The 71,377-nt window shown below is 44.0% G+C and overlaps 1 protein-coding gene across 2 annotated transcripts; it reads right to left on the minus strand.

Annotated features, from left to right (window-relative positions):
• Positions 1-6,146: 6,146 nt before the first annotated feature.
• On the minus strand, positions 6,147-42,375 carry LOC134359319 (N-acylneuraminate cytidylyltransferase-like). Of its 2 annotated transcripts, XM_063072368.1 has the most exons (12): positions 41,676-42,375; positions 38,173-38,315; positions 28,390-28,554; positions 24,167-24,297; positions 22,050-22,144; positions 19,940-20,081; positions 18,122-18,221; positions 17,025-17,386; positions 15,425-15,521; positions 14,056-14,417; positions 11,967-12,063; positions 6,147-7,604 (listed from the first exon to the last, which is right to left on the minus strand). In XM_063072368.1, exons 1-12 carry the CDS (start codon positions 41,927-41,929, stop codon positions 7,411-7,413), a joined length of 2,142 nt encoding a protein of 713 aa, XP_062928438.1. In that variant the 5' UTR covers positions 41,930-42,375; the 3' UTR covers positions 6,147-7,410. The 2 variants fall into 2 exon arrangements, with proteins under 2 accessions (XP_062928438.1, XP_062928439.1); XM_063072369.1 differs by lacking the exon at positions 38,173-38,315 and having other exon boundaries at positions 41,676-41,809.
• Between the last annotated feature and the right edge of the window lie 29,002 nt (positions 42,376-71,377).

The following is a 71,377-nucleotide window of genomic DNA, read 5'->3' on the forward strand; positions in this document are numbered from 1 at the left end:
GTTTCAATTCTTGTGGGGATAATTACTCCTATTGTGAGGAGGCTATTGGGAGCCTGCAAGAAGAGAGCTGGAGAGAACTTTCTGAAGACATTGTCCGTTAACCTGGTGTTTCGAGCTGCTTTTGGGGAAGTGCATGGCCGCACTGTGCCAGATAACAAGCTTAGACAGGGGAATGTGTGGTTCACCCAGTTAAAGCCAATCATGTTATGGCTGGGGGAAGTAGCTAGAGTGATGGAAAACCCCAAGTTTCCCGGAATGCCCAAGGCCGAGGCCCTCCTGGTGGATGCTCTGGAAGACCATGAAGAGGAGTTGGGGTTCCCTACTGGGGAAGTGGCCCAAAATGCAGAAGCCCTCGGTCATTCAGATGAACAGGATGGCAGTGATTGTCAGGAACACTGCAAAGAGGGAGGTCACCTTCAAGCAGGGGATGCTCCTGGTGCATCTCTTCCCGGTGACGGTAATGTCTAGTGAACCTGTGAGACAAGCCAAGGAGAAGCTATCTGCGAAAGGGGGAAAGTTGACTGCTGAGTCATTCAACTTTGGGGACTCCCCAGTACCTGCAGGTTGGAAGAGGAGGTTGATAGAGAAGATGTTGAAACTGGACAGTGTCTTTTCTACTGACGAGTTTGATGTGGGTTGTTCCAAGGGCAATCACCACACTATACCGGTGACCAAGGACACCCTGTTCAGAGAAGGGTTGTGGTGACTGGCTCCTGCAGAGCTGGGAGACATTCGGCAGCATTTATGTAAACTGAAGGAAGCTGGGATCATCACTGAGTCCAGAAACCACCAGTTTGCCATCACAGGGAAGGCAGACAGACAGAAAGCAGGGGCAGAATCAAGCAGTAGATCAAGTGGGAGCTTCTGATGACACCATTCTACCAGTTTACTGTAACCTGACTGCTCTGAAGATGAATCGGTTGCCGGAATTTAGTTCTGGGGAGGTGGTAGCTGCTCAGCGAGATGACTTAGGCATCGGTACCATTTAGTCAGTGGTTGAAAGGAGGGACATGGCCCAAGTGGAGAAGACTAAGCACACTGTGGTGCCTCCAGTACTAAGAGAATGGCCCAGATTGGAGTTGAGCAGCCAGATTCTATATCAGGTCACGTTGCCCCCAGACTGGCCTTGGCGTTCCCAGCTGATTCTGCCTGAGAAGTATCAGACCACTGTGTTAAAGTCACTTCATGATGATTCTGGACTTTTGGGGGTTGAAGAGACATATGGATTGCTCAGAGATGGTTCTACTGGCCCCGAAAGAAGCTGGAGGTTGAACAGTATTGCAAGTCGTGCATGCAATGCATACGGAGGAAGACACTGCCTACAAGGGTCACTCTGTTGTTCCACTTGCAGAGTGCAGGGCCCCTTAACCTGGTGTGTATGGATTTCCTGTCAATAGGGCCAGATGCCAGCAACATGGCGAATGTCTTTGTCATCATGGATAACTGCACCAGATATGCTCAAGCTTTCCCTACCAAGGACCAGAGGGCGTCCATGGTGGTTAAAGTGTTCTGGGAGAAGTATTTCATTTATTATGGCCTCCCCAGGGGGATACCTAGTGTTCAGGGATGGGATTTCGAGAGTAGGCTCATACATGAGTTACTGAGCATGCTTGGAGTCGAGAAGTCAAAGACCACGTCTTATCACCTGCATGGTGATTCCCAGCCTGAGAGGTATAATCAGACCTTGCTAGACATGCTCGGAACCTTGGAAACCAGCAAGAACAAGAAGTGGAGTCAACATATTGGACATCTGGTCCACTGCTACAACTGTACATGAAATGAAGCTACTGGTACTCACCATATTATCTGGTGTTTGGGCACGAGGCAAGATTGCCCATCGACCTTTGTTTTGGGACTGGCAAAGAAGACCTACCACCGAAGACTTATCCAAGTATGTGTCTGATATGAGAAGGGAGCTGAAAAAGGCTTACGAATTAGCTGAGGTCACGGCTGCCAAGCACAGTCAAGGAAATAACAGGAGGTATGATCAAAAGGTTAGGTTCTCCCAACTCATGCTGGGAACTTGGAGCTACCTGGAAAGCATAATTTGGCTGACCGCTGGGTGGCTATGCCCTATGTAGTGTAGAGTCAGATGCCAAACCTACCAGTTTTCCAGGTGAAACCAGAGGATGGGAATGGGCCTGTCAAGATTCTCCATCGGAACCACCTTCTGCCTCTGGGACAAGAGGTGCGGGTTGACCCAGAGCCTGACCTGGAGCCTACACCTAGTAAGAGGACTCTGGTGATGAAGGGTGACTGAAGGACCAACAGCAGGTAAGATTAGATTGGCCCTTGCCCCTGGATGGGACAATCTCACTTGGTCCAGGAACACCACTGGGATTGTGAAACGGGCCCGGCAGAGATTGCACTTTCTGAGGAAGCTTAAACAAGCATCACTCCCCACTAACATCTTAACTACGTTCTGCAGAGGCGTGGTTGAGAGTGTGCTGACCTTTTGCATCACAACCTGGTACTCCAGCTGCAGTGCTGTCGACAAAACAGCCTTGCAGAGGGTGGTTAGGGGAGAAGGTTGCAGAGAAGGTTATTGGGGTCTCCCTACCTTCTGTCCAAGACCTCTTTCAGAGTCGATGCCTCCAGAAGACACGGTACATCATTAAAGACCCCTCACACCCTCTCCATGAACTGTTTGTTCTTCTGCCATCAGGCAAACGTTACAGGAGCATCAAAACTAAAACCACAAGGCTACTAAACAGCTTCCTCCCACAGGCAGTCAGACTACTAAATAGCTGCTCTACCTGACTCTGCTTTTGGATACTTTTAACTTGCACTGGACACTTATAACTTGATTTTAACTGACGCGGCTGCTGTGGTTTACTAGTTATTGTTATGTTTATTATTTAGTGTTGCGTTTGTTATGTTATGATTGCACTGCTCCTGGGAAACGCTGTCTCATTCTGCCCAGCAGAGCTGATGTACGGTTAGAATGACAATAAAGCTTTTTGAATCTTGAATTGGAGGACAAGAAAATAGGGGTGTGGTATATGCTACCTTTTGCCAACTCCCCACTGATTGAGGAAGGGATTCCCAACGTTTCTCATGCTGTCAGGTGAAATCGGGGGTTGGGGTGGCTATTTGTGGATAGACTGAATTTCAGGAGGACCGTGAAGGGAATAATGCAGGGCTTAGCCAAGTTGCAGGAGGGCACGAGTGATAGACTGGGGGAGGCCTCGCCATGTAGACCAGCAATATCCCAAGGAGTGCCTGAACCTGAAGCAGTAGATGATGGGGTAAGGTGGTCTCAGAGAATCAGGACACACCAAAATAGGCTGGCCTATGTAGCATGGGGGAAACAGAGTGTGGCACCTATTGCCTTGGTGAGATATGTCACTGCCATTTATACCTGCGTTGGACTTTGTGCTTTGTATGAAGCACAATGATCTCAATGTCATGAGGACATGACTAATTTTGGTGGTGGGGGGGGATGGGGAGAGTGTAACACCCTGGGAAAGGTTTCACTGCTAACATAATGTTCTTTCTGTAGCAGTGGTTGTGTTATGGTTAGAGATAACGGGTGTTTTGGAATGTGAGCCATCCAATGAAGGGAGTGTGGAGCTTCTGTTCGGTGGACGATGAAGGGAAGAGACACTGCAGAGAAGAGGTCGTAGGACTCCATCCAGAGCGGGGCCATGATTCGATGAAGCCTGGGGCGAAGGGGAAACTGTGAGCTCCTACTTATGCACATTAGACTGTTTCATTAAAATGGGTCCTTTTCTTTTTTCTGCTTTTTCCTTACTAACCCTTTAGTCGAATTAAGAATTATAAAGCTAAATCATTTAATTGTACGCAGTGTACCGTGTGTTATTTCATGGTACTGATTTGTAACAGGGTAACGAATCATGCAGAATCCACACAGACAGGGGGTTTCAGGGTGGGCTTGTACCTCAATCTCACACGTTTGGTGGGGCTGGAGATAGTCTTTCCTAGACTTATGCATCAAATATACATCAAAATAAAGCTTATTCACAATAAAGATATTTACAAGAATAAACCATGCAATGTTTTTGCATTCCTATATTTATAGTCAATGCTTTAAGTAGCGTCCTATTACATTCCTTAAAACCAATAAAACTACTGTCACGCATGAGGCCCCCCCAAGGTGATACACTTCTACCATAATTGAGGTGCTTCCTTGCCCAATCCACAACTCAAAAATCTCTGAGATCTTACAGGGAGTACCATGACAATCACTGTTGGAGACATGAACACGAGGGTATGGATAAAGCACCATGCCAAAGTTTCACATTAATTGGAAAATACATTATTGCTCCTTTACTGTTATTGTATTCAATAATAGAATGCTTTATCAAGCAGAGTATGGTTAATTTACCATTTGAATAATCCAGTCCCATCATGACTGTTGCAACATTTAATGAGAACATTCATTTGTAATGATGTTAGGGAAGTTATTGGAATATATTGTTAAACATTAAACAATTGGATGTATCTAACAGGTTCACCCATTTCCTCCAGGGAAGGAAAACAGATGTGTTTTCTTGGTGCAGTCAATATGCAACTCCATACTCACTGAGGTGGTAGTGCTAACTGCTTGTCTGCAAGGGCCACTCAGTTCAAGGGTAATCAGGAATGCAGAAGGAGAAACTAAATTAAGAATAATAACGCAAAGTACCTTCATCATGTAGATATCTGCTTCCAAGGCAATGATTCTTGTCACAGGCAATTAAGGAGCGACAATCAAGGGCAATAAAAATTAACTGCTGTACAAGATTATTAGTTTTGACCATAGTCCAGATGTTGTTAACAGATGGAAGGCTCTATAACTTTGCAAGATAAATGTTGGCAGGGATCTTAACTGGCTAGCAAATCACGTAAGTGTGATAGTTCTCTGTCCTTGCCTGAGCACAAGAGACATGATCCAAAAATCAGGCACCGGACTTTGGTATGTGGGAGGGAACTCTGATATCTGAGCACAGCTGCCACGTTCACACCAGCGTTGGCTTTCCAAGGCAGAGAAAATCCTGACAGTCTGAAGACAGTCCTGCTTCTGTTGGAATCAGATAATCTAGAGAAGGCTGGTAAACACCTTCTGTGTTGAAAAACAAATTCTGGAAAATTACTCACTCCCTTCTAGAGACTGAAGGCTTCTCATCACTGGAAACTTTATATTAAAAAAAAGATGAGAATTTCTAGGGAAACAGTGGAAACTACCCTGTGCTTCTTGCATTAGGATGACCATGAAGATACTTTGGTCCTCAGTCTTGTCCACTAACCAGATTCTAAGACCAGGCTGAGAAGTGGTAGAAATCTGCAAGTCTTCAACGCACCACCACACATCAAAACACTGTTATTTACATTAATAACTAACACATCCAAGAATCTTCTGGGGGTAGCCCACGACAGTCCACACATTCTGGCGCCAACACAGCATGCCTACATTCATTCACAAAATCAGCAGCAAATATGGAACAGACGCAAGTGGTATGGAACTGGGTGACAGAAGGAATCAGGAGACTGGAAGAAATATTGAAGAGACCAAATAGTAAAGAGCCTAGAGTCAGGGTAGATCAAAAGAGTTTGACTGTAAACACTCACATTTCAATTTTCAGACTGACACTTGCGTGCAAGTAAGTGATCCCAAACATTGAGCAGTACAAGGTACAGAGAGCAACACCTTAGCTCTGCATGGCTATGAAAGAATAAATAAATGCCAAAGACACATCCAGGTTTTGCAGAATCTCCAGTCCTCAGACATTTGATTACGGGAGTGGTAAGAGTACCAGGAGAGATGTTAGAAGCTTGTATATCAGAAGCAAAGTGAACAATGTTAGTGCATGGACACAACTCCTGAACCAAATCCCTGCTAACACAGAGCCAGGGGCAGTGAGAAAAAGAGATGCTTCAAATTTGGAATAGAATATTGCAGGAACATGCCTGAAATATTGAGCCACACACAAAAAAAAGCTGGAGGAACTCTGGTAGTGAGGTCCAGATGAAGAGCTGAAGGCCCAGATGCAAGGTCTCAACTAAAACTGTTGACTGTTTGTTTCCCTTCACGGATGCTGTGACTCAATGAATTTTTCCAGATTTTGATTTGCATTTGCAGCCCCTTGTGTCTCCATGCCCCAAATATTAACTGACAAAATCAATACACAATTGGGAGAGGAACAGACAGTAAATTAAGATTTATTTATTTATTTATTTCAAACATTTCAAAGCAAACTACATTCATCTGAAGATTCCAATATTTACATTGCTAATCAAAGATCGTTGATTTATATAGTAAACTATTTTTAATAAATAGACGACCGGGAGTGGAAGTACCAGGAAAAGGGAAGGAGGCAGTGTAGGGGATTCAAGTATTTCATTCTCAAATATTGAAAATATATTGCTACATCGTTGAGCAACTGTGCTGAACCAGTCTGTGCATATACTATGTATACCCCAATAGCTCCGCACACACAAACTTGCAGATTCCCAAGATCACACAAATGAAAAACCCAGAAGAGATGAGCTGTGATTGTTAAAGAGTCAGAGCACATAAAAAGGCCCTTTGATCCATAGCTGTAAAACCATCAAACAGAGACAAACTAATTCTTCCTACATTTCCATCAACTCCCCTAGATTCTACCACTTAGCATTATATCAGGCCAATTAACAAGGTCATATAAGCTCATACTGTAGAAATACTTATGAATATCTATTAAAATTTTAAACCAAACCGATTAAATCTTCTTGCTATTTTGTATACTTCACAAAAATGTTTATAAGCACTGGATAGCTTTGACAGTTCTGGTCATTTCAGAAGTGTCACAGGATGTCATTTAACCTGTTACAACACAGAACAGTCCATTCAACCCATTGTCTCTATGCCAACACTGAATAGCGTAATCCCATTCTCCCTCTTACTTTCTTGTATTTAAAATATCCTTCAATCTCTCCTTTCTAGGCACTCTTGCAATTTGCCAACACTAGTGACTGATTGACCCATCAGAAATGCAAGAGGAAACACTTGATGTGCAAGGAGACCAGAGCACCCAGGGCACCCTTCATGGACACAGAGCATGTCAAAACTCAGACAGCACCGGAAATCACAATCAAAACCAGGTCCCTGCATCTGGGAGACAGCAAAAACCACAACCTCACAGTGCTGCTACCAACCCCACCTCTATGCAGTGCTTGCGTGTGAAGCTACTGCACAGTGGGATTAGTAATTTACATTTGATGGCTGACATGGACAGCATTCACCAATGGATCTGTTTCACTGTTGTAGGACTGTTTATCAAACTACACCATTTACCTCCCACCCTTCACCTCCTCTCTTCCCCTCCTTCACTCCATACTTCTTTTCCTGCCCTTTTGAGGTTCATGACTCTAAACTGTTCATTTCAAAATACTTTAACATTGGGAATGATTGCGCTTTCAGTTGCTTTGCTACTGCTTGCATTCTTGGCTCTGTTGTTTCTCCATCAGCAGCGCCACGTGGTCAAGAAACTCCTCCACATCACTAATTTTACCACTGTTGTTGCAGATGTAGTCTGCCCCTTGCTGAACTTGGGACGGTGCATCACCAGAAGCACATCCAACGCAAGCTTTCTTCAGGAACTCAACATCAGAGTCATTGTTTCCTGTTGTGGGAGAACAAAAAGTTTGCTGGTGTTAGCTTCTACTCTACATGTTGTCCTATGAATGACTGCTGGCACATGAAATGAATGTTGTAAACATAGCAGTCTTTGTTCCAGAGAAAATTATCCTAGCCTGGATCATCTCTCTTCCTCAAAATAGTTGTCTGGCTGGAGATTTCTTCAAACAGACACCTCAACCTCTGGATCCATTTGGTCTTTGGGAGGTGGAGCAAGGAGTGTCTACGTTGGCAGAGGTTCCACAGGCACAAGCCTTACTTCAGTATCTGGCATATCTGTATACCTTCCACTAACAGAATTTATGTGACAAAGACACAGGCCATGGGCCCAGACAATCCAAGCTGGTATTTATGCTCCCCTTAAGCCACTCCTAACTATATTCATCAGCATGACTCTTGATTATTCCTCATTTATCCAACCAGCCCTTGAATATATCTGCACTCTTCACTTCAATCAAAGTGGCTTTAGAGCCCTTCAAATATGAAGGTTATTCATTCAGCACCCAATAGATATAATTGAGCACATTTCAAAAACACGACATTTCCTTCCATGGTTATGCTGACGACACACAGCTTTGTCTCCACTTGAAACCAAACGACCAGTCAAATCTAGTCAGCCTCATGAACTGCCTTGAGGACATCAAGTGTTGGATGGCACAAAACTTCCTGCAGTTGAATGAAGGCAAGTCTGAAGTTGTCATATTTGACTCCATCAAAGTGATTACCAACAGTCTTGGTAACCTGTCCACCCTTGTCAAACCCCACGTCAAAAACCTTTGGTGTGATATTTGATTCCGCCCTTAAGTTTGACAAGCAAGTTAATGCAGTAGTAAAAGCCAGTTTTTTCCAGCTTCGTACTATTGCCAAGATCAAGTCCTTTCTCTCAAAGATCTCGAGAAAATCATCCATGCCCTTATATCCTCCCGCTTGGACTACTCCAATTCCCTGTATTCTGGGATTAGTCAGTCGTCCCTGTCCCACCTGCAACTGGTCCAGAACGCTGCAGCCAGGCTCCTGACAGGTGCCCAGAAGAGGGACCATACTACTTCTATCCTGGCCTCTCTCCACTGGCTACCAGTACGGTTTAGAATTGATTTTAAGGTTCTCCTGTTTGTTTATAAAGCCCTAAATGGGCTGGCCCTCTCCTATATCGCAGACCTTCTAACCCCTTATTCTATAAACGTGTACTTCCAGGTCCCTCAGGTTGGCTGACTTGGGGCTCCTGGCTGTCCCACAATCTAAATTTAAACTCGGGGTGACCACACCATTGCTGTTGTAGCCCCTAGACTGTGGAACAGCATTCCCCTCCTTATCAGATCTGCCCCCTCCACTGACTCTTAAATCCAGGCTCAAAACTGACCTTTATTCAATAGCATTTGAATCTTCCTGATGTGGCTGATTTTTGGCTTGTGCCTAGGCTCATGTGTTGTTTCTTTTGTGCCTATAAGCTGTGTGCCTTGTTGTTTATATCTGTGGTTCTTGTATTTGTGATTTTAGCTACCTGTTATGGTTTGTACAGCACTTTGGTCAACATGGGTTGTTTTTAAATGTGCTTTACAAATAAATTTGACTTGACTTTGATTTCTGGTGAGGAAACATTTGGTCTACAGACCGACTTCCTGTGCGTATTATGACACAGAGGCTGAAGCCCTAGCAACAACCTAGCACACTACACAACTTACAGTTTTACTGCTTGCTTGTTTTGGACGCATTGAGCTCAGCCATAGAGAATAAAATCATAGTGCCCTGTAAATAAATTGTCCTAAATTACGTAGGCTTCAATAGCAGGAAAATGTTAACATAAATACTATGTGATTTTCGAGCAAACAATATCGATGGGATTCAACAAAGTCAGAAGAGACTTATGAAAGGGACAAAGTTCCTGACAAACCTATTGTTTTATTTAAATGATACAACTGGCAAAACAGACAAGGGAGAAGCAATTCAGGTATATTTGGAAGGATGAACAAAAGTAGCATATTCCTTACCGTTGAGAGACTGGGAAATGCTAATTTAAAAAGGGGCCAAGGCTGCCCTTATAGACACCATCCACTGAAAGCACACAGGCAGGTGTGCCAAGGAGTTAAGAGAGCAAATGGTATGTTGGCTTTAATTGCAAATGATTTTCAACAAAGATTCAAGAACATTTTGCTTCAATGTAGTACTGGGTCTAGTTTTCACCTCCTTACCCAAAGGGGATTTACCTGTCAGGGAAGGGGTTCAGTAAGCAATCACAAGACTGATATTAGGAATGGCAGAAATTTATCCTTAAGAGTGGTCTGGCCTCCATGAACTTTATTCATTGGAGTTCTGAAGAATTAAGAGAATCTTAAGCATAACATTCTGACAGGACAAGGTGAACTAGCTACAGCAAGGATGATTTTACTGGGTGAAGGGTACAGGTCAGTGGTTGGGAAGAAGGGACCATGGTCTCAATATACAAGGCATTTCTTCACTCAACCTGTGGAATTCACTGCTATAGAAGATGCTGAATATTTCTAGCGAAAGATTTCTAGACACAAGGCATCAAGGGATTACAGGGAGAGGAAATAAATCATGACTGAGACAGAATCAGCTATGATTCCACTGAACGGTCAGCGTTTCGGGCTGAGGCCCTTCATCAGGACTGAAGAAAAAAGTTGAGAAGTCAGAGTCCAATCTTTTTTTTTCTTCAGTCCTGGCCTTGGCCCGGGATGTCGGCTGTTTACTCTTTTTCTATGGATGCTGCCTGGCCTGCTGAGTTCCTCCAGTGTTATGTGTGTGTTGCTTGCATTTCTGGCATCTGCATATTTTCTTTTTTCTGGTGTTAAGTTTGAATGGTCCCATATATTCTAAGGAAATCCTGATGTGATAAAATGTAATATGTAAATTCAATTTTGTTTCTTGAAATAATTTCTATCCATTCTTTGATACAAAAATTACTTTTTGCTAAGTGAGAACACATAGAAAGTATAATATGTACTTTGTCTACTTTGAAAGTTTCAGAGCATCTTTCTTTTTATTACTTTTGCCCATTGGATAAGCTGTTTTCTACATTTAGATTACTAAGTTCAGTTCCACAAGTTCAAGCTAATTTTTACTATCTAGTTAACAAACAGGTTATTGACCTGAAACACTAACTGTTTTCCTTTCTCCACAGCTATTGCCTGAGCTATTGAATATTTCCCACGTCTTTACTGATTTCCAATTTTTACCAAATTTCCCCCTTTTCTTCAAGTGAGACATCCTACTTGACAGATGAAAAGAGACACTACTTGGTGAGTCAGTAGTGAGTGGAAACGATACAGCAACATCCCCCGCTCCTCTAGCATGCACTGCTCCAGTAATGCCTGCAGACCTTGGCATGGTTTTGTGATGGCCCTCTCGTGGCGATTGCACCAGTGTTAAACCAGCTTCTGGAGACTGAGTCAACCAGCAACTTTTATGTGTGTTGCTTGAAATTCCAGCATCTGCAGATTTTCTCGTGTTTGCGTCTGGAGACTGAGTGTTAGTGGGCAGGGATTTCCTAACTGTCTGCTTAGAATGTTAAATTTCATGACCTTACTTAAACTGTTTGTTTTATTGGAGCTTTGTACTCCTCTCTGTGTGGTTTTTGATTCTACTTTGCAGCACAGCCTGTGGCAGACAATCTTGAGACATGCATTGTGTCCCAGTCGGTGATTATTGGGTCCGTGCACTGCAGTTTGTGTAAGCCAGGGGTCCCCAACCTTTTTTGCACTGCGGACCGGTTTCATATTGACAATATTCTTGAGGACTGGCTGACTGGGGGGGGAAGAGAGACTACAATGACCATGAAGCCTTGCGCGGGCACCAGTGCGCATGTGTGTACGTGCCGACTTTTTTCTACAAATCGTTTTTGGAGATTCTGTTCGGGGGGGTGTTAATCACGAATGCAATATAGGTGATAAGTGGCTAATACACTTAATTTCGTTTCTAAAAGGGTTGTTCTAACGAATTTAATATTGAACTCAGAGCGCATAGTTTCCTTGCATGAACATAGCGATAAGTCAATTATCAGGGGAGCTTGAAGTAAGTGTTGAACGAACTTCTAGTAGAAGCGGTAGAGGCAGGTTCCATATTATCATTTAAAGTAAAATTGGACAGCTATATGGGCAGGAAAGGAATGGAGGGTTATGGGCTGAGTGCAGGTCAGTGGGACTAGGTGAGAGTAGCGTTCGGCACGGACTAGAAGGGCAGAGATCGCCTGTTTCCGTGCTGTAATTGTTATATGGTTATATGTTATATGGAATGTTCAAGTAGACTCAAAGTGCCAATTGTCATTCTCCCACTCAAGGCCATTTAACCCACTTGCACAGGCTGTATAATGTTTTATAATATAAACACTCACCGAAATAAGCCACATTCTCCCAACCGATGCCCATTTCTCTCATCCAAACTTCCATGGTCTTTTTCTTCCATTGTTCAAAGTCAGGAATAAATTCTACCTGTAGCCCACAAAACAACCAACCACAGATTTACTTCATTAAACAAGATAAATCGCCCAGTGCATGGTGGAATCTGAGAGTGAATGGAAATGTGGGGAGAATAAAATGGAATTGACATAGGTGGTTGTTTAATGGTTAAAGATCCTGTTCTCAAGCATCATTAACAGCTCGATGAGCAAAGCAATACATAGCCGTGTGTTTCTCGTTAAAATCCCTCAAGTTCCAGCAACATTCTGGTAAATATGGGGCAGCATGGTAGCGTAGTGCTTAGCACACCACTTACAGTACCAGTGACCTGGGTTCAATTCCTACCACTGTATTCCTGTAAGGAGTTTGTACGTTCTCCCAGTGACTGCACGAGTCTCCTCCCACAGTCCAAAGACATAACAATTGGTAAGTTGATTGATCATTGTAAATTGTCTCATGATTAAGCTAAGATTAAGGTGTGTTGCTGGGTGGCACAGTTTGAACAGCCAGTAGGGCCTATCCTGTGCTGCATCTCAGTAAATAGTAAATTAATTTTCTCTGTACTCTTTCAATCTTATTGATGCATTTCCTGTAGGCAGGTGACCAGAACTGCATTCAATACTTCAAATAAGGCCTCACCAACATCTTATACAACTTCTACATAACATCCTAACTTCAGTACTCAATACTTTGATTTACGTGGGACCCATAGTAATGAGGAGCATATTAGTGGACATTGGATACCCCCCTAATTTTCTTATATTTATGTTCATATTATTTTTATTGCTTTAGTTTGTTATTTTATTCATTCACAATTTGATTAACGGTCAGTTGCACCAGCAACGGTAATATTTTAGGAGGTTAATTGATGGTTACAAGGGGCAAAGCTTATGCAGGCACTTGGGGTAGCTGAGGGGTCCTGGGGGCGCGGTAGTGCGTACGTGATGGAGTAGACGGAGACGGCCTCACAGCATGCATGGTAAGCCGATGTGCTTGTGCTCCTGTATTTCCAGAAAGGAAAATGAAGACGTTATTTTAAACTTCTGCATGCCTGCAAGTCCCTTTAGTATCCAAGTGTGCAACATTTATGAAGGCCAATTTGCCCAAAGCCCCCTTTACAGCCCGATCTACATGTGATGCCACTTTCCCAAGGAATTATGAAGCTGTATTCCCAGATTCCATGTTGGGCCACAGCTCGCGTACTGTGTGCACCTGGTCAGCATACCACAAGGAGTGTATAATTACAATAAAGGAGGTTTTCAGCATTAAGCAGAACAGAAGAATTATGAAGAACAAGCGCCTTGGCTGGGCTCATTTCAGCCAAAACCAAAAGGATTTAATTGGGATTCATAATGTCTACAACAGGATGTATTGAAACAGTGAGTGAAATGCCTGCTTTCTCTACTGGTACCGGAATGATTCAGTTTCTGCCTTGCCACTTGACGAGGCCATGGTTGACAAAGATTTTGTCGAGTGCTTGTAAGAGACCTTGGAGATGATGCCCACTGCAGTGTGTGCTAGTAGTGGAAGGAATGAATGTTCCCAGGCAGTGGGGCTATCTCAAAGGATGAATGCAACAGCTGTATAGCAAATCCTGTCAAAGCCTGATTTTGCTGTTATCCCTTAGACAAAAATAAACATTAACTTCAAACACAAGAGATTCTGCACATTCTGGAAATCCAGAGCAGTGCACAAAAATTGCTGAATACAACAGATCAAGTGGTATCTCTGGAGATGAATAAACAACCAACTTTACGGGCCAAGATCCTGCAGGATTGGAAATGATGGGGAAGAAGCCAGAGTAAGGTGGTGGAAGTTGGAGGGGGAGAGGTGGAGAGGGGATGAGGAGTAGTAGGAACCAGTTGAGGGGAAAGGTGGGTGAGTGGAGGGATAAAGTGCGAATCTGAGAGGTGATAAGTTCTGCCTGACCTGCTGAGCTCGTCCAGCAGTTTGTGTGCAGTCTGTCAGAAGCCTCATTAATTCCAAAGCTATAGCTAAAAAAAAAGCAATAAAATTAAAACATACCCGGATGCTGCTATTCTTCATTTTTTTAACTTCAGACATAATTGACAAAATGTACTCTTCATTTTTGCTTTCCTGTTCAAACTGTGATCTCAGGGAACAAACCACAAGGTTTACTTCTTTCTTTTTGGTTGTCCGATGGTTTTTAGTGTTTGCGGTTTCAGGCGCAGTACTCTCTCCCATGTTCTCAGCTTTGCATTTTGCCATCAGCCCAATCACGTGGTTAACAAATTCCTTCACATCACCGGCTCTGTCTTTGCTGCTGCAGACGTAGTCTGCCACCTCCTGAACTTGGGGTGCGGCACCACCAGAGGCACCTCCAAAGCGAGCTTTCTGCAGGCACTCGAGATCGGAGAAACCGTTTCCTTTTGGGGAAGAACAAAGATTTGTCAAGTGTTAGTATCTACTCTGCATGTTGTCCAAAGTATGAGTGTTGATGCATGAACATGGTAATCATAGAGCAGCCTCCTTTGTTCCAAAGGAAATAATGCCAACCTGGATCATCTTTCTCTCCCTCACCATGGTTATCCAGCTGGAAAATTGCAGCCACAAGTACCACAACCCCTGGTTCCATTACTCCTCTGGGAGCTGGAGGGAGAAATGTCTGTTCTGGTCTGGCAGTTAAGAAAGCAATGGCATGTTGCCTTTCATTGCAAATATTTTCAGCTGAGGTTCAAGGATATTTGACTGCAATTATACAGGTTGCTGCAGAGACCACACCAGAAAAATTTGTGCAATTTTGAATTCCTTACCCAAGAGAGGATTTGGCGGTCATGGAGGTAGTGCAGTAAAGATACTCTGATTCTTGGAATGGCAGCACTGCTTTGAGAGATCATATCCACTCGACCCTATATCCACTGGAGTTTTATTTAATTCAGAGATAAAGCATAGAACAGCCCTTCCAACTCAATGAGCTATACCGCGCCTATTTAACCCTTGCCTAATCACAGGACTATTTCCAATGACCAATTAACCCACTAACTGGAACATGGCTGTGGGTCAGAGGAGAGCTGTCTAGTAGGAGTTACAGTCTCGAATTACAGAGAAGAACAATTAAAATCAAAATGGAGCAGAACTTCCTCATTTCCCCCCCCTCCCCAGGATATTGGGACTTTCAAATTTACTACCATAAAAGATAAAGACCAAGATGCTGGATATATTTACGAGGCAGAAACGTTTCTTGACACAAAAGATGTCAAGGAATTGCAGGAATATGGAGACTGAAGAATCAGCTGCAATGACATTGAATGATTGAGGAGGATCAAGGTGCCGTATTGCTTTTCCTGCTCCTAGTTTCTAATGTTTGTTCGTGACAAACCAACCCATTTTCCATTGCACTGGTTGTACAATGCCCTATGATAGAAACACTCACCAAAGTAAGCCACATTCTCCCAACCGATGCCCATTTCCTTCAGCCATACTTCCATAGTGTTTTTCTTCCATTGTTTAGAGTTAGGAATCAATTCTACCTGCAGACCACAGAACAAACTACAATCAAATTTATTTTATTAACATAGATAAATTACACCAACTGTGAGTGAGTGACGGCATCTGTGCGCATGTGAATGGAAGGCGGAGAGAATAAAATGGGATAGTGTGGATGACTGCTTGTGCCATGATATCAATAACAGTCCAATGAGCACAGATATGTAACAACGCATCCATTTCTTTGTTAGTATTACTGCGCATTTTAACAGACTCATTTTTCCTGCATTTTCTTAGCTATTCCCCAAGGGGCTTGTGCTTGGGACACTGTCCTGATTAACAGCAGTGGTCAAGTCCTGGGCAAGGTATGAATGACCCAACCACCTTTCTTGTGCCATCCCATCCACTAAACAGTTTTTAATTCCCACTGACCTGAGACTTAACACCTTTCTTCAAGTGGCTCTTTGACATCACTCTACTATCATCAATGTCTATGACTGCTCAGTATGAAAACGATAACCCAAATGTCTGATACCTGCGCTAATGCTGTAATCATTCTATTTGTGCCTTGTTCTTGAAGAGGCCCAAGATCAGGTTTCCAAGATGCCGTGGGGCAGGGGTCCCCAACCTTTTTTTTCCACCATGGACCGGCTGGGGGGGGGGGGGGGGGAGTGTTCAGGTAGGGTTAAACTCACCTCAACATATCTTTTACAGTTAGGGTTGCCAACTTTCTCACGCCCAAATAAGAGACAAAAGTAGCAGTCAAATCCCGGGACACTTTACCCCAGGAAAGACTACCATGACCACGAAGCCTAGCGCGGGCACCTGTGTGCGCATGCATGACATGCGCATGTGATGTGCGTATGCACGTACGTGCCAATTTTTTCCCCCCACATGTCGGTTTTGCCTTCATCTTCCCGACTATACTGTACATACATTATTTCTACTTTATAAAGGCTGTGTATTTATCATATCATTCCTGCTTTTACTATATGTTAGTGTTATTTTAGGTTTTATGTGTTACTTGGTATGATTTGTTAGGTTATTTGTTTGTGTCTAGGAACGCTCAAAAATTTTTCCCATATAAATTAATGGTAATTGCTTCTTCGCTTCACGCCATTTCGGCACGAAAGGTTTCATAGGAACGCTCCACCTTAGCGGGGGAAATACGGGACAAGGGCGGTCCCGTTATGGGACAAACCAATTTAGCCCCATACCTGTATACGGGATGTCCCGGCATACACGGGACAGTTGGCGACACTATGTTCAAGTTCAATAGTGCGTGACAGGGAATGAGGAAAGGTGCAGCTGACTCGTATCGTTTCCTCGCGGCCCGGTAGCACATGCTTTGCGGCCCGGTGGTTGGGGACCGCTGCTGGAGTGTTAGTAGTGGAGACAGTGGACCCCATCTCAAGGGAGAAATATAACAGCACTGTGGCAAATGCAGTCAAAAGCTTGGATTATTTTGCAATTGTCCCTCATACAAAAATAGTTCAATCTTAAAGCCATATTCAAATAAATGCAAGTTAAAAGTAAAACATACTTACCCGAATGCTATTTTTCTTCATTTTTTCAACTTCAGGCATCACTAACAACCTATAGCCATGATTTTGGCATTGACTTTCGAGGGTAGAGTCTGAGGAACAAACCACAAGATTTATTTTGTTCATTTTGGTTTTCAGATCCTTTTTTGCCTTTGTGCTTCCAGGTGTACTGCTCTCCCCAGAGTTCTCAGCTCTATGTTTTGCCATCAGCTGTACCATGTAGTTAATAAATTCCTCCACATCACAGATTCTATCTTTGCTGCTGCAGATGTAGTCTGCCACTTCTTGAACGTGGGGTGCAGCTCCACCACAGACACCTCCGAAGTGAGCTTTCTTCAGGCACTCGAGGTCAGAGTCATTGTTTCCTTTTGTGGGAGAACAAAGATTTGTTATTGTTGGCATCTACTCTGCATGCTGTTGTATCAGTGACTGTCGATTAATATGAACTCACATTTAATCATAGTGCAGCCAGCTTTACTTCAGAGAAACCAATTATAGCCTGGATGATCTCCATTTCAAGATACAATTCTCCAGCTGGACAATTCCTCCAAGAGGTACTTCAACCATGGGATACATTCCAAAGTGGCTTTGAACACTTCAGAAGTGAGTTATTTATTGAGTACCCCTATAATTCTTATTCAAGCACAATTCCAGTACAGTATTCAACACTTTCTCTGTGCACACACTTCCTACACGCACTAGGACACGTACAAGCTGAAGCCCAGGGACAATCCAACATGTTGTATGGCTTAGTCAGTTTTACCATGTTTGCTCAGTTTGGATACAAAAATATTAAGCTCGACCACATGGTAAAATATAGAACATTTAGAACTGAGATGTGCAGGTATTTCTTCACACATGTTCAGCCTGTGAAATTCACTGCCACAGGAGATTGTGAAGACCTACCCGCTGAATACATTTACAAAAGGAGGTAGAACAATTTCAGCATACAAAAGGAATCAAGTCAGTATAACAGTTGAGATGAGAATCAGGTACGATCACATGTAATGGTCCAGCAAGCTCAAGGCACCAAATGCCCCTATTTCCTAATGTTTAGTCATTGCACTGGCTGTACCATGTTTTAGGGTAGAGACACTCACCAAAGTAAGCCACATTCTCCCAACCAATGCCCATTTCCTTCAGCCATGTTTCCATGGTGCTCCTCTTCCTTTCTCTATCAGAGTCAGGGATGAATTCAGTCTGCAGTCCACAAAACAACAAATTTGTTTTATTAAACTAGGTAAATCGTCCCTAATGTGTAGAAGAATGGTAGAATCTGTGGGGGAGTGAATGGAAGTATGAGGAGGATAAAATGGAATTGATGCTGCTGGTCAGCAGGGATCAAAGAGCCTGTTTCCAAGCTCCATGACTTGTCGCCAACAGTTTACTGAACGCAACAACTTGAAGCATTTGCTCCTTTGTTAGTATTACATTTAATCATGGTCAGTTTTATTTCATTTTCTCACCATTTTCCTAATCCCAGGCACAACATTAAAAGGGATTAGGCCTCACAATCAATACCCTGAATCAGCAGTGTTACACGATGGGGAAGGTGGGCAACAATGACCTGTAGAACGACACATACAATTAATACACACAGGGGAGTGGTTATTGCAGCTTTGAGTTCAAATGGAGGGCAATCACATTTACCCACACCCTTTATCCTTTTCCTTCATTGTCCTAATTTAAGTAGATTGTGCGTCCAACACTGCCATTTCAGTGTCCCAGATACAAATAGAAAAACCAAACCTTCCTTCCATTCTAATACTCCTACATTAATTACTTATGGCCTCTCTTCATTAAATATTTAGTTACAATTGCTTTATCTACAAACCCTTCTTATGACAATATCACAATGAAACATCTGAAGCTAGTTCTAGTGGTCAAGTCCCAGGCCAGGCATGAATGACCACAACCCACTTTCCTATGTGTAATTCTAACCACTGAATTATTTTCCTTTGATTTCCACTGACTTGAGACTTAATATCATCTTCAATCATGTGGCTCCTTCACATAACACTCACATCATCTTTAGAATTCAGGTCTTTGGTCCTCGTTTGGAGAAAGTCAGTGGCCCAGGCAAAACAAGGCACTAATAAGCAGGTTACTGTGGAATAAATTCTGCTAGTGTATTGATAAAACCTCTCATTCATTTTTGATGATGACAGGGAGCCGCTTCATTAAAAGATAATTAACCAGGTTAGAATTGCCATCCTTCTTGTGCACTGGACATAGCACACCAGTACTCCTACATAGGATGGTGCTGTAATTGTATTAAAATAGCTTGACTAGTCTTGGAGCTCCAAGAAATGTAGAGGAACTGTGGAATGCACCTTCCATTACTGCAGTTATTGATTACACAAACATGAAGCAATAGAATATAACAGCAGGTGATACTTCCCAAAAATAAACAAGTAGAGTTCAGTGTACATCTGGTCCTCACACCACAAGGAGGATGTGATTACAATAAGGTGGGTTCACAGGATTTTAACCAGGGTGTAGAATTAGGAGGAGCGAATGCCTTGGCTGGGCTTGCTTCTTTTGATAAAAAGAGACAATTAATTGAGATTTAGAAGGTGCATTACTGGCTAGTGTGGGAACAATAAGCCAAAAGCCTGTTTTTGTGATTACAATGATTCTGTGTGTGCCTTGTTCTTTGAAGAGGACACAGTCATGTTTGTAAGATGTCGTATCCCTGCTAAGTTACTGTAGCGCATCATGTAGACGATACCTACTGCAGCATGTGTGTCAGCACCAGAAGGAATGAGTGCCGGTAAGCTTCAACTCATACTATGAATGCATGGCAAATTCAGCAAAAATTCCAATTAATTTGCAACTGTTCCACAGATAATATCAAACATTAATTTCAAAGCCAAGTTTAGAAAATTGTACTAAAATAATTCAAAAAGTATACTTACCCGAATGTTATGGTCCTTCATTTTTTTAATTCTTGGCATATCTGACAACTCATACCCTCGACTTTTGCATTCACATTGGAGTTGCGAGTCCAGGGAACAAACAACAAGGTTTACTTTGTTCATTTTGCCGAAATAACCACACCTAACCAAAGAAATTGTGGTCAACTTAACAATAAGCCCAAAGCAGCAATATTTAATGCACATCAACAGAATAGAGTTGTTTGATTGAATCACTACCACACATAAAAATTTACTTCTTCAGCATAACAAATCCAAGATAATCTCACTTCAGGCCTGTTATTTTCTCAGTGTTAAAATAATTTAACTCCTTTAGGAGAAGAGCTTCATGGTACTCGTTGGAATTTAGAAGATTGAGGGGGGATCTGATTGAAACGTATAAGATCCTAAAGGGATTGGACAGGCTAGATGCAGGAAGATTGTTCCCGATGTTGGGGAGGTCTAGAACGAGGGGTCACAGTTTGAGGATAGAGGGGAAGCCTTTTAGGACCGAGGTTAGGAAAAACTTCTTCACACAGAGAGTGGTGAATCTGTGGAATTCTCTGCCACAGCAAACTGTTGAGGCCAGTTCATTAGCTATGTTTAAAAGGAAGTTAGATATGGCCCTTGTGGCTACAGGGGTCAGGGGGTATGGAGGGAAGGCTGGGTTCTGAGTTGGATGATCAGCCATGATCATAATAAATGGCGGTGCAGGCTCGAAGGGCCGAATGGCCTACTCCTGCACCTATTTTCTATGTTTCTATGTTTCTATGTTTCCTCGTTTATTTAATGTACCATCTTTATGACATAAAAGTACAAAGTAACTTTATTACCAAAGTAAATGTTAGGATATATATGTTACGATTAGTTTTCAGGTGGGCATACTCAGTAAATCCATGATATGATCAATGAAAGATGGCACCCAACAAGGCAGACAAGCAACCAATGTGCAAAAGGAAACAAATGCAAGGAGGTGTTGTACAGCAATGAAGCTGAGAAAATATCTGCCCAATTTTAAGTAGGTACCAAAAAAAAATGCTAATACTAAAAATAAACCAGTGTTAGAGAGATTCAAAAGGTTAGAAGCCTCAGAGAGAAGTATTTAGTTTTCAGTCCTTGACCTTTGCTAGGAGTTACTTTACATATGCTTGACACACTGTATTCCCAGCATGATACTATTTTTATTAAGTTTCTATGTAGGCAACATCAAATCTGGAAATAAAAAGTTACTAGAGAGCACAGTGTTTCCTCATCTTTTACGGTGCATATTGAAACTATATCAGCACCAACTTCATGTCAATATTCTCTAGTGAAGAATGACAAGTACTGGAAGAAAGGTTACAAAGACGACTCATGTAGCTAAACAATTCTGTTGCTTTAAAAATTATAGTTGAAAGAGGAGTAAACAGCAAGATAGGAATTGGGCAAGACATTTTAGATAACAGACTGTTTTACTACTTTCTGCTAAAGTGGGAGGTTATAGAACAAGGGAAAGTGGGGCATTTATCAAGGTAAAGTGATGAGGAATAAAAGATCAAAAATGGAATTAAAGAATATTTCAGAGGAGTTACATGGCTAACTGTTAATAGAAATGTAAAACTAAATGAAATTAAAAGAAAATTTTGTTTTGAACCCAGAACAAGAGAGAAAAACAAAAAAAGTCAACAAGATCAAAGAGAACACCTGCTTCAGTGCAAACCAGACACAATGCACTATATTTATAGTTGTAGGAATTTATGTAAATTGCACAATTTTTTTGGGGAAGTATGTTTTGGCTGTATTGTACTTTACACAAGGTGCACTCTCAAACAAAATTTTTGATGACGTGGTTGGTTCCAGGATACATATTGGGTAGAAAAGTCAAGGTGTTCTTGTCGGCTTTAACCAATAATACCCCAGGAGTCATTATCAATCCAATTCCAATATTTTTAAACAGTCAGAAACCTTGAACCAGACAAATTTTAATCATTTCAAATATGCACCGGGTGGAAGAACAGAAGTACTCGTGTTGGAAAATTCATGCTCAACATTGCAAAAATCTAATATTACACCATTGCATAACAATTTACTCAAAATACATTCCATACTTACAACTGTGCTGTCTGAAATTTACCTTTTAACTCTTTGTTCAGCAATGGGCCAGTCAAGTTCTTCATCAATATCTACACTATACTCTGGCTGCATCTCATAATAAGCTATTTTACCACCCTGATTAGAAAGACAGAATAAATGGTTAAAACCTCAAAAAATCAATATGCCATTGCCACTTCCCAAAACATTTCAGCGGATGTTTTGCCCAAAAGACCTTCCTCACAACAAACATAAGCATATTACTTTAATTGGATTAAAGCTAAATCCAACCACTGATGCAGTTTTCCTCTGATTAGGTTGAAATGAATATGTTTCATTTTAATTAATTAGGAAAAGTAACATTTCAGTAACTATCTCCTTTCTCCAGCCCTCTATCTGAAATCTTGTCCTTCCTGCAGCCCTGTGCTTTCCTCTACCTCTCTATCCCAAGATTGGAACTGCCTTTGCCTCACTCTTCACGTCTCAATAAAGTTAATCTTAAAATTTCCAAATATCTCAAGATCACCTGCCTCACCATTAGAAATACCAATATTCACATCTGCAAATTTTCTCATTATACCACCTAGATGTTAAGTATTTCACACAGCCATTTTAATAAATATTTATGTTATAATGCATCTTATGAGGGACAGATATACAGCCACTGATGAATCTTTATTAAGAATAGGGCAATTAATTCGAATTACATATGGTCTTGCCAAGCACATACACATTTCAGAAAGTTCTGCGAAACAGCTACGTGTTCACCCAACACACTGATGAACACAACTGAAATATCCCCATGCCTCAACTCCCATATAATGTACACTTCATCTCAAGTTGTGTCCTGTAGCACTCTGGCATTTCCTGCCACTCTCAATCATCTTATCTGAAATATCGCTCGTAGTCATTACCGTGCAACTCATTGCTCAAGATTTGTCAGGAGGCTATCAAAAGAAAGCCAAGAGATAATCAATCCTCCTGAAGGTGGCAGCTCAAAAGGATCACTGCCACCTAGCAGGCACATCAAGGTTAAAAAAAAGCTTATCATATTAAGGGAATCTTATGGAAGACATTTTTACTTCATTTCAAAAGGCTTTCTATATAAATTATGGAAAATTTAGAAAATTAAAGTGTGTGAAATGTGAATACGCTGAGATACTAAATAATTTTGGAACTTATTTTGTAATCTAACTAATTTTACAACACATTTTTGCTACATGGCTAACTAGATATTAAATACAAAATGCCATGCTTCATTGGATATTGCACCGTTCAGGTTACTCGAAGACAACAAGACATGGTATTAAATAGCAATACCAATAAATTTCCAGCTTGCATACCAAAGAAAATTAGGCCTGTCTATTTAAATGTTAATAATTTATGACTGTACAACACTTTTTTTCCCAATGCTAAATAATTCCTCCAGCCTGGAACATTTACAAGAACAGAGATAAAAACTTTGATGTCCAAAAGCTATGAATGGAAATAATTAAAGATCATAAAAATTACACTGCTTCCTACCTGATCTATCAGCCACATTATGTACCTGGATGGTGCAACAATTCAATGCTGGTTTCTGGAATGTTAATTGTGGAATACTTGCCAATGGTCATGCTTCAAGGCTAATAGATGGTAGCCTCGCTTGTTGGAAAAGGGTTGATCTACCCTCAAGCAGCAACAATTACGTAGTATTTACTACTTGGAAAAGTATTTGTACTTGAACCTTTTTTAAAATAAGCTGTCACTCTGCAAACACATTTTCAGAAGGTGTCAAAGCTTTGACTCTCACAAACATAAAGCAATTTGGGTAAAGGTAAGTAGGACAGGGAAATTCCTAATCTCAGGCTGTTAAATCAGACCTGCCAGATCTGGGAAACCATTAAACCAATTTTGGGATTCTTGTTTACCCCAGGGATTGAGCACAGGTTGATTGCGTACATTTTTAATTTGAGACCACTTGTTTGAGTACTGTTTTATCAGAGGAAATAAAAATATATTGAAAAATGCAGTTCACACCCATTCTAGGGGCATGTGCTGCCACACCAAGAGGAAGCTCTCAGGCTCCCTGTCCTGTGCCTAGAAAATTTGCCATGTAATAGGAGTACAAGTTCCATCCTATTATGGATTACTTAACAAAAACATTGTACATGACATTACCTGGACATATCCATTCTCAAGCAATTCTGTAGTGGCAAAATAGAATGATCCATTTTCACAGAGCTCTCCTCGCCAATCTTGTCTCCTTGGTCTCTTAGCTGGATTTAAATTCAATGGCTCTGTCACTTTATCTGCAGACAGGTAAAAATTAATTAATTTCTTCCACCTTCAAAGTTCAAAAAAAAATCACAGCAGCACCCGTGATTTCTTCTCCATCTACTTGTTAATAGGATCCATGGACACCATTTATTTCAGCTGCAGTGTTTTCCTTTACTCTCCACTGAGGATTCCCTACCCCTGAAGCTGAATGGGCTTTTATAGTTATAGAGTCAAAAAGAAACAGGCCCTTTGGCTCATCTAGTCCATGCCAAAAACCATTTAATCTGCCTCCTCCCAACAACCTACACCAGGACCATAGCCGTCCATATCCTTACTATCCATGTACCTATCCAAACTTCTCCTAAACGTTGAAATTGAGCTCACATGAACCCCTTGTGCTGCTAGTTCGTTCCACACTCTCACGACCTTCTGAGTGAAGTAGTTTCTCCTCATGGTACCCTTAAACCTCTCACTATACCCCTCAATTTTGTATACTTCTCTCAAATATCCTCTCAATCTTCTGCATTTTACAGTCTTACCCTATTCAATCTTTCCTTATAATCAATTCTTCCAGCCCCGGCAACATCCTTGTAAATTTTCTCTGCTCTTTCAACTTTGTTTACATCTTTCTTGTAGGTGACCAAAACTGCACTCAATACCCCAAATCAGCCCATACCAAAGTCCTACACAATTTCAACATAACATCCCATCTCCTGTACTCAGTACTTTTGATTTATGAAGGCCAATGTGCCACATCCTTTCTTAATGATCCTATTTACCCGTGGTACCATTGTCAATGAATTATGGACCTGTACTCTCAGATCCCATTGTTCTACCACATGGTGTAAGATCTACCCTGGTTGGTTGAAGCATCCCATTTTACTCACATTTGCTCACTGATTTACTCCCCTTTTGTTCCAAAATTGCAAAAGAATTTTCCTAACCTCACATTCCACCCACCTGTCTTCACATTCAAGAATCTTCTACCATTTGCAATCTACAAAAAAGTGTACTCCCGCCTAATCTCCAAGTTCAAAATAAGTTACACGTCACCACATACAACCCCAAGATTCATTTTCTTGTGGAATATTCAATGAGTCCGTAATAGAATCAATTAAAGTCTGCACCTTGCAGCTCTATAGACTTCCCTATAGACTCCCTATAGTAACTTAATCCATTCTTAAATCGTCTCCAGCAAATCAACCCCTTCACATAATCAGGAGACAAAACATGTGATTTTTGGAGCCATTCTTTCTATTGTCTCCAATTCCCAACAGTTGTTCCAAGTGAAAGGGATTTATTTTTATTTCCTTTAATATACTGTAGGTTATAGTCTTCAGAATGCATCCTCCTCCATACAAACTAGTCACAAGTAGGAACACTTCACATTCTATACCATTTTTACTCAGTGGGAGAAAATGGGTGATTGGAGCAACAGAGTTAACTTTAGGATTATGGGTGTGGAATTAAGGACACAGACAAGCCAACAATAGTACATGGAGGAATCAGAACAAGGAAGTGTATCAGCAACAGAAAATGTTAAATGTGGAGGGCAGCATAGTTCCAGAAATGTAATGATGGAAAGATAATCACTGTTTGCCTTGGAATAGATAAACAACCTGAAGCTCAAAGTGGGCTCAGATACAAAGATCACATTTGCAGGCAGGTTTAATTTCTAAGTCTCAGGATCAGCCCAGTGCCTTCCTGCATCCTATTTGATTGCATTTGGCTGATATCCCTCTAACCCAGGGGTTCCCATCCTTTTTTTCATGCCATGGACCAATACCATTAAGCAAGGAGTCCATGGACGCCAGGTTGGGAACCCATGCTTTAACCATTCCTATCCAGGAACTTGTACAAGTATCCTTTAAGCACTAACCACTTCTCATTGCTGCTTGCTCCACATTATCCAGCCCCCTCTGTGTGAAAAATGTGCCTCTCAGACCTTCTTAAAGATTCAAAGTACATTTATTATCAAAGAACATTTAATTTAAACACCTTGAGATTTATTTGCTTAAAGGCAGCCACAAAACAAGAAACCTGAACCCTGAAGAACCTCATTTAAAAGACTGTAACCGCTGCACAGAGAAAGGGGGGGAAAAAAGCACACATTATGCAGACTATAGAAGCAAACTTCCACAATCCGAATCAGATGGAGTCCTTAGAATTGCTCCCTGGAGTAGCCAGAGTAGACTCAAGCCTCAACCTCAGTTCATCATATCAGCAGGGCAAAGTCACCATGACACTTGCAGAGATGACAACCATCAGTGCCACAGATAGTCTTTCCGTTCTCATCTTAAACATGTACTCTTCAGTTTTAGACTCACCTATTCTTGGGAAAAAAATGTGACCACCAATCTTTATCAATGCCCCCATGATTTTCCAGTTAGGTAGTTAAGGCCAACTCACAGTCTCCTTCACTCCAGGGACAAATGTCCCACATAACTGGTCTCTCCTTACAACTCAAACCCTCCAGTCCTGGCAACATCCTTCTGAATCTTTTCTGCACCTTCTCTAGCTTAATCACACCTATTTAAAATTACTTTCTCTGCAAAATGCATCTTGTAATACCACGCAAACAACAGGAATTCTGCAGATGCTGTAAATTCAAGCAACACACATAAAAGTTGCTGGTGAACGCAGCAGGCCAGGCAGCATTTCTAGGAAGAGGCCAAAATGATAGGAGAAGACGGGAGGGGGAGGGATGGAGCCAAGAGCTGGACAGGTGATAGGCAAAAGGGATACGAGAGGATCATGGGACAGGAGGTCCGGGAAGAAAGACGGGGGGGGGGGGACCCAGAGGATGGGCAAGGGGTATATTCAGAGGGACAGAGGGAGAAAAAGGAGAGTGAGAGAAAGAATGTGTGTATAAAAATAAGTACCAGATAGGGTACGAGGGGGAGGTGGGGCATTAGCGGAAGTTAGAGAAGTCGATGTTCATGCCATCAGGTTGGAGGCTACCCAGACGGAATATAAGGTGTTGCTCCTCCAACCTGAGTGTGGCTTCATCTTTACAGTAGAGGAGGCCGTGGATAGACATGTCAGAATGGGAATGGGATGTGGAATTAAATATCTCCCCCTCCAACTTTCAAATCCCTTACTCACTCTTCCTTCAGTTAGTCCTGACGAAGGGTCTCGGCCTGAAACGTCGACTGCACCTCTTCCTAGAGATGCTGCCTGGCCTGCTGTGTTCACCAGCAACTTTGATGTGTGTTTCTTGTAATACCATATTTTTCGAATTCCTTATGATATCAGCCATTAGGCCTATCAAATCCACGTCAGCTATTAAAGAATTTGCACTCTTCCACTCACTTTCCCTGTAACCCATTTCCTCCACACCCTCAATAGCTTTCCCTTCCTTCACACAGACAAAATCTAATCACTCACCCATTACACCACCTTGCATGTCACAGAACCTTGGTAAAAGCCATCAGGTCACAAGAGGCATGTGTAAACACCACACAGACAACATTCCAGGCCAAAGTCAAACCCAGAGTGCTGTGACTCTAAAACCGAGATGACTTCCATCTGCACCACTGTGCCTCACATTACAACTTTCTGAAACAGTGCAGTAAGAAACTACCTGGTAACATTGAAAAAATGGTACTACGGCCAAGAATTTGAAGGAGAGGTAGGAATATAATAAAGAATACAGAAAATAAGGCTCTGCCAGGACTTAGGATATTTGGGGTGGGTCAGCATTAAGGAAAGGAATTGGTGAATGTTTCCTTAACAAACCTGGGCCACAAAGGGAGTATGCAAAAGCTACTGAAGAAACAGGGACAGAGATATGGGCTAGTACTGGGAATGTCAAAAGTACTTTACTGATTAGGGCCCAACAATGGTAATAACAACTGGTAATAACAGAGGGTAGTCAAAACAGAGGTTTCACAAAATGTACACTTCAAGAGAACTTGGACAAAGACTTAGAACCTTAGAAATAAACTTCATACATTATCAAGAAACTTATCAGTTTTAACCAACAAGCTAATAATTTCAGCCTTTGCTTTTCAAAAAAAATCCCTTTAAGAATTTTTCAACCAGGAATCAAGTAGATTAAAAAAAACAAAACATTATAAGAGCAAGCATTTTAAAAATAATAATAAACTGCAGATATGGTATACCTGCTTGTACCTCCAACCACCGAAATTGATGACGTCTTACGACAGAAAACACTGAATCGTACTCCTTTTCCTTCATCATCTTTACCACTTCAGTCAAATGACACGGGAGGAGACAAGGTGAAGTGCACTGTATATTACCAATCACGTCAATGTGCATCTCGGGATCTAATACAAGAATAGTTCATTATTTATAAATGCAAGTAGGAATGGAGATTGCAAACTATCATTCAATTAAGCACACGCAATTTGCTAGCCATTTAATCTCTGGGTGAGCATTGTTACTGTAAGATTAACACATCTAAGCAGGACAAATGATGACCATAATTAACCAATAGGCATCTTCCCAAAATGAGGTTATGAAGCTCAGGTTCCAATTAACTTATTTATAAGAAGAACATGCATTGTTTGCATTGGAAACAGTTTGTCTTTTCAAAATGTTGTCCAGTAGCCAACAATTGCACCTATATTATAACACAGAAATATTTCAGCCGAACAAAATGAAAGTAACCTTGATATACATGTACGGGGTCTTTCTTTTTTGTATGTTAAATTTAAAATGGCTTCTTTGTTATGTTATACTGGGGAATGCTTCTTTGTTATGTTAAATGCTGAGGAAGTCTCTAGCTAGTCATTTGCTTGGGTTAATACAGACAGCAGGGTGCTATTAGCCAATGGGTGTTCATGTATCGTTTTGTTTTCGGATGATAATGCTGTCTCATATGACTGGGGACGGGGTTTTGGCGGAGAGTCGGAGGAGAGACCGGGAGGACGGTGGACGTGCGGGGGTTTTGGCGGGGAGTCGGAGGAGAGACGAGGAGGACGGTGGACGGGTTTTTGACGGGGAGTCGGAGAAGGGACGGGGAGTCGGAGAAGGGACGGGGAGTCGGAGGGGGGACGGGGAGGGCGGTGGGGGGGACGGGGAGTCGGGGGAGAGACGGGGAGGACGGTGGAGAGACGGGGAGGACAGCGGACGTGCGGAAAGGCTCCGGTCGATCACTCCGGGTGGTCCCAAGCCGTGAGTCGACAGGATCCAGGTGGTCGTCAGGAATCAATTGAGCTCCAACGGTTGCACGCGAAGAACTTGGACTTTGATAAGTCTTGGTGCCTTTTTTTTTCATTACTTCCTTTTCTGTATCGAATTTATATTAATGTCATAGAATTAGTAATATCTACAAAGTGTACTTGGTAAAACGTACTGGGTGTGCTGGCTGATGATTGAGGTTTGGGCTTGATTCGGGCGGCAACCGACCCTGTGGGGAGTGTTGAGGCAGGTGCTGGGTGGGATTTCCCCTAGACATATAGGAGCCAATATAACTGAGTGTTGCAAGTGGGGGCTACCGTCCGGATCTGGATTTTCGGTAAAGCTGTATAGTCGTCGTGTTAAGTAGTGCGAAGATGGATCGAGGTAAGATTGTAAGTTGGTGTGAATTTGAGGATGTACCGGTGCATCATGCATGCGTGCTAAGTGGGGTCGATTTCTGCATTTTGGCAGATGTACTAGTGCGAGGGTTGAGTTTGAGTAAAGGTATTGGGCAGGTAGAACTTGTAGCTCTAAGGTGTGGGAAAGAACTGGAGTCCAGCTGGATGTTGGTGCGGACGAGTGCTGACGTCATGACGTTGGAACTACCAGCGACAGTCCACGTCCAGGGGGAGGCGGGGCCGTGGGGTCTCCACACTCTCCCGGAGGACGAAAGTGAGGAACTACCGGAGGAGGAGCTAGATGAGGCCCCAGGGGAGGTGCCAGTAGCCAGGGGTGGAGGCGTGGAGTGGGAAGGCTTGGCCAGGCCCCGTCCCCCAGTTAGGGATGAGACCTCTGAGTTAGCGGCTGCCATTACCTCCCTGGTGAGAAGGGTCGAGGGGCCTCGCCCGAAGCTGAGAATTTTCTCAGGAGCCAGGCCCACCCCGGAAGGGGAGGACGACTATGAGGCATGGATTGAGAATACGTCCCGGTTGTTAGAGGCATGGTCAGTTTCGAATGAGGAAAAGAGACAGCGATTGGTGGAAAGCTTAAGGGGCAGAGCAGCCAGTGTAGTCCGCGAGTTGAGAGCGGAACGCCCTTCGGCTTCCCTGTCGGAGTGTTTGGACGCTTTGGAGGAAGTGTTTGGACTGTCAGGAGATCCCTGGCAACATTTAGCGGAGTTTCAACAAATGGGGCAGGGAAGAGGGGAAAAGCTCTCAGAATACATTCTCCGGCTGGGAGGGAAGCTTACGGGGCTGCAGCGCCGAGGGGTAGTGAAGGCGGACGAAGTGGCGAAGTTGAGAATGAGCCAGATATGTAGAGGTTCCTGGGAGGATGACAGGGTGGCTTGGAGTATCTGGCAGTCATTTAAGAGGAGCCCCCCTTCATCATTTGGGCAGCTGATTAGAGAGGTGCAGGCGGAGGAGAGTGTTTCGGGCCGAACAGGGGGCTCGGACCCCTGGGGACGGTCTTCAGCGGTTCAGGAGGGGGTAGCTGGGTTGAGATTAGAGAAATCCAAGGGGTCCTAGAGGGAGGGCCCCCGGGCCACTAAGAAGGGAGAGGTGTCAGGAAACTTAGGAGAGGCTCAGTGAGGGAACGGACTGGAGTCTCAGGAGGAACACGCTCCCAGAATGCAGCCATGGAACCCCCGAAAGTACAAGCCCTTATTCCAGATGGACTGGTGGGACCCCGTTCCAGCGTGTCCCTACGGATAGAAGGAATCTTTGCAAAAGCCATCCTTCGACACCAGATCGCAGGTTACCTTACTGTACCGGTCGTTCTACAACAAATATCTGAAGCATTTGCCAGTAACCCCTTTTAATGCACTGAAGATTTGGGGCATAAGTGACGGTGATTACCTGTACGATGGGTACCTGTCATTGAGATTGGAGGGCAATGTGGGAGTGTCGGAAGTCCTTGAAACGCTGGTGTTGGTCTGTCCGGACCCGGTGGAAACTCCCCTCTGGTGCGACGGCTCTTGGGAGCCTGTAAAAAGGCGGCGGGAGAGAACTTTCTGGAGACCCTCTCGGTACACCCAGTGTTTCGAGCGGTGTACGAAGGAGTGGGTGACCCCCAGGGCTGGATCCTGAGTGCAAACGAGGGACGATGTGGTGCACTCAGGCAAGGCCTAAGGTGATACGGCATTAGTGATGGGGACCCCCAGATTCCCCGGAGTACCGGTGGGCGAGGCCCTGCTAGTAAACGCCCCAGACGACCTGGAAGGAGAGTCCCGGCTCCCGGCTGGGGTGCTGGTGAGACCTGAATTGCAGAGGCCCTCAGCTGTACAGGCATGCCGGATGGGGTGTGATGGGAAGGAACCTAATGGAGCGGGAGATCACCTTTAAGTGCGGTATGCCCCTTGCGCACTTGTTCCCGGTGACGGTAATGTCTAGCGCCCCCTTGAGGCCCACTGGAGGAAAACTATTGGAGAACCAGGGGGGGGTTGACCAAGGAGTCCTTTAATTTTTAAGCCTCCCCGGTACCGCTGGAGTATAAGAGCAGGCTGGTGGAGAAGATGCTGAAGCTAGGGGATGTCTTTTCTCAGGGCGAGTTTGATGTGGGATGTTCCAAGATCACTCGGCACACTATCTGGGTGACAAAAGACACCCTATTTAGAGAAAGGTCGCGGCGGTTGGCCCCAGCAGATGTGGAAGATGTGCGGCAGTTGAAGGATGCAGGGATTATCGCGGAGTCCCAGAACCCCAATACGTCCCCCATAGTGGTGGCAAGGAAGAAAAATGGGAAGGTATGCATGTGCGTGGACTACAGGACCCTGAGCCAGCACACGGTCCCCGACCAGTATACGGTCCCGAGGGTGGAAGACGCATTGGCCTGTTTGAGTTGGGCGCAGTGGTTTAGCGTATTGGATTTGCGGAGTGGGTATACCAGATTCTGATGAGTGAGGCCGATAAAGAGAAGACGGCCTTTATCTGCCCCTGGGATTTTTCCAGTTTGAACGAATGCCCCAAGGCATCTCAGGGGCACCAGCCACCTTCCAGCGGCTGCTGGAGGTATTGGTGTACCTGGACGACCTGATAGTGTTTGGATCTACGTTGGAGGAACATGAGGAGCGGCTGCTGAAGGTGCTGAGTCGGCTGAAGGAGGAAGGATTAAAACTTTCCCTGGATAAATGTCAGTTCTGTAAGACGTCGGCCAGCTATGTCGGGCACATAATCTCGCGAAATGGAGTGGCCACTGATCCACAGGTAAGATAGCCGCGGTGACCACCTGGCTGAGACCTCAGAAGGTGAGTGCCTTACGCTCGTTTTTGGGGTTTTGTGGATATTACCAGCGATTTGTGAAAAGATATGAGAAAATGAGTCACCCATTGAACCAGCTTTTGTGTGGTTATCCACCTGTGGGGAAGAAAATGAAGGGAGACTGAGGGCAGGAGGCAGGAGGATACTTGAACCCGTGGGAGCCTTTTGGATTGAGGTGGGATGCTCAATGTGAGGAGGCGTTCCAATCTCTGAAAAGGGCGCTGACACAGGCCCCAGTGTTGGCTTTTGCTGATCCCCGGAAGCCGTATGTACTACACACTGATGCCAGCCGAGAGGGTCTGGGGGCGGTCCTGTACCAGGAACAGGGCAATGGATTGAGGCCGGTGGCATTTGTCAGTCGGAGCTTGTCGCCATCTGAGAGAAACTATCCCACTCACAAGCTGGAGTTCTTGGCGTTGAAATGGGCAGAGTTGGACAAGTTGAGTGACTATCTATGTGGGGCCCAGTTTGAGGTGAGAACTGACAACAACCCCCTCACTTATATTCTGACCTTGGCAAAGCTGGATGCTACTGGGCACCGGTGGTTAGCAGCCTTGTCTGCCTATGAGTTCAGCCTGAAGTACCGGCCGGGGAGTCGGAACATTGATGCAGGTGCTCTATCTTGTCGGGCGCACGACGAGTCGGTCACGGCTGAGGAGTGGAAGAGTGTCCCTGCCCCGGGAGTAAAGGCCATGTGTCAGGTTGGGAGCGACGGGGAAGTAGGAGCCCCGATGGGAACGGATCAGGCAGTAGATCAACTGGGGGCTGACGATGACGCGCTACCCACTGTTTACTGTAATGTGACTGCTCTGAGGAACAGGCAGCTGCCGGAGTTGAGCCCCCAGGAAGTGGGGGCGGCTCAGCGTGATGACCCGAGCATTGGCACTATCTGGTACGCGGTTAGCCGGGGTGATATGGGGCAGGTGGAGAAGGCGAAACATGCCTCCGTTCCCCTACTCCTGAAGGAGAGGCCTCGGTTGAAGCTGAAGAACCACGTCTTGTACCAGGTCACGTCGCATCTGGACCACCCCCGGCGCTGGCAGCTGGTCGTGCCTGAGAAGTATCGGAAGACTGTGCTCCAGGCTCTACATGATGACTCTGGGCACTTAGGGGTGGAGAAGACCTATGGATTACTCAAGGACCGGTTTTACTGGCCCCGGATGAGGGGGGAGGTGGAAGAATACTGTAAGACCAGTAGTCGTTGCATCAGGAGGAAGATCTTGCCTGCGCAGGCGGCCCCATTATCCCACTTGCAGAGTGCAGGACCAATGGACCTGGTGCGTATGGATTTCCTGTCTATTGAGCCAGGCACCAGCAACGCTGCCAATGTCTTGGTCATCACGGATCACTACACTAGATATGCGCAGGCTTTTCCTACTAAGGATCAGAAAGCAACTACGGTGGTGAAGGTGTTTATGGGAGAAATACTTTGTTCATTATGGCCTTCCCAAGCGGATCCATAGTGATCAGGGACGGGACTTCAAGAGCAGGCTTATACATGAATTGCTGGATATGCTTGGGGTTGAAAAGTCCAGAACCACCCCCTATCACCCACAGGGTGATCCTCAACCCGAGAGGTTTAACCGGACCCTGCTGGACATGCTCGGCACTTTGGATATCGGACAGAAGAGTAAGTGGAGTCAGCACATCGCCCATTTGGTTCACTGTTACAATTGTACTCGCAATGACGCTACGGGGTACTCGCCCTACTAGCAAAGAGTGGGAATAAACGGGACCTTTTCAGAATGGCAGGCGGTGACTAGTGGGGTACCGCAAGGCTCAGTGCTGGGACCCCAGTTGTTTACAATATATATTAATGACTTGGATGAGGGAATTAAATGCAGCATCTCCAAGTTTGCGGATGACACGAAGCTGGGTGGCAGTGTTAGCAGTGAGGAGGATGCTAAGAGGATGCAGGGTGACTTGGATAGGTTGGGTGAGTGGGCAAACTCATGGCAGATGCAATTTAATGTGGATAAATGTGAAGTTATCCACTTTGGTGGCAAAAATAGGAAAAAAGATTATTATCTGAATGGTGGCCGATTAGGAAAAGGGGAGGTGCGACGAGACCTGGGTGTCATTATACACCAGTCATTGAAAGTGGGCATGCAGGTACAGCAGGCGGTGAAAAAGGCGAACGGTATGCTGGCATTTATAGCGAAAGGATTCGAGTACAGGAGCAGGGAGGTACTACTGCAGTTGTACAAGGCCTTGGTGAGCCCACACCTGGAGTATTGTGTGCAGTTTTGGTCTCCTAATCTGAGGAAAGACATCTTTGCCATAGAGGGAGTACAAAGAAGGTTCACCAGATTGATTCCTGGGATGGCAGGTCTTTCATATGAAGAAAGACTGGATGAACTGGGCTTGTACTCGTTGGAATTTAGAAGATTGAGGGGGGATCTGATTGAAACGTATAAGATCCTAAAGGGATTGGACAGGCTAGATGCGGGAAGATTGTTCCCGATGTTGGGGAGGTCCAGAACGAGGGGTCACAGTTTGAGGATAGAGGGGAAGCCTTTTAGGACCGAGATTAGGAAAAACTTCTTCACACAGAGAGTGGTGAATCTGTGGAATTCTCTGCCACAGCAAACTGTTGAGGCCAGTTCATTGGCTATGTTTAAGAGGGAGTTAGATATGGCCCTTGTGGCTACAGGGGTCAGGGGGTATGGAGGGAAGGCTGGGTTCTGAGTTGGATGATCAGCCATGATCATAATAAATGGCGGTGCAGGCTCGAAGGGCCGAATGGCCTACTCCTGCACCTATTTTCTATGTTTCTATCTGATGTACAGACGGGAAGCGAGGTTGCCCATTGATCTGTGTTTTGGGACTGAAGCGGGTGAAATACCTTCGAAGCCATGTCTGAAGTACGTGTCCAATATGAGGAGAGAGTTGAAAAGGGTGTACGAGTTGGCTGAGGCGGCGGCCACCAAACAGAATCAGCGAAATAAGAAGAGGTATGATCAGAAATTAAAGTTCGTCCAGCTATTGCCCGGAGACCGAGTCCTTATCCGGAATTTAGGACTGCCTGGTAAGCAAAGGTTGGCGGATCGTTGGGCAGCCACCCCCTATGTGCTGGAGAGTCAGATGCCAAATCTCCCTGTTTACCGGGTGAGACCCGAGGATGGGAAGGGGCCTGTCAAGGTACTCCATCGGAACCACCTGTTGCCTCCGGGTCGAGAGGTGAAGGTAGACCCAGAGCCCGAATGGGAGTTTACGGCTAGTATGAGGACTCTGCGAGGGTGCGGGACGAGGAAAGAGCCCCCTGCGAAGGAGATGGGGCCGGTCCCCACCTCGAAAAGGGATACGTCATCGGAAGACGATGATTCGGACGTATGGTACCTGTTTCCGTTCGCTGATTCCCCAGTGCAAGGAGAAGAGGCTCCTGGCCCTTCCCTCACTGAGTTAGGGGAACCGAGGGAGGGTGTTGCAGAGCCGCCTGTATTACAGCTGGAATTGGGGGAGGAGAGGGTGGAGGCAGAACCTGAGGCAGAGGGCTCACAGGTGCCGAGGGGTCCCCGTGAGGGGGAGGGTCCGACAGATAGGCCCAGGGGGTCACCTGGGGTGTCTGAACAGGGACAGTCAGCAGAGGAAGTACAGAGGTCTCAGAGTAGAAGGCACCCTCCAGAGAGATTGACTTATACAGTGCCGGTAGAACAGGGTGTGATCTCTACTGCCCTGGGAAGTTATGTCACTGCTTTATGCACCTGGGTTGGGTTTTGTGTTTTACAAGGAGCACTGGTGAACTCTGTTAATGTCATGAGGGCATGACTTTTATTGGTGGGGGGAGAGAGTACGGGGTCTTTCTTTTTCTTATGTTAAATTTAAAATGGCTTCTTTGTTATGTTATACTGGGGAATGCTTCTTTGTTATGTTAAATGCCGAGAAAGTCTCTAGCTAGACAGTTGCTTGGGTTAATACAGACAGTAGGGTGCTATTAGCCAATGGGTGTCCATGTATCGTTTTGTTTTCAGATGATAATGCTGTACCATCTGACTGTGGACGGGGTTTCTGGGGGGGAGTCGGAGGAGAGACGAGGAGGACGGCGGACAGGGTTTTGGTGGGGAGTCGGAGGAGAGACGGGGAGGACTGTGGACGGGGTTTTTGGCGGGGAGTCGGAGGAGAGACGGGGAGGACGGTGGACGGGGTTTTTGGTGGGGAGTCGGAGGAGAGACGAGGAGGACGGCGGAGAGATGGGAAGGATGGAGGAGAGACAGGGAGTCGGAGGAGAGATGGGGAGGACGGCGGACGTGCGGAGAGGCTCCGGTCGATCACTTCGGGTGGTCCCGAGCCGTGAGTCGACAGGATTTGGGTGGTCGTCTGGAATAGATTGAGCTCCAACGGTTGTGCATGAAGAACCTGGTCTTTGATAAGTCTTGGCGCCTTTTTTTTCATTACTTCCTTTTCTGTATCGAATTTATATTAATGTCATAGACTTAGTAATATCTATAAAGTGTACTTGGTAAAACGTACTGGGTGTGCTGGCTGATGATTGATGTTTGGGATTGATTCCGGTGGCAACCGACTCTGTGGGAAGCGTTGAGGCAGGTGCTGGGTGGGATTTCCCCTAGACATATAGGAGCCAATATAACTGAGTGTTACATACATTAGCACACAAAGTACAAGAAAACTATACTATTGATATCCTTATGATATCTTGGGGAGGGGCCAGTGGATGGGAGTTGGTGGGGGGGAAGAAACTAAATGCTTCTGCTTTTGTTATCTAATGTGCCTAATATTTACTGAACATGTTTGCTACAGGGGCTGTCAGATTACTTTGTTGATAGCCAATACATTAGTTTTGAGACCTTTGATCTGTTCAAGATCTAAGTAATAATAACGATATGACATGTCAGAGTGGTCGCCTTCATTAGAACTGAAAGCAAAATGAATGAGACCAATATATCCCTATCACACTCAGGCTTTAAATAATCAGCAAGCTACATGGAGAGTACATTAATAGCTTCCTTGTTTATTTTTAAGCTAATTACAGAACAGTTAGTGCATCCTTCCTAGGATACTTCTTTTCTCCTCAGTATACAAAAAGAGAGGCATGTCTAAAGAGATTTCCAGTGGCAGGCAAACCAAATCTAGGCCAGTATAATAGGAAATTCAGTAAAAGCGCCTTTACAATGCAAGGGAGAACGCAGAACTCAGATGTAGGGTCACGATCCTGTTCATTTCCCTCCAGAGACACTGCCTGGCTAGATTTCCTTCAGCTTTATATGTGATGCACCGAAACAGTATAGTAGGCTTCAAAGAAAATGGGAGGTAAACCCGTGGTGAACAAATATTATTTGCAAGGTTTGTTATTTGCTATTCTGTAAGGTTCAGCTGACAGGAGACCGGAGGTAGGTTGTGATGAGGAGTGATAAAGATGGGGATGAATCTGGAGTAAAGAGCCCATTCTGCGCTGTTCATTTCTTGCAACTCATCTCTGGCTTCAGATCTGCAACAGACAGACACGTCACAGCACACCTCAGCCTGCCTTGAAGTTACATATTAGGCAACTTCAGAGCCATCCTTTTGACTTTCATAATCATTAGGTGATAATAACAATTACTGTACCTTTGTGGTTTCTAAGGAATTCGCAGATAGTGTCTAAAGAACTTGCAGTATCAGTTGATACTTCTGCACTTCTACGGTGCACTCGAGCTCCATACTTTCTTGCCACTTTTTCAATCTCATCATGGTCAGTTGAAACCCATATGCTATTTGACAAAAATGAGTTTTCTTAGCACGCTTTGTAATCTACAATATCATAGCCGTATCTTGGTTGATATTTAATTTTTTTGAAATATACACTTCACACTTTTCTTTCATACACAGCAAATAAACTTTCTTATATTATACAGGTACAATGAGAAAGATTAGTACCACAAGGAAATAGAAGCCCAAGACAGAAAATCAAATTGTGCTTAACTGGAAGTTCCACATTGTAAATAATTGCTAATACTGGCAATAGATTGCCAAATTAAGTGCTTTGGAAAGCAATGTGACAATGTTTTTGTTAATGCTTGTGACAAATCTGAAGTTCTACCATGCCAATTCAAAGCCACCAATTTAACAAATCTTTGACTTTCTGCATCTCCATTTCTTTTTTTTATTATGAAAGAACATCTTCTCTCAATTACAGCATGTGGTCCTCTTACCATATGCTAAATTAATCTCCCATCCATGCCCAAAACAGTGCCTAACTGCAGGAATAACAAACAGCCAACATTATGTGGGCATACGCATGCATGTATCTCACATACACACACACTATCTATCTCACCAGAAATTCACTTGCCGGCACTCTGCAAACTCACCAATAAAGGGTATCGAATTACAAGAAACACTAATTTGTCACCACTTCTAATGCAATAAGGCAAGATAAGAGGATTCATAATTAAATGCAAAGAGCTCTAACATTAAAAATGGATTTATCTACTCTGGACTATAAAGTTGAATCTATGTATACACAATTATTTCATACATCTGGATTCTGGGTAGGGAAGCTTAATCCCTGGCCTCACGTGACACGTCTGCTTTCATGCATGTATATATTTTCAGCCGTTGGTTACAAGCACACAACTGAACAGACCAGCAGTTGAAATTTTCTCTTTAAGCGAGTCCATTCACCATCTAAAATTAGGATGCAGCTGAATGTGACGTCTTCTATTACTGAAAAATTGACACACCTTCTAAAGTTTAATCCGATGAAGACGGCAACATTTCCCTTCTTCCTGGTAGCAGCAATCCAATTTTTAAAAAACCTACTCAAATGCCATGTCACTTTGCTGTGAGAGATTGAACTGGTAATGCCCGCAGGAACTCAAATGAGCGTACATAAATCTGAAAACTGAGTGCCTTCTGCACCTCTCTGACATCAGTAATAACAAAAGTAATTAACAAGATGTACATGCCACAAATGAAGGGCAAATATTTATTCAAGCTTGCTATTGGATGAGACTGAGCAATTTGAGCCTGTGTTTTCTGGAGTTTAGAGCAATGAAGAGCTTCTATTGGAACCTCTGAAATTCTTACAGAAGTTATGTCAGATCAGAGTCCGGCCCTCAATGTTTTAGAAGTATTGTCTTCACCTCTACTATCAGATTTCCTAATCAACCATGAACACTACCTCACCATTTTTTGCACAACTCATTTAATTCTTTCTATATAAATGACTTACTGTAATTTATAATTTTTTTTATGTCTGACATTGCACTGCTGCTGCAAGACATCAAATTTCACAACATGTCAGTGATAATGAACCCGATCCGGAGCCTTTTAAAACTGAGAAAACAAAGGATTTCTTTGTACATAGGGTGGTGCAACTTTCCAACTCGGTCCTGGGTGAACATTCAAGAAACCTATCCAGCTATTAAATACTTCCCTGGGTCAAAGGACTCTTGACTTCAATCTACCTGTTATGATCTTGCACTTTATTATCGAACTACACCTTCTCTGTAGCTGTTAAACTCCATTCTGCATTGCTGTTTTACCTTGACCTACCTCAATTAACTGTGCAATGATCTGATCTGTGTGAATGGTATGCAAGACAAGCTTTTCCTATCTCAGTATGTAATAATAATAAACCAATTCCAATCTAGACATTAAAGAAATCAGGAAATGGGAGCCAAGCAGGGAGGAAATATTCAGTACTGATTGGTGCAGTAAAATCATAGCTGTTTTTTGCTCATGTAAACTCAGCAGCTACTTTATTATGTACAACTGCTTGTTAATGCAAATATCTAATCAGTCAATCAACTGGCAACAACTCAATGCATAAAAGCATGCAGACATGGTCAAGAGGTTCAGCTGTTGTTCAGACCCATTATCAGAATGGGGAAGAAATGTGATCTAAATGATTTTAACCATGATTGTTGGTGCCAGACCAGACAAGTTGGTTTGAGTATCTGAGAAACTGCCGATTGTCTGGCATTTGTTTTTTTTAAAAAAACACACACACACAATAGTCAGGAGCTTACAGAGAATGCTGCAAAACTTAAAAAAAAACACCCAGTGAGCAGCAGCTCTGGGGGAAAAAGCATTTTGTTAATGAGAGCAACAGGAATTCTGCAGATGCTGGAAATTCAAGCAACATACATCAAAGTTGCTGGTGAACGCAGCAGGCCAAGCAGCATCTATAGGAAGAGGTGCAGTCGACGTTTCAGGCCGAGACCCTTCGTCAGGACTAACATTGTTAATGAGAGGCCATGATAGCAAATCAAATATCCACTATAACAACAGTCATGTGCAGAAGGGCATCCTACAACACATCGAACCTCGAAGTAGCACAGGTCCACACCAAGTTTCAATCCTGTACATGGGCACAGGTGTGTAAATCTATCATACAGTACAGACTGTCGAACAGTGAAAACACTCCCAATGGGGTTTCCTCCTCAGCATAATAAAACTGCCCCAAGCAAAAACAACATAATCCACTGAAAGAACTGTGGGTCAAACAGCATTTGCAGAGGCAAAGGAATTGTCAATGTTTTGGGCTGGGACCCTGCAACTGGACAGAATGGAGTGGGAAGGTATCGAGTAGATAGAAGTGAGGAGGGGAGGGGGGTGTCATAGAAACCGATAGGTGCAGCTGAAACCAGATGAGCAGAAATATGGAGGGTATATGGACTGGGAATGGAGTGCTGCTAGAGAAAGAAAGGGAGAGGGAAAGGGGAGCGTTGAGAGGCTTGTGGGAAAGGAACACAAGAGGAAGTGGGGCTTCTTGAAACTGCAAAATTGTTATGTAGCTCTCCTAAAAAATTAACCACCTTCAAATAAATGTGTTCTCATGCTGGAAGTGGACAACTCCTTATACTGAAACTCCACACCCCGATTCCACAATTCCGGATATTCCAACTAAAGGAAACATCTCTCGAATGCACCCTGACAAACCACAATAACAGCTCATGTTCAGTTAATACAATCTTTTATACACAGCTCCACTGATAGTCTCTCAAACACCGGTAAGTAAAGGTCTGAACACCCCTGGAATTAAAAAGCGAGCCGCCCCCCTTCAGCATCCTTCCCTCCCCTGCGGTTTACGCACCCACCCCCGCCGTTCTCCCAGTCTCGCTCACCTGTCGAACTGCCTTGAGTGCTGGGCTGCCCTCAGCACCCAAGCCAGGAGCGGCCGGCCGGCCAGCAGCCTGATGTTCTTCAGCCGGATCCCCTTGCTGCCTCCCCGGGCCAGCACCAGGGCGGCGAAGTGTCGCTTCCCAGCCGGGGAGGCTACAGCCGGCGCCGGCTCGCTCAGCGGCTTCTTGCGGGGCGGCGACTGGCTCAGCGGCCGGTGCGACGGATCCGACCTCCGTGGCTGCTTTCCCAAGCTCATCTGCAGGCCGTGGACGTGAGGGAGGGGAGCGGCGGCGAAGGCCGGAGATGGGCGGGCGTCAAACGGGAGACCGGCAAACAGGTCGGGTTTCGTTTTCGGCCGCCCTTAAATCCGTGACCGGCGCCGGCCGCGCCACAGCCGAGACGCCGACACGTGGTGCAGGCACTCTGCTATTGGTCGCCGTCGCGGTCGCGGTCCCCGTCCCGGTCCCGGAGCCGAGTCACAGCGTTTCTCCACACCGCCCAGACTCGCCGCTGCAGCTCCCCCTCCCTTTCCCCAGCACCCCCTTTCCTCCTGCACTGCGGGGGTGAGGTTAGGTGTAAACTTGCAGAACACCGACTGTCATCCGACCCGGTAAACCACCAGTCCGAGGGTACGAACACGCAGCGACAACCACCACCAGCCGCCAAGGAACTCAACGAGTCGAACCGCTCTGGAGGGAGGAAATAAATGTTTCGGCTGGAAACCCTCCATCAGGACTCTGCATGAGTTCTTCCGGCAGATTGTTAGTTGCGTGTGTCCTGTTGGTATAAATGTTCTGTTTTCCATTTTCAGCTGCCTTTTACCATGTGTAACCCTGTCTCTCTGTCACCTTCATAGTTTATTGTCATTCAATTGTACACGTAATTACAACTAAACGAAACTAACTTCCCCTGGGACCACGGTGCAAAACACTACATATATCACATACAGCATATAAAATAATATTAACCAATAATAAATACAATATTAACGCAATTATCTTAACAGATAAAATATTCTGTTGATGTACAAGTTTACATAAAATGCATATTCAACATGTGCAATATTTTGTAAGTGCCTTAGGTATATCAAGTACTTAAGTTATTATGTATTGGAGCCGCGAGAAAAAAACAAATTTCATGACATATGTGAGTGGTGATAAACCTGATTCTGATCTGGGTCTCTATTGTGTACTGGGAGTGGGAGAGGGGATTCGTGGTTGGGATAGGAGAGGGAAGCACCAGGGAAACAATTGTTTGGCGTCAAATAACTTTGCCTGGTGTCTGAGGGGAGGATGTGTCCCGCCCCCGGCACTCCTCCTCTGCAGCCTGTCCCACACACCTCACGCGGCGCCCCACCCTCGCCATTCCAACATTCTGTGCTACCGCCAGATTTACAAACTCGCTCGCTGCTCCACGTTGACAAATACAGTAGTGGACAAAAATCTTCGGCACCCCAGTTATGTGTGCGTAAGATCTTTTCACAGTATGACAGTTAAATTTTCGACTGTTTTATTGCTACTAATGCTGCCACGTACTGGCTGGTAGCAACACACATCAAAGTTGCTGGTGAACGCAGCAGGCCAGGCAGCATCTGTAGGAAGAGGTACAGTCGACGTTTCAGGCCGAGACCCTTCGTCAGGACTAACTGAAGGAAGAGTGAGTTAAGAGATTTGAAAGTGGGAGGGGGAGGGGGAGATCCAAAATAATAGGAGAAGACAGGAGGGGGAGGGATGGAGCCAAGAGCTGGACAGGTGATAGGCAAAAGGGATACGAGAGGATCATGGGACAGGAGGTCCGGGGAGAAAGACAAGGGCGGGGGAACCCAGAGGATGGGCAAGGGGTATAGTCAGAGGGACAGAGGGAGAAAAAGGAGAGTGAGAGAAAGAATGTGTGTATATAAAGAAATAACGGATGGGGTACGAGGGGGAGGTGGGGCATTAGCGGAAGTTAGAGAAGTCGATGTTCATGCCATCAGGTTGGAAGCTACCCAGACGGAATATAAGGTGTTGTTCCTCCAACCTGAGTGTGGCTTCACCTTTACAGTAGAGGAGGCCGTGGATAGACATATCAGAATGGGAATGGGACATGGAATTAAAATGTGTGGCCACTGGGAGATCCTGCTTTCTCTGGCGGACAGAGCGTAGGTGTTCAGCAAAGCAGTCTCCCAGTCTGCGTCAGGTCTAGCCAATATATAGAAGGCCACATTGGGAGCACCGGACGCAGTATATCACCCCAGCCGACTCACAGGTGAAGTGTCGCCTCACCTGGAAGGACTGTCTGGGGCCCTGAATGGTGGTAAGGGAGGAAGTGTAAGGGCATGTGTAGCACTTGTTCCGCTTACAAGGATAAGTGCCAGGAGGGAGATCAGTGGGGAGGGATGGGGGGGACAAATGGACAAGGGAGTCGCGTAGGGAGCGATCCCTGTGGAAAGCAGAGAGAGGGCGGGAGTGAAAGATGTGCTTAGTGGTGGGATCCTGTTGGAGGTGGCAGAAGTTACGGAGAATAATATGTTGGACCCGGAGGCTGGTGGGGTGGTAGGTGAGGACCAGGGGAACCCTATTCCTAGTGGGGTGGCGGGAGGATGGAGTGAGAGCAGATGTGCATGAAATGGGGGAGATGCGTTTGAGAGCAGAGTTGATAGTGGAGGAAGGGAAGCCCCTTTCTTTAAAAAAAGGAGGACATCTCCCTTGTCCTGGAATGAAAAGCCTCATCCTGACAGCAGATGCGGCGGAGACGGAGGAATTGCGAGAAGGGGATGGCATTTTTGCAAGAGACAGGGTGAGAAGAGGAATAGTCCAGATAGCTGTGAGAGTCAGTAGGCTTATAGTAGACATCAGTGGATAAGCTGTCTCCAGAGACAGAGACAGAAAGATCTAGAAAGGGGAGGGAGGTGTCAGAAATGGACCAGGTAAACTTGAGGGCAGGGTGAAAGTTGGAGGCAAAGCTAATAAAGTCAACGAGCTCAGCATGCGTGTAGGAAGCAGCGCCAATGCAGTCGTCGATGTAGTGAAGGAAAAGTGGGGGATAGATACCAGAATAGGCACGGAACATAGATTGTTCCACAAAGCCAACAAAAAGGCAGGAATAGCTAGGACCCATACGGGTGCCCATAGCTACACCTTTAGTTTGGAGGATGTGGGAGGAGCCAAAGGAGAAATTATTAAGAGTAAGGACTAATTCCGCTAGATGGAGCAGAGTGGTGGTAGAGGGGAACTGATTCGGTCTGGAATCCAAAAAGAAGCGGAGAGCTTTGAGACCTTCCTGATGGGGGATGGAAGTATATAGGGACTGGACATCCATGATGAAAATAAAGCGGCGGGGGCCAGGGAACTTAAAATCATCGAAAAGTTTAAGAGCGTGAGAAGTGTCACGAACATAGGAAGGGATTGAACAAGTGGGGATAAAACCGTGTCGAGGTATGCAGAAACGAGTTCGGTGGGGCAGGAGCAAGCTGAGACAATAGGTCGGCCAGGACAGGCAGGTTTGTAGATCTTGGGTAGGAGGTAGAAACAGGAAGTGCGGGGTGTAGGAACTATAAGGTTGGTAGCAGTGGATGAGAGATCCCCTGAGTGGATAATGTCGGTGATGGTGTGGGAGACAATGGCCTGGTGCTCCTTAGTGGGGTCACGATCGAGGGGTAAATAAGAGGAGGTATCCGCGAGTTGTCGCTGTGCCTCGGCAAGGTAGAGGTCAGCAGGTGTTCAGTAGTCTCAAAGCATGGGGGAACAAGCTGTTATCCTGCCAACATTCCTTGTTCTTATACCATGGTACCTTGTGAGGGTAGGACCCTTTGCCTCTGGTCCTTCCACTTTTGTTTCCTTTCTGATAGCTCCCCCCCCACCACGAATTTTTGTTTCTCTTCCTCTCCTGGTGCCTTCCACCTATTACCCCCACATTTCACCAACCAAATCATTCCCACCACTTTCTTTCATCTGCCCTTCATTTCTCTCCTGAAGGTTCTCATTATTGCTTTCCTTACCTATCAGCACCTGTAGTCACGTATCAACCTTCAGCCTCTGTCTCCACCTTCCCCATCCCCTCTCCACTCTCACCCGATTCCATCTGCATTCCCCCCCCTTGTCTGTTTCCTGCAATCGCCTACCTGCCTGTCTCCCAGCTCTACCCCTCCCTGTACACAACCTGGCTCCTTCTGCCATAATCCTTCACCTTTCCTCACTCCACCTTCAACCTACTGACCCCCCCCCCACCTCACCCTTCAATGGCCCCTATTTATACCTGTGAAATATTCCCCCTCCACGCTCGGACCTGATGCAGGATCTTGATCCATGTAGTCAACAGTTGGAGGAGCAGACTCGATGGGCCAATTGGCCTATTTCTGCTCTTATGTCTTATGTTCTAATTCCTTTCCACAACAGCTGTTGCTCAGCTCCTTGAGTTCCTCCAGTATTCTGTTTTTTACATGGATATCTGTCTGCATTAATGCCATTGTTTCTTATTCTTCACAAGCCCCTCAACTCCTCTGAGTTCCTAACACTCCTCCAACTTCTCCAGGATTCTACTGCTCTCTTACACACTTCAATCAAACTGATGCCCGAGAAGAAGGTGTTAACCTGTTTCAATGACTATTACACCCACTGTGGTAGAGTGCTTTGTGAGGTTGGTGCTGAAACATATTAACTCCTGCCTGAGAAGTGACTTGGATCCACTCCAATTTGCCTGCTGGCACAACAGACCAACTACAGATGCCATTTCATTGACTCTTCATTCAACCCTGGACTGCAAAGATCCATACATCAGGATGATCTTCATCGTCAATAGCTCTGCATTCAACATTAACTTCCCCTTAAAGCTAATCAAAGAGCTTCAAGAACTAGGCTTCAATTCCTCCTTGTTGAATAGGATAATCGATTTCCTCACCTGCAGATCCTAGTCAGTGTGGATTGGCAACATCTCCTCCACAGTCACCATGAGCACAGGTAAACCACAAGGCTGTGTGCTTAGCCACATTCTCTACTCACTTGATATTTATGACTGTGCCAATGCAATATTTAAGTTTGCCGGTGTTGCTGGCTGAATAAAAGGTAGTGAGGAATCTGCATATAGGAGGAATTTGAGTGATGCAACATCAACAAAACCAAAGAACTGATCATTGACTACAAGAAGAGGAAACCAAAGGGAACCTGTGGACGCACTTGCAAGGACTTTACAACTCATATTCTCAGTATTTATTACTTATTTATTATTAGAATCATAATAATTATTTTTTTATTTGTACAGTTTGTTGTCTTTTGCACATTGGTTCTTTCTCCGTCTTTGTGTGCAGTTTTTCATTGATTTTATTGTGTCCCTTTGTATTTACTCTGATGCCCACAAGAGAATGAAGCTCAGTGTAGTATATGGTGACATATAGGGACTTGATAATAAAATTCATTTGAGCTTTGAACTTTGAAAAAAATTTCTCTTGCAACACCAGGCCAATTTTATTTATCTTTCTGGTGATATGCCACACCCAAGTTTTAAGGCGTTGCTTAACATACAATAGCTTAGCTTTATTTACAGATTTCTGTTGAATCGTTCAGTTCAAATAATAATTTTCTATTTCCTTCTTTCTTCCACATTTCTTCCCTTTAATATTTCAACTGTTAGCATAACACTATTACCATGCCAGCACTCTGGGTTCAATTCTCACCATTGTCTGTAAGCTGTTTGTACGTTCTCCTTGTGACTGCATGGGTCTCCTGCGAGTGCTCCAGTTTCCTCCCACAGTCCAAAGACATATGGGTTAGTAGCTTACTTGGTCACGTGGCTGTAATGGGACTGTGCTGTACCCCTAAATAAATAAGTTCACATTTTTTTATTAAGTGCAGTCGTGAACAATAGCCAGATCAGAAATGCTGATCAAGTCAACGAGTTCTCAAAGAGAACTCTGATAGGCCAATCAGATGGTTCACTGCTGCTCAGTCATAGAACATAAAAGAAATCGTGTACAATTAAGAAATATTAAACAATAGTAGAAATACTGGAGTCATGATGATCTTGATGAAGTCTGCTGGAGAGAGACATTTATACACATGCTGTCCTCCATAATTCAAAGAGGTTGAAGGATAAGGTTGCAGGGTGACAACACGTGGCAGGAGCACTTGGAACTAAAAGCTAATCCCTACCAGGAGAAAACAGCACCTGTTCTTTCCACACTATTCTCCAGCAGTTTAAGGACTAAGTCCAGCCGGAACATAACTCACAAGTGCTCTTGAAAGTCAGGTATTAACCCTACCTACCAACAACCAAGCATTGCCATCCGGGCCCCCTTCATGATAGCTTATGAAGAAGCCTGTGACTTCCCTCCCAGAGATGATAGGTGTTTGTGCACTCGACTCTTGAAGGCTTGGACCCCATTGTTGCAGATGCTTTCAACCACAGCATCTGGAAGGCTGTTCCAAGTTCTGATAGCACAGTGAAGGAAGCTTCTATCCAATGTGTAGGTTCTCGCATCAGGCATAGAAACAACATGAGCAGGCATAGGTAAACTTGATCGTGTGGTGCACCATCTCTCATAAGATGAAGGCAGCGTGGCGCGAGGGTCTGCAGGGCTGTGGCTGGTGGGCATTTTGTATAGCACAGTAGCTGCAGCAAACTGTCGTCTGTGGTGTAAACACATATCCATTTCTCTTTGCAGGCTCTCTGTATCCTTGTCAAAATTTACTCAGCTATCTGTCTATATCATCAGCTAATCCGGCCTTTGTGCACTCAGTCACTTTATTCAAATCATTAATGTAGATATTAAATACGAGGCAGAGGCACAATTCCTGTGACACTCCACTAGTTTATTGAGATACAGTGTGGAATAGGCCCTTCTGACCTTTCAAGCTATGCCGCCCAGCAACTCTAGCCTATTCTTGAGACAAGTTACAATGACCAACCTGTACGTCTTTGGACTGTGGGGGGAAACCAGAGCACCCGGAGGAAACCCACGCAGTCACTGGGAGAACGTACAAACTCCTTACAGGCAGCAGCGGGAATTGAACCCAGGTAAACCTTTGTGCTAAACTATTGATTTCCAGTGGAGAAAATATCCCTATTGATCTTGATTCTGTTGTTAGTAAGCCACTCGCCTCTCTATCCCAATATATTATCCCCATTACTCTAGATTATTTGCCTATTACGTGGCACCTTATTCAAAGCGTCAGAACAATTAACTGATTTCCTTTATCCGCCCTGTTTTTTTTTACCTCATCAGAAAAACTCCACGACATTTGCCTAACATAACTTACCCCACCTAGAAGTATGTTTACTCTACTTGAGTGTCATAATATTTTATGAATGGTTTATAATTCTTTTTTCCACAGACTATATTCACTTATAATGAGATCTCTCTCTAACACTACAATTTTCCTACATACTTCTAGGTGGGGTAAGTTATGTTAGGCAAATGCCGTGAAGTTTTTCTAATGAGGTTAAAAACAGGGCGGATAAAGGAAATCAGTTAATAGTTTTGAGGCTTTCCCACCTCCATTTCATACACTTGGTCCCAGGTGAAGGCTAAAAGTAATTCATGGAATTGCAAGAATGTGCAGTTGTTGATGCAGTAATCAACCAAATGACTATAGCAGTCTCTTTGTTGTCTAAAAAGAAAGATGATTTTCAGCTTATTCTAATATAATTGTGTTGTATCACAATAAGCTGAATTGTATCTTTTTCAGGTTAGTAATGGGAAATTTTGTACTGATAACTCTCCACTGACCGAATTATGATGGACTTCAAGGCAGCCCATAAAATGTGGGTTAAGGAGTTGACAGGTGGCATGTGAGGCAGTAGTCAAGAAGTGTCACCTTCAAAGGGCCGTTGAGAATTTCAACATTGGCCTTTCAGAATTACAGCTGTCGACAGGTTTGTTTGAGACTGGTTGAATTAGGAGGTGACCAGCCTAGCAGTCATTCGTGTACGTCATGGCATGATAGACATGGACATCTTGTATCCTTTTGCTATAAATCTGACAGCGCAAGTGCTTAAGCCTTGGATGTTGATATGACACCTTCATTATGATGAGGCCATGCACTAAGCATTCTGTCAAAAGAGGAGTTTGTTTTTCTATTCCTTCCATACCAATCCCATTTTGACAAAGGGTTACATCCCTTCCTTTCCTGTCACTGAAGTTTTCTCTGGATGAATGACAGGAAGTCGGCCACATCCCGACTAAGCAATTTTACCATATAATCTCCCTGGTAAGATTTGAAAACTCATACACAAAAAGCTTCTATCATGATCTCAGAACCTCAACACCACATCAAAGTAGAGGAAGATATACATGGGGACATCAAACCTTGCTACGGTTGTGATCAGCTTCAAGAATGGAACCAAATTCAGCTATGTAGGGGTCTCACAGGGGAAATCATCACCAAGGTCCTCAGTGAGGTCAGATACCAATGTTGAAAATTACATCATCTTAAGTGTCCTGGTATAGTCATTGGCCAATTGAGGAAAAGAGCATTTGAAAATCAAGACCTCAGGTTTGGCGTAAAAATATCATATCCTTCTAGGCACTACAACAGGCAACACAAGGCTTTGAGAAAAATACAATGAATTCCAGCTAAGTAAAATCCACCAAATTCAAAGGATGGATATGTAGCCGAATAAGTTTCTTCTCCCAGACCAATGTCCACAGTGTTGAGGTCCAACTATACTTAGATAGCTACATTGGGGATTATGCAGGCTTTATCAGTTACATATTCAACACTAAGCTCCAGAAACTGAAATAAAAATAGAAAATGCCCAAGAGGTCTGAAGGTCAAATGATGTTTGTGGAAAGAAAAACAGTTAATCTTTCAGATCTAAGTCTTGTCATTAGATGGGTTATCAGGTGCCCCTGAAACATACTCTTTCCCAGTTCTGCTGCTGGAAGAGATGCAGGCAAGTATTCAAGTCTTCACAGCTCAGTATGGCAACCACAAGAAACGGCAGAGTTGTAGGCACAGCTCAGCACATCACCAAAGCCAACCTTCACTCCACAGATTGTGGTCTACACTTCTTGCTGCCTCGATGAAGCAGCCAACAATCGAAGAACCTTCCTACCTCGGATATTCTCTCTTCTCCCTCTTCCATCAGGCAAAAGATAGAAAAGCCTAAAAGCTTGTACCACCATGCTCTAGGCAGCTTCTATTCCATTGTTATAAGATGATTGAATGGATCTCTTGTACAATAAGTTGGGCTCTTGACCTCACAATCTACCTCGTCATATCCTTGAACCTTAATGTCAGCCTGCACTGCACTCTCTATAACTGTTAACTTCATTCTTCATTCTTTTATTGCTTTCTCTTTGTATTACTTCGATATGTTGATGTAATGAAGTGCATGCAAAATGAAGATTTTCACTGTACCTCAGCACATGTGACAATGATAACCCATTTTACCAAGGCAGGTGCCCTGGCACATGACCACAGTGGACAAGAAGCTTTCAGGTTGTTATTTATAACTCTGAAATGATGTATCAAGAACACACGGAAACACTCTGCAAACAGCTGGAGGCGTGCACCAACTCCCAGACTACAGCTCTACTCTATCCATCAGTCACCACCTGTCCCATCTATGGAAGAGTCTGGGGTTCTTACATTGGCCTCTTCAGAACCTACTAAACTTCAATGGGAGCACATCACCATTGATCCACAGGGACTGCTTAAGAAGACTTGAGGGTTATGTTTAAAGAAATGAGACTACTGGCTCTCACGCCCCCCCTCCCCCACCCGAGCTATAGTCACCCACCCTCAAAACTTCTCTTTCAGCCTCTCTTACCAACCAAACCGCCCCAGAGCTGCCAGCGCTCTCTGGGACCTAGCTGTCTTCAGCCTCAAGCTGCTGCTCCAGATTGAGGGTCGTTGTGAGCCTAAGAAGGCCAGAGGTCCATGGGCTGCAGTGTCCCTGTTCACCAGCTCCCCCACCGGGGCTCCATCAGAAGAACATAGCAGGAAGAAAAGATGTGTGTTGCTGCATTAAACCTCCAAACAACCCTAGTTCATTAAAGGTTGGACCATCAATGTTGTGAGGTGGTGTCTTTGGCTCCAAAATTATCTGCTTCCTCTTTGCAGATGCTGCCTGACTGAGTTTCAACAGAATTTCTGTTTATATTGGTCAATCAGCTTCTGTTCCGATACATCTGGTCTAATATTTACATCACCATTGCCTCCCTAAAGCACCAACATCCTGCACAAAATATCATCAGCTTCTGCCTTGAACATTTTCGATGACTCCCTCTCCATAGCTCCCCCACAGAATCACTGAGCCTCCCAGAAAAGAAACTCCTCCTTATCTTCCTCCAAAATGGATTACCTTTTTGGTAGAAATTAGGCCTCCTGGTCCTGTGAACCTTCTTTGGGGGAAATGGAGACACAAGAGACTCCAGATTCCAGCACAAAAAAAAACAAACTGTTTGAAGATCTGAAGCAGGGGTCTCAACTTCAAGCATCAATAATTCCTCTCTTCCCCCACCCACCCCAACATCTCTCCCACAGATGCTGTTGTTTCCCTAGCAGTTTATTTTTTGCTTCTCTGGAGAAACCTCCTCGCTGCATCCACCTTGCCAGTCTTCCTATTTAGAACCAAAGAACACTAAAGCACAGGAAACAGGCCATTCGGCCCTTCTAGTCTGTGCCAAAACTTTATTCCACTAGTCCCATTGACCTGTGCCCAGTCCATAACCCTCCAGTCCTCTCCCATCCATGTATCTATCCAATTTATTCTTAAAACTGAAGACTGAGCCCACATTTACCACATCAGATGGAAGCTCGTTCCACACTTCCACCACTCTCTGAGTGAAGAAGTTCCCCCTAAAACTTTCCCGTTTCACCCTAAAGCCATGTCCTCTCGCATTTATCTCTCCTAATCTAAGTGGAAAGAGCCTATTCACATTTACTCTGTCTATACCCCTCATAATTTTGTAAACCTCTATCAAATCTCCCCTCATTCTTCTACACTCCAAGGAATAAATTCCTAATCTGTTGAATCTTTCCCTGTACCTCAACTCCTGAAGACCCGGCAACATCCTAGTAAATCTTCTCTGCACTCTTTCAATCTTACTGATATCCTTCCTATAGTTAGATGACCAGAACTGCACACAATACTCCAAAGCCTCACCAATGTCTTATACAACCTCCCCATAACATCCCAACTCTTATACTTAATACTTTGATTTATGAATGCCAGGATGCCAAAAGCCTTCTTTACAACCCCATCTGCCTGTGACGCCACTTTCAGGGAATTATGTATCTGAACTCCCAGATCCCTTTGTTCCTCTGCACTCCTCAGTGCCCTACCATTTACTGTGTATGTCCTACCTTGATTTGTCCTTCCAAAATGCAACACCTCACACTTGTCTGCATTAAATTCCATCTGCCATTTTCTGGCCCATTTTTCCAATTGGTCCAGATCCCTCTGCAAGCTTTGAAAGCCTTCCTCGCTGTCCACAATACCTCCAATCTTAGTGTCATCAGCAAACTTGCTGATCCAATTTACCACATTATCATCTAGATCATTGACATAGACAACAAACAACCATGGTCCCAGCACAGATCCCTGAGGCACACCACTAGTCACAGGCTCCAGTCTGAGAAGCAATCATCCACTACCACTCTCCGTCTCCTCTCACACAGCCAATTTCAAATCCAGTTTACAACCTCTCCATGGATACCTAGTGTCTGAACCTTCTGAACTAACCTCCCACGTGGGACCTTGTCAAATGCCTTACTAAAGTCCATGTAGACAATATCCACAGCCTTTCCTTCATCTACTTTCTTGGTAATTCCCTCGAAAAACTCTACAAGATTTGTTAAACACGATCCACCACGCACAAAGCCATGCTGACTATCCTTAATCAGCCCTTGGCTGTCCAAGTACTTGTATATCCGATCTCTCAGAACACCTTCCAATAATTTACCTACTACTGATGTCAGGCTCAACAGGTTGTAATTAGCTGGTTAAAGAGATCTTCTCTCATTCTTCACAACTCCAGTGAACGTAGAGCCAACTTGCTCAACCCAGACAGTGTGAACGTGAGAGGATGTTTCCTATAGTGGGGGAATTTAGGACCAGAGGGCACAGCCTCAGAGTAGAAGGACGCCGCTTTAAAGCAGAAATGAGGAGAAATTTACTTAGCTGGAGGGTGGTGAACCTGAGGAATTCATTGCTACAGATAGCTGTGGAGGCCAGGTCATTGAGTATATTTAAAGTGGAGGTTGATGGGTTCCTGATTAGCAAGGGAGTCAAAGGTTAAGGGAAGAAGGCAGGAGAATGGGTTGATGGAGGTAATAATGTCAGCCATGAAGAAATGGTACAGCAGACTTGATGGGCAAAATAGCTTAATTCTGCTCTTTGGTCTTCTAGCCTTATGGTCTAATGGTCAATCATTCACCATTTCCTTTCCTAATTTATCTTCCCTCATTCCTCCCTTTTCATTCTCTATCCATCCTAGTTTATATTTTATTTTTTTACCTTATTTCCCTCAATCTCCCTGCTCTTTCCTCTCTTTCTTTCTCAGTGCTAACCTACCCTTCATCTTTCTCCCGTTCCCTATTCTTCCTGTTCCATTATTTCTTTCCATCCATTTTCTTCCATTCATTTTATTTTAACAGGATTTTCTTTAATATTCCAGATGCACTGTACCTTACTTCTGAAAAGTTGTGACTACTTAAACTTGGCTTAATGACTTGCTGAGTCACTGCACTCTCTTCTTTTGCTGGATTTTTTCCATTAGGTGACTGAAGCACTGTCTTTGTATTTAGTCAATGATGGTATAATTTTCAGCTTACTACTTGGCTAACTAGAGCATATGATGCAATATAATATCATTAGTGTAGGTAACTGTGAATTCAGTGACATTTCTGGTATTCGCAAAATGATTCATAGCTTGTAACATTAGCTCAATGTGAAAAGCAAGTCTAACAACATGTTCACATTACCATACCTTGTGAGACAATGCTTGCAGAAGGGAAAGGTAAATTGAAATCATAATCTAATAAAACCAGAAAACATGGGAAACACTGGATATGTTAAGCACCTGTGGATGGAGAAACAGTTAACATTTCAGGACTGGGTCAGAACTGGGAAAGAGAGAAAACAAATTAGTTTCAGTTGCAAAGATGGAGGGAATAAGGGGAATCTCTCTAGTCGAGTGATATTAAATGGGGAATTAGACCAGTAGATGGGATCTGATTATGTTTGTTTGCTCAGTTGTTCATAGCAAGGTTATGCAAGATGCCCAACAGATCAGACTCTACAACACTCAAGATTCAAGATAGTTTACTGTCTTTCTTCAGTGTACTGTAAAGGAGAATGAGATCATTGTTACTTTGACCCGATGTAGCATAAAAATGCAATAACGGAAGAATACAATTAACAAATAATAAAAACACAATAAATATAAGTATGAAAGCAATCGTGTAAAGCTGAATGTTCAAGCAAGTGTTTGAGTGTGGTTGTATAAGATGGAAGATGCAAAATGGTGACAGGCAGAAATCACCTTGATCTCTCTGCCTCTTTCTTTGGAGACAGCTTATCTACTGATGTCTATTAAAAAACCCACTGACTCTCACAGTTACCTGGTCTATACTTCCTCCCACCCTCTTACTTGTACAAATGCCATCCCCTTCTCTCAATTCCTCTGTCTCCCCAGTGTCTGCTCTCAGGATGAGGTTTTTCATTCCAGAACTAAGGAGTTGTACTCCTTCTTCAAAGAAAGAGGCTTCTCTTTCTCCACCATCGATGCTGCCCTCAACCGTATCTCTTCCATTTTGCCTGCCCTCACCCATCCTCCCGCACCCCCACCAGAGACAGAGTTCCTCTTGTCTTCACCTTCTGCCCCACCAGCCTCCACGTCCAGCACATAATTCTCCGTAACTTCAACCATCTCCAACAGGATCCCAGCACATAATTCCCTTTCCTCACTTTCTGCTTTTTGCAGGGATCACTCCCTACATGACTCCCTTGTCCATTCGTCCCTCCTACCGATCTCCCTCCTGGTACTTACCTTGCAAGCGGAACAAGTGCTACACCTGCCCCTACACCTCCTCCTTCACTACCATTCAGGACCCCAAACAGGCCTTCCAGGTGAGGTGACACTTCACCTGGGAATCTGTTGGTGTCATCTACGGTATTCGGTACTTCTGATGTAGCCTCCTGTAAATCGGTGAGACCCCACATAGATTGGGAGATAGCTGTGCTGAGCACCTGCACTCTGTCCACCGGAAAAAGTGGGAATCTCCCAGTGGCCATCTATTTTAATTACACTTTCCTTCCCCATTTCGACATGTCACTCCATGGCCTCCTCTACTGTCATGATGAGGCCATGCTCAAGTTGGAGGAGCAACATTTTACATTCCATCTGGGTAGCCTCTAACATGATGGCAGGAGCATCAATTTCTGAAAATTACAGTAATGCCCTCCACCTCTCCTTCACCATTCCCCATTCTCATTTCCCTCTCTCAGCTTATCTCCTTGCCTGCCCATCAACCCTATCTGCTGCTCCTCCCCTTTTCTTTCTTTCTTGGCCTTATGTACTCTTTTGTCAGATTCCCCCTTCTCCAGCCCTGTATTTCATAATGAGGTGGAGTCCATTTTATCACACTAGGGAACCATTTAATAGTCTTATAACAATGGGGCAGAAATTGTCTTTGAGCCTTGTGGTATGTACTTCTGGGCATTTCTATCTTTTGCCAATGGAGAGGGGAGAAGACTGAATGTCCAGAGTGGGAGGGACTTAGATTATGATGGGTGATTGACTGAGGCGGTGAGAAATATAGATAGAGTCCTGATTAGGTGACCACTGATGCCAGGCAGACAGACTCTGAAGAGTATTGATAATGGCTGGGGTCATCCACCTTGTAAAGACAATGCTCAGAAGAAGGCAATGGCAAACCACTGCTGTAGAAAAACTTGCCTAGAACAATCATGGTCATGGAAAGACCATGATCACCTACATCTTATGACACGGCACAAAATGAACAAAATGCAAGCAGGCTTTTTAGACAATAGACAATAGGTGCAGGAGTAGGCCATTCAGCCCTTCGAGCCAGCACCACCATTCACTGTGATTGTGGCTGATCATCCACAATCAGTACCCTTTTCCTGCCTTCTCCCCATATCCCTTGACTCCACTATCTTTAAGAGCTCTATCTAACTCTTTCTTGAAAGAATCCAGAGAATTGGCCTCCACTGCCTTCTGAGGCAGAGCATTCCACAGAACCACAACCCTCTGTGTGAAAAAGTTTTTCCTCAACTCCGTTCTAAATTGTCTACCCCTTATTCTTAAACTGTGGCCTCTGGTTCTGGACTCCCCCAACATCGGGAACGTGTTTCCTGCCTCTAGCCTGTCCAATCACTTAATAAACTTATATGTTTCAATCAGATCCCCTCTCATCCTTCTAAAGTCCAGTATATACAACCCCAGTCGCTCCAATCTTTCAATATTTGACAGTCCCGCCATCCCTGGAATTAACCCTGTGAACCTATGCTGTACTCCCTCAATAGCTAGAATGTCCTTCCTCAAATTTGGAGACCAAAACTGTACACAATACTCCAGGTGTGGTCTCGCCAGGGCCTTGTACAACTGTAGAAAGACCTCTTTGCTCCTATACTCAACTCCCCTTGTTATGAAGGCCAACATGCCATTAGCTTTCTTCACTGCCTGCTGTACCTGCATGCTTACTTTCAGTGACTGATGAACAAGGACACCTAGATCTCATTGTACTTCCCCTTTTCCTAACTTGACACCATTCAGATAGTAATCTGCCTTCCTGTTCTTGCCACCAAAGTGGATAACCTCACATTTATCCACATTAAACTGCATCTGCCATGCATCTGCCCACTCACCCAACCTGTCCAAGTCACCCAGCACTCTCATAATATCCTCCTCACATTTCACACTGCCACCCAGCTTTGTGTCATCTGCAAATTTGCTGATGTTACTTTTAATGCCTTCATCTAAATCATTAATGTATATTGTAAATAGCTGCGGTCCCAGCACCGAGCCTTGCGGTACCCCACTAGTCACTGCCTGCCATTCTGAAAAGGACCCATTAATCCCTACTCTTTGTTTCCTGTCTGCCAACCAATTTTCTATCCATGTCAGTACCCTACCCCCAATACCATTTGGTCTAATTTTGCACACTAACCTCCTATGTGGGACCTTATCAAAGGCTTTCTGAAAGTCCATGTACACTACATCCACTGGCTTTTCCATGTCCATTTTCATAGCTACATCCTCAAAAAATTCCAGATGATTAGTCAAGCATGATTTCCCCTTTGTAAATCCATGCTGACTCCAACCCATCCTGCCACTGCTATCCAAATATGCCGCTATTTCATCTTTTATAATTGATTCCAGCATCTTCCCCACCACTGATGTCAGACTAACTGGTCTATAATTGCCTGTTTTCTCTCTCCCTCCTTTCTTTTACACATTTTTCTACTAGTTTGGGCGAGTCTTCAAGTAGAGGTCATGTGTCAAGGGTGAAAGATGAAATACTTAAGGGGAAAATGAGGGGAACTTCTTCACAGAGGGTGGTGAGAATGTGGAAAGAGCAGCCAGCTCAAGTGGTGTAAGCAGTGCCAATTTCCACACTTAAGAGAAATTTAAATATGTGCATGGATGGGAGGGATATGGAGTTCTGTGGTCCAGGTGCAGTCAATAGGACTCGGCAGATTAATAGTTCAGCACAGACTAGCTGGGATGAAGGGCCTGTTTCTGTGCTATAGTGTAGCGTAGCAGTTAGCGCAACACTATTACAGCTCAGGGCATCCTGGAGTTTGGAATTCAATCCTGGCACCGTTCTGTAAGGAGTCTCTGTATGTCCTCCCTACAGAGTGCATGCGTTTTCCCCAGGTGCTCCAGTTTTGTTTCACGGTCCAAAAACATACAGGATACATTAATTGGTCATTGCAAATTGTCCTATGATTAGGCTAGGCTTAATTGGGGTTGTGGAGTTGCTGGGAGAGTGTAGCTTGAAGGGTGGAAGGGTATAGTCTGTGCTGTATCAAAAAAAAGATACTATGATTCTAACTACTGGATTGTCCCCATTCCCTTTAACAGCTTTAATCCCTTGTTTTTGTAATTAATTTTTTTGGCAATATCGTACATCACTCACAATTTTACTTAACTATTCTCATTTTACACAAGTAACAGTATATGTTTTCCTTTAACCTAGCTAACTTATTTACAATAACGTTTATTGAGACAGCTGGGGTATAGTAGGTTATAATCATCTAGTTCTTCTTCAGACTCTGGTGCCCATTTTTTATTTTCAAACACTGAAGTAGACATTATTATCTTTTCAATGCAAATACGAGGAAATCTGCAGATGCTGGAATTTCAAGCAACACACATAAAAATTGCTAGTGAGTGCAGCAGGTCGGGCAGCATCTATAGGAAGAGGTACAGTCGACGTTTCGGGCCGAGACCCTTCATCAGGACTAACTGAAAGAAGAGATTGTAGGAGACCTTATTTCCGTTTGTCCTGACGAGTGGTCTCAGCCCTTCCTATACTTCCTATACTATATTCAGCCCTTCGGCTGTACCTCTTCCTACAGATGCTGCCCGACCTGCTGCGCTCACCAGCAATTTTTATTTATTATTATCTTTTGCCTGTTCTTTCTGTGACCTTTCCTTTCACTTTTGTTCTCTTTCTCAGCTTTTTTTTTTCCAGGATCCGTCTAACCATTTTTCATTTCACATCAACATTCAGCAAACACAGGCCACCCTACAGTCTTCTCACATTTTCCATTCGCTAACAACACGTCTGCAGACACTCACTGCGTCCATTCTGCCCGCACAGTATGCTTCTCAACATACTTTATGCTTTCTGGTCCATAATGTACCAACATGCACTCTACCAGGGTCCTTTAGAGGTCTGGAACCGGGGACTTTCACACTACCCCTTGCACACACAAACATACTTTGGAATTACATTATTTTTAGATATATACCACACACTAACTGTACTCCCGCGGTACAGGCAAACCTTTTGTTTTTTGTGCCGCTGTACGATCGGACCCGGACCAGGCAACCACCTTTCACTCTGCTACAGCTTTCCTGTGTCAGCGGCTAAGTTGTTGCCATGTCTTGATTAATCCACCCAGAAGGAAATTTGTGTTCTGGCAGCAGACTCATTTCCGTGCTCACATATGAGCTGCCCAGGATTTAGGACTGATCAGCAGTGGGGCTGAATTCCTTCCTCTCGTGTTATGAAGGCAAGGGTTGGCCATCTTGGTGAAAGCTCTGAGTACCTGTTACCTCTGATAAACTGGGCTCTGGAGCTCACATACTCCATTACACTTGAGCACAAGGAGAAACGCATGGCTTCTGTTATTACATTGTTGTGAAGTCAGCACAGAAAAATGCTCTTTTTATACAGAATTCACTCGCAGTTACAGATATTTGGTACACTGCTTAAACAGTAGCATGCAAAAGTTTGGGCACCCCAGGTCAAAATTTCTGTTCCTGTGAATAGCTAAGCGAGTAAAAGATGACCTGATTTCCAAAAGGCATAAAGTTAAGGATGACACATTTCTTTAATATTTTAAGCAAGATTACTTTTTAATTTTTTTAAATTTCCTTAGTTAAAATCTAAACAAGCCTGATGCATTTTGGAAACAAGTCCTGTGGACTGATGGAGTTAAAATAGAACTTTTTGGCCGCAATGAGCAAAGGTGCGTTTGGAGAAAAGAGGGTGCAGAATTTCATGAAAGGAACACCTCTCCAACTGTTAAGCAGGGGGGTGGATCGATCATGATTTGGGCTTGTGTTGCAGCCAGTGGCACGGGGAATATTTCACTGGTAGAGGGAAGAATGAATTCAATTAAATACCAGCAAATTCTGGAAGTAAACATCACTCCGTCTGTAAAAAAGTTGAAGATGAAAAGAGGATGGCTTCTACAACAGGATAATGATCCTAAACACACCTCAAAATCCACAATGGACTACCTCAAGAGGCGCAAGCTGAAGGTTTTGCCATGGCCCTCACAGTCCCCCGACCTAAACATCATCGAGAATCTATGGATAGACCTCAAAAGAGCAGTGCATGCAAGACGGCCCAAGAATCTCACAGAATTAGAAGCCTTTTGCAAGGAAGAATGGGTGAAAATCCCCCCACAAGAATTTAAAGACTCTTAGCTGGCTACAAAAAGTGTTTACAAGCTGTGATACTTGCTAAAGGGGGTGTTACTAAGTACTGCCATGCAGGGTGCCCAAACTTTTGTTTCGGGCCCTTTTCCTTTTTTGTTATTTTGAAACTGTAAAAGATGGACATAAAAAAGTTTTCTTGCTTAAAATATAAAAGAAATATGTCATCTTTAACTTTATGCCTTTTGGAAATCAGGTCATCTTTTACTCGCTTAGCTATTCACAGTAACCAAACTTTTGACCAGGGGTGCCCAAACTTTTGCATACAATTGTATTTGAATTCCTTCCTTGCTTTATCATCAATCACAATCGAGCTGTTAAAAGTCAATAGAAACTACAAGCTAACAATTGATGCAACACATCAAAGTTGCTGGTGAACGCAGCAGGCCAGGCAGCATCTCTAGGAAGAGGTACAGTCCACGTTTCAGGCCGAGACCCTTCGTCAGGACTAACTGAAGGAAGAGATTTGAAAGTGGGAGGGGGAGGGGGAGATCCGAAATGATAGGAGAAGACAGGAGGGGGAGGGATGGAGCCAAGAGCTGAACAGGTGATTGGCAAAAGGGATATGAGAGGATCATGGGACAGGAGGTCCAGAGAGAAAGACGGTGGGGGGGGGGGACCCAGCAGATGGGCAAGGGGTATAGTGAGAGGGACAGAGGGAGAAAAAGGAGAGTGAGAGAAAGAATGTGTGTATAAAAATAAATAACGGATGGGGTACGAGGGGGAGGTGGGGCATTAGCGGAAGTTAGAGAGTCAATGTTCATGCCAATTGATAATACCTTGAATTTAGTAAAGCAGTTGTCCCTGAGTTGGGGTGTGATTTGCATTCTTTTGTTATATTCTTATCTCATCTCCAGTAAATGAAAATGCCTCTGGGAATCTGGTCTTTTATAATTGACTCCAGCATCTTCCCCACCACTGGTGTCAGTCTAACTGGTCTATAATTCCCTGTTTTCTCTCTCCCTCTTTTCTTAAAAAGTGGGATAACATTAGCTACCTTCCAGTCCTCAGGAACTGATCCTGAGTCTATAGAACATTGGAAAATAATTACCAATGCGTCCGCGATTTGTAGAGCGACCTCCATAAGTACCCTGGGATGCAGACTATCAGGTCCTGGAGACTTATCAGCCTTCAGTCCCATCAGTCTATCCAACACCATTTTCTGACTAATGTGAATCTCCTTCAGTTCCTCCGTTACCCTAGATCCTCCGGCCACTATTACATCTGGGAGATTGTTTGTGTCTTCCCTAGTGAAGACAGATCTGAAGTACCTGTTCAGCTCGTCTGCCATTTCCTTGTTCCCCATAATAAATTCACCTGTTTCTGTCTTCAAGGGCCCAACTTTGGTCTTAACTAATTTTTTCCTCCACATACCTAAAGAAGCTTTTACTATTGTCACAAGAATACACATAGATTACGATGTAGCTGTCCTGGGCTGGCACCAGTGGAATCAGCAGTTGGTCTGCCACCTGTCTTCAGGAGAGAGAGAGATAAGGAAAACAATGGAGCAGCATTTGGAGATGTTAATGAAGGGACGGGAGAGAGAGTAACAGAAGGAGAGAGCTGTCAAGAGCGGCTCCCCCTTTGAACCCTGAACTGTTTGAAGTGATGGACAGGCGATACCCCAGCAGGGGGATAAAAAGGGATAGGTTCGCTAAGGCAGGACACACACGACACCCGAGGTAACAAGACCTTGGAAGCGGTGCGTCTCTCACAAGTCGGTGGGAAGTACCGGGCATAGACGCACAGGGTAGAAAGGTACGGGTTGGCGGGAACCTGGTGTGTGTCCACCCTTGCCTGGGTGCTGGGATCACTGCAGAGAAATGATCGTATCTGGAAATGGAGGGGTCACGGTCGGTGACCTCAGATGACATCACAAAGGACTCGCCCGACAGCTGACTGCGAAGGTCTGTGTGGAAGCTGTTTGAATATTCATTCGTTTTGCTCTCTCTCTCCTTCCCCCACACTGTCCATTGCCACGGCAGTGATTACTGCGAACTGAACTGAATTAAATTAAACTGAACTTTGTGTCACTTTGAAACTGGTCATTTACCCCTAGACGACCATAGAGCTTGATTGATCCTGTTATCTGAATTCTGTGTACATGTATGTTTATCATTGCTGAACTGTTGCATTCATTATCCTTTTGATTAGAGTACTGTGTTGCTTGTTTCTTTAATAAAACTTTCTTAGTTCTAGTAATCCAGACTCCAACTAAGTGATCCATTTCTGCTGGTTTGGCAACCCAGTTACGAGGTACGTAACACTATCCTCCTTTACATTCTTGGCTAGCTTACATTCTCATCTTTTCTCCCTGTATTGCCTTTTTAGTTATCTTCTGTTGCTCTTTAAAAGTTTCCTAATCCTCTGGCTTCCCACTCATCTTTGCTATGTTATACTTCCTCTCTTTTATTTTTATACTGCCCTTGACTTCCCTTGTCATCCACGGTCGCCCCTTACTCCCCTTAGAATCTTTCTTCCTCTTTGGAATGAACTGATCCTGCACCTTTTGTATTATTCCTAGAAATACCTGCCATTGTTGTTCCACTGTCATCCCTGCTAGGGTACCTTTCCAGTCAACTTTGGCCAGCTCCTCCCATATGGCTCCATAGTCCCTTTTGTTCAACTGTAATACTGACACTTCCAATTTTCCCTTCTCCCTCTCAAATTGTAGCAGTCGGCCATCTGGCCCGTTGAGACTGCTCCACCATTCAATAAGATCATAGCTGATCTGATCATGGACTCATCTCCACCTACCTGCCTTTTCCCCATAACCCTTAATTCCCCAATTATGGAAAAATCTATCCAACCCTGTCTCAACTGTACCTACTGAGGTAGCCTCCACTGCTTCATTGGGCAGAGAATTCTACAGATTCACCACTCTTTGGGAAAGTCAGCTCCTCCTCATCTCCATCCTAAATTTAGTCCCCTGAATCTTGAGGCTATGTCCCCTAGTTCTAGTCTCACCTACCAGTGGAACCAACTTTCCTGCCTCTATCTTATCTATCCCTTCCATAATTTTATATGTTTCTATAAGATCCCCTCTCATCCTTCTGAATTCCAGGGAGTATAGTCCCAGATAACTCAATCTCTCCTCATAGTCTAACTCTCTCATTTGTGGAATCAACCCGGTGAACCTCCTCTGCACCCCCTCCAAAGCCAGTATATCAAGTAAGGAGACCAGAACTGCATGCAGTCTCACCAGTATCCTATACAGTTGCAGCATTATCTCCCTGCTCTTAAATTCAATCCCTCTAGAAATGAAGGCCAATCTTCCATTTTCCTTCTTGATAGCCTGCTGCACCTGCAAACCTGTACCTCTTGTAGAAAGCCCTTTGCCCAATTCTGGTTCACTCTCAGCTGGCGAAGAGTCCTTACCTTCAAACCTTCTTCATTGTCCTTGTTGCATTAAACAGACAGCTTTAGTTTTGGGGCCTATTGTGCATAACTCAGTGCAAATTTCTCAACTATGTTGAAAATCAAGTTGAATTCCATCCCATTCTTCAGGAAATCTACAAATATTTCTGGGCCCATTCAATGAGTGGAGCTCAGGATGTTGAGAGAGTTGAGAGCTTCAACCTTCTAGGAGTGGATATCACCAATAGTCTGTCCTGGTCCAAATATATAGCCACTATGGCCAAGAGAGCTTACCAAAAAGTCTACTTCCACACGAGGCTAAAGAAATTTGGCATTTCCCATTGTGCTTGATCAATTTTTATTAATGCAGCATAAAAAACATTCTATCTGGATGCATAACAGTAGTAATTCTTCTGTATGTGACTGCAAAAAACACTGTTGTGGACACAGTTCAGCATATCACAGAAACCAGTCCACTTTCTATATTTCTCACTGCCACAGTCAAGTAGTCAGCATAATCAAAGACTTCACCTACCCTAGACATTCTTTCTTCTCTTGTCTCCTATTGAGCAGAAGATACTAAAACCTGAAAGTACATAGCACCAGGCTCAAAGATAGATTTTTTTCTTGCTGTTAATAGACACTTGAACAGATCTCTCGTATGAAAAATTGCAATCTTGATGGCACAATCTACCTCATTATAATCTTGTACTTCATTATTTACCTGCACTGCACTTTCTCTGTAGCTGTTACACTTTATTCTGCATTGTTGTAGTTTTACTTTGTTCGACCTCAATGCATTGAAGGATGAATTGATCTGTATAAACAGAATGCAAGACAAGCTTTCTCTGTATCTTGGTACACATGACAATAATAAGCTAATTCCATTCCAATGTGGATTAAGAAGGACATTGTTATTGTTTCCCAGAGATGTATCTTGTGCATCATTCACATCTTGAGTTTGTTGCATTTACACAACTCTTTTGTAGAAGCAATATTAAGCTGGTGTATACCAGTAGCAATGTCAACAACTGTCTGTTATTCATTCTTATGAGGGAACTCCAGTAATGGGCTGGGCGAGAGAACCTCCAGGGCAGGACGTGGCTCTTGAACTAGATTGGCTCAGCTCTTGGACTTGGATTGGTTAGGCTCTTGGGTACGGAGCTGGGACTCCTCTTTGGAGTGCAGGGTCGGGACCCTTTTCAGGACGCAGGGCCAGGATGACAGCTGAGGACACTTGCCGACATCAACTGCAAAAGGGTTCCTGGACTGGACAAGGGACTCCTGGACTGGACCAGATCCAAGAAGCCTTGACTTGGACAGGACTGGAACACAGCGCCTGGAACTTGGAACACAGGAACATGGAACACAGAGCCGGGACCCCTCCTTGGGAACAGGACCTAGGGCCAGGACTCCTCTTTGATGCAGACATGAAACACAGGAACACAAAGAGATAGTTCCAAACTCAATAATAGATAGTTCCTTATCTTGGCGTGGCAAGGCTCCTGTCTCACTCCAGCAGCTGAACTTGCCAAGGATACAGGCAAGGCTTCAGAAGGAAGGGGAAGAGAACAGTCCAGCAGGGAATCCTTGGTTTGAGAGGTATTTATGTGCCAGCCCAAAACGAGAATCAGGTGCCGCAATTAAGGCACCCAATGGAACAAGGGAAAACAGGAAAACCCAGAATAAGGATTGGTGAACCGGACCATGAACCGGAATGCGGATTTCACGGACCGGACCATGACAGGTAACAAGTTAGCCCATTTGCAGCCACAGCAAAAACAGCAAATGAAAGAATTAATTTTGAAGTTTAAAAATTTATTTCCTGATGTTCCAATCTGAACCACAGTTGCATCACATGATGTAGATGTGGGGAATGCCAAGCCGATTAAACAACACCCCTATTGCATGAATGTGGAAAAATGTAGATTAGCCGAACAAGAAATTGAATATATGCTGAAAAATGGAATTATTCAGCCTTCTAATTCAGATTTCACCTTGCATTATTGTGCCTAAGCCAGATGGTAGTATTAGGTTTTGCACTGACTATAGAAAGGTGAATGCTGTAACAAAAACAGATGCTTATCCCATCCCTAGGGTGGATGATTGCATAGACAAAGTTAGAAAAGCTAAGTTTCTTACAAAGATTGATCTGTTAAAAGGATATTGGTGTGTTCCATTGACAGATAGAGGGAGAGAAATTTCTGCATTTGTGACACCTTCCGGGCTGTATGAATACAATGTCCTACTGCTTGGAATGACAAATGCTCCAGGAACATTTCAGAGAATGATTAATTCCGTAATTCAAGAGCTAAAACATACAGATGCCTATATTGATGATTTAGTCACAGGAAATGATACGTGGGAAGCACATATCTCGGCAATGGAAGAGTTGTTTGAAAGACTTTCCAAGGCCAACCTTACAGTTAAGTTAGCTAAGAGTGAATTTGGCCATGCCACTGTGACCTAGCTTGATTATGTGGTAGGTCAAGGTGAGTTAGCTCCTGTTCAAGCAAAAGTTCAGGCAATTTCAGAAGTTCCCATTCCAGCTGGTAAAAATGCTCTTAGAAGTTTTCTGAGAATGGTTGGATACTATCGTAAGTTTTGTAAGAACTTTGTTGACATTGCTCTTCCTTTGACTAACCTCCTGAAGAAGGGTTCTTTGGACAGAACCTTGTCAGAAGGCACTTGATCAGTTAAAAGCCATTTTATGTCGTCAACCTGTGCTCCGAGCACCCGATTTTACAAAGCCATTCTCCTTAGCTGTGGATGCCAGTGATGAAGCTGCATGGGCAGTGTTACTATAAAAGGATGAGTGTGATGGGGTTGAACATCCTTTAGATTACTTTTTAAGAAAATTCAATGAGCATCAAAGAAATTATTCCACCATAGAGAAAGAGCTATTGTCACTTATTTTAGCTTTGCAGCATTTTGATGTTTATATTTGCCCATCTCAGAAACCACTTGTGGTTTATATCGATCATAATCCATTGTTTTTTTTGAGTAAAATGAAGGACAAAAACAGAAGATTGTTAAATTGGAGTCTGACTATGCAGGAATATGATCTTATAATAACTCACATTAAAGGTAAAGATAATGTAATTGCTGATTGTCTTTCCAGATGTGAAGCTTGCAATGCATTTTTAATAGTGAAGTAGAATCTGGTATTTGTAAACGCTTCTGCAATATGTTTTATGATTATCATACATATATTGTTTCACATTGTGTAGTTTGCAGTTAAAATTTTGCTCTTGCAGATCAAAATTTTCCTTTTTGGGGGGAAGTGTTATGAACCCACAGGCTTCGTTTACTGTGGACTGTCACTTTAAGAGCGTCTAAATGAGGTGGGACTATGATGTTGTTCACTGACTGACTTGCAGCTTGTTTAACTTTAAAACAAGGACAGAGAGAGAGACAGAGAGAAGGAGAGCAGCTGATGAAACTTCAGCTGGTCACGGCGATGGTTCGAAACTCTTTTATGCCCACAAGGGTGAGTTAAATATCAGCACACGGTGCACTACGAATGGGTGTCTGTCACTTCGTATAATCCAAAGGAGTGGATTTTGTTTGGGATATCTTGTGGAGACCACTTATGTGTTAACCCTTGCCTGGGTATGTCGTGTGGTAATCCCTTGAAGACAATATCTCTGTGACAGATCACTTTCGGTGGTAACTCGTACGTGGATTTGGAACAACACAACGGACAAGATGTACAGCGACTGTTATCTCATTTTACCATCATGGAATCTGTGGAATACTTTCGTTTACCTGTGGAATTCGACGTAACCACCTTTTCTCTACGTTTCACCCTGGATTACAAATATCTCTCTCCTATCATACATTCTGTGTGTGAACTGAACTTTCCCTCTTTATCATCTCAAGACTCTAAGCTTTGTTTCCGCAAGCTTAACTTAGTTTGGGAGCTATATTACACACATGTATACACATAACACTGTTAACATTTGTTAATCTTGGTTAAGATACAATATTATAAGTAGATACTAAAAAAGATAGTGGTTTTAACATTAAAACCTGACTCAGTGTGAAATCTCTTGCTACTAGTTTATTTCTAAAGGTTACAGTACTTAACAGAGGGAAAACTCTGATTATAAACCTCCGCTGCCTTTCCACTCATGGGAAAGGCTTCGGGAGTAAACCCTAAGGACAAATCCGGAGCTGGAGTCCCTAAGGTAGCCCGATGTTGCCTTCAACCTCGCTCTGGCAACTCCTGCGATGACTCTGGTGCCAAGCTGTATCGGCCCTTGCCTTTCCCTTGGACAACATCGGTGTCATGGAGAGGGGAGACTTGCTGCATGGGCAACTGGCGGTCTTCCATACAACCTTGCCCAGGCCTGCGCCCTGGAGAGGACACTCCAGCGTCGCCTCACCGCGACGGCACAACACAGAAAGCAGCAGTCTACCAGTTGTCACTGCAGCCGAGACTGTCACTCTCATGTGGGCCTCTCCAGCCACAACAGATGCTGCTCTACCAACAGAGACTGAAGCAAGACTTTCCAGGCACAGATCCATGGTCTCACGAGACTAACAGATGCCACCACTCAGAGAGATGATAAGCTATGTAAGAGGGAAGGGTTAGATTGATCTTACAGTGGATTAAAAGTTCTGCACAACATTATGGGCTAAAGGGCCTGTATTGTGCTATATTTTTCTGTGTTCAATAAACATAAATTATACATAATCTTTACAAGAAAACACACTCAGAACAGAACAAAGGACAAAGCCCACCATGATACAAAGTGGAGGAGGGAAATGGGGGCAAAAGGAGAAGAACGCTAGGTGAAGAGGTGAGTGTGTGTGGGGGAACACAGGGTTTATGAGTCACCTGAAATTGGAAATTCTTTGTGTGATAAATTGAACATGTCTTTTTAATTTTACTTGTTGTTTTGGGATGCAGGCATTGCTGGCCAGACCAGTATTTGTTACCCCGTCCTAATTACTCCTCAGTGCAATAGCTCATGAGGCTATTTCAGAATCAATCACATTGCTGTGTCTCTAAAGACACATACAAGCTAGATAAGTTAAGCACAGCTATTTTCTTCACTGAACTGGATTGCCTTAGTATGACAAACCTAGCTTAGTTTGACCTCCTAAAATGCAATATCTCACATTTATCAGGATTGAAAACCATTTGCCAATCCTTAGTTGATCAAAAACCACCTGTAATTTTTCATAACCTTCTACACTGTCTGCAGCACTTCCTATGTTAGTATCATCTACAAACTTACTAACCATACCTTGTACCTTCACTTTTACATGGTTTATGTGAATTACAAACAATGAAGGCCCCAGTACTGATTCCTGTTGCATACCACTAGACACAGGTCTCCAGTTTGAGAAATAACCCTTGACCATCGCACTCTGATTCCTACCACTGAACCAATTATGAATCTAATCCACAACTTCCCCTCCCAGATTCCATACAGTCTAAACTTCCAGCCTAGCCTGCCATGAGGACCTTGACAAAAGCCCTGCTAAAGTCTTTCTTTTCAATGCCTTTCTGCCCATACTGTGCAAACGTATTAAGATCATCGTTCTACAGGGCACGGCTTGTTCCTGGGACTTCACACAGTATGTGTCCCAGTGCACACAGTGAGTGATTGCACAATGTATGTTCACCTCACTGAAATGGGATTCTCCTTAAGTAAGAACGATTATTTATCACATAATATCTATTCATATTTACAGTGCTACAAAGCTACTTTGCCCTTTGTACAGTATGTTGGATAGGAGTCTGAGATTTATAAGGAAGATGGAATTAAAGTCCAAGCCTTTCAAGTCATTTTATAAGTGGTTTAGGGTTCTCTCTTAAAACCAGCCGCTTCCAACAGATGGGGCTCATCAGCCGTGGTTGGCAGCTCACTTAGGAGAGGGAAAACTCTGGTCTCAAACCTCCATTGTCTTGCGTCTATACCTTTTCATGGGGAATGCTTCAGGAGTAAACCCTAAGGAAATATCCTGATCTGGAGTCCCTAAGGCTACCTGGAGTTTAACTCTGACTGGCAACTCCTGTGATGCTGATGCTGCCAAACTGTATCAGTCTCAGCTATTCCTTTGGATTCATCAGCCGTGTGGGGAGGGGGAGCTTGCTGCACAGTCAGCATCTTTCTCTCCATATCATCTTTCCCAGCTTTGCATAGGCAGCCAGGATGCAGGATCCATGGTTGACCCCGATCAACAAAGGGTTCTCTCTCCACTTATTACCTTTTTGCTGCGGGTGCTCATGCAGTGGTTCTGGTGAACCAGCAGGGAGAATGGTCAGATGGAAGGTGTGATCTGACAGAGGCAATGAGTAATTGATTTATTATTGTCACATGTAGAATCAGAATCAGACTTATTATCATTAATTTATATGAAATGAGTTTTCTCATTTTGTAGCAGCAGTACAATGCAAAGACATATGATTACTATAAATCATGAAAATAAATAAATAATGTAAAACAAAGGAATAGTGAGGTGGTGGTGTTCAATGGTTCATGGACTGTTCAGAAATCTGATGTTGGAGGGGAAGAAACTGTTTCTGAATCATTGCGTGTGAGTTTACAGACTCCTGTACCTCCTCCCCAATGGCAGTAAGTAAAAAAGGGCATTCCCTGGATGGTAAGGGTCCTTGGTGATGAATGCCACTTTCCTGAAGCACCTCGTGTTAAAGCTGTCCTTGATGGTGGGCAAGGTTATGCCTGTGATGGAGCTGGCTGAGTTTACAACCCCGTTGTCATCTTGTGCACTGGAGGTTCCATCCCAGGCTTTGATGCAACCAGTCAGAATGCCCTCTATCATATATCTGTAGAAATTTGCCAGACTTCAGTGACATACCAGATCTCCTCAAACTCCTCAAAATTCAATGTTCAATGAGGAAGGGGATGAGGGGCGGAGGGGGGGATGGTGATGAAGGTTGGGGGGGTGGCTGGGTTAAACAGTCAAAATGTAATCGGCAACTGGTTGTATTGAATGTAATTTGTTAGTGTTGCAATAAAAAAATCGGTGATAAAAAAATTCAACGTTCAAAGGAGTCCTTGACAATGGATGCAAATTCCAAAAAAAAGCAGAGCTGCTGACATGCCATCAGTAGAGCACTGAAGACTGATACAATCTTCACGAATGTCGTTGGCCCCAAGTTAGATCCTCTAAGATAATGACATCCAGGAACTTGAAGCTGCTCTCGCTTTCTATCACTAATCCCCCAGTGAGGATTGGTGTCTATTCTCT

Source organism: Mobula hypostoma, chromosome 20 (assembly GCF_963921235.1).
Source record: "Mobula hypostoma chromosome 20, sMobHyp1.1, whole genome shotgun sequence".
NCBI lineage: Eukaryota > Metazoa > Chordata > Chondrichthyes > Myliobatiformes > Myliobatidae > Mobula > Mobula hypostoma.

What these genes read in the sequence shown, in the direction of transcription:
- LOC134359319 (XM_063072368.1), bottom strand. Translation starts at nt 41,929, where the DNA reads ATGAGCTTGGGAAAGCAGCCACGGAGGTCGGATCCGTCGCACCGGCCG. An exon ending in GTGGTTGGAGGTACAAGCAG is followed by an intron (nt 24,298 to 28,389) that starts GTATACCATATC and finishes ACCTGTCTGCAG; the next exon opens with ATAAAGTGACAGAGCCATTG. An exon ending in TGAAGGACCATAACATTCGG is followed by an intron (nt 18,222 to 19,939) that starts GTAAGTATACTT and finishes TGTGGACTGCAG; the next exon opens with ACTGAATTCATCCCTGACTC.